This window comes from Pelophylax lessonae (genome assembly GCF_965119305.1).
Source record: "Pelophylax lessonae genome assembly, chromosome: 5".
NCBI classification, from domain to species: Eukaryota; Metazoa; Chordata; class Amphibia; order Anura; family Ranidae; genus Pelophylax; species Pelophylax lessonae.
In genome coordinates this window covers 132,851,227-132,923,315 of record NC_138772.1, presented here as the reverse complement: position 1 = coordinate 132,923,315, position 72,089 = coordinate 132,851,227, and positions in this window count along the sequence as shown.

Below are 72,089 nucleotides of genomic sequence, written 5' to 3'. Positions count from 1 at the left end.
TGTGAGTACCTATTGCTACCTGAGTGTCTGGGAGTACCCATTGCTACCTGAGTGTTGGGCGACTGACAGTGTTGGGCAACAGAGTGTTGTGCGACTGACCGGGCTGTGCGACTGAGTGTTGGGCAACAGAGTGTTGTGCGACTGACCAGGCTGTGCGACTGAGTGGTGCGACTGAACCGGGCTGTGAGACTGGGAGTGTTGTGCGACTGACCGGGCTGTGAGATTGTGAGTGTTGTGCAACTGAGTGTCAAGTGAGGGTAGCGAAGTACCAGAGGGTGAGAAGGTAGAGTTAGGAAGCCAGGAAATAGCCACATAGGATAGACTTAAATCACTGAATCCCCATTAGATTAGATTAGTAGGTACAATGCCCGGCGGGTGTGGAGATGCGACTCGGTGTACATCTTGTGATATGTATGCGTTCCTTGGTCATGCGATCGAGGGCGAATACAAATGCGCAAAATGTAAGCAAGTTGCTTCCCTGGAAGCTCAGGTCCTGAATCTAGGGAAGCAGCTGGCAACACTGAGACGAATGTCCATACCGGAGGAGAGCCAGGATCGTACCAGTCAGGTGCAGGCAGGGGTCTGCTCAGAGTTGGGTGGAGTATCGGAGGTGCAGGCATCAGCGCAGAGTAGAGGGGTGACAGTTAGGAGGGGTAGAAGGGAACAAGGCAAGGAGGCTGATCCTGGGCTGGAGCACCCCAATAGATACGCCCCGTTGCGTGGTGTTGGGGAAACCAGTCAAGGACCAGCATTGCTGGAGCAGAGTAACGCCCCTAGCTGCCAGGGGAAGAACTCCTCCAGTGAGGCCGGGAGAAAGGGAAAGGAAAGACAGGTGCTGGTGGTAGGGGACTCAATTATTAGAAGGACAGACAGTGTAATCTGTGACAAAGACCGTGTGCGCCGAACAGTCTTTTTGCCGGGTGCTCGGGTTCGGCACATCGCGGATCGGGTGGACAGATTATTGGGTGGGGCTGGGGAAGACCCAGCTGTCATGGTACACGTGGGTACCAATGACATAGGCAGAGGAAGATGGAGAGTCCTAAAAGATTTCAGGGACTTAGGCGCTAAGTTGAGGAGAAGGACCTCCAAGGTAGTATTTTCCGAAATACTACCTGTACCTCGAGCCACACCAGAGAGGCAGCGGGAGATTAGGGAAGTTAACAAGTGGCTGAGGAGCTGGTGTAGTAAGGAGGGTTTCGGGTTACTGGAGAACTGGGCCGACTTCTCAGTCGGCCACCTGCTCTTTGGTAGGGACGGATTGCACCTAAATGGGGAGGGTGCAGCCGTACTGGGTGAGAGGATGGCCACAAAGTTAGAGGGGCTTTTAAACTAGGGAATGGAGGGAGGGTACAGATGTAGAATTAGCCAGTGGAAAGCAAGATTCAGGGGGCAGAAATGGGGGCATTAGCGGTAGGGTGTTCGGAGCTCCTATACCCAGGGTGGGTATGGGGAAAAATCACAAGAGCAGCCTAAAAACATCAAATGAGGATATTTGTAACTGGTCAAAATTAAGGGGCTTGTATACCAATGCCAGAGGCCTGGCCAACAAGATGGGAGAGCTGGAGCTACTGATGTTTGAGGATGACTTAGATTTTGTGGGGATAACTGAGACTTGGTTTGACAGCTCTCATGACTGGATGGCGACCATTCAGGGGTATTCCCTTTATCGCAGAGATAGAGAAGGTAAAAAGGGGGGGTATGTTTGTATATTAAGAACAGTATACAGGTAAATATGAGGGATGATAATAATGGAGCTAAGGACGAGGCAGAATCCCTATGGGTAGAGCTTCAAAGGGAAGGCACGGTTGGGAAGGTAATATTGGGCGTATGCTATAGGCCCCCCCCACCAGAGGGAGGAGGGGGAGGTGGACCTCATTTTACAGATAGGATTGGCAGCAAGGATGGGAAATGTCATTATAATGGGGGACTTTAATTATCCTGATATAGACTGGGCAGAAGGAACCGCACACTCAGCCAAGGCTCGGCAGTTCCTAAATGTTTTGCAGGACAATTTCATGGGTCAGATGGTGAATGCACCGACAAGAAACAATGCGGTACTTGACCTACTGATTACTAACAATACAGACCTGCTCACGGATATAGAAATACGGGCCAACTTAGGAAACAGTGACCATAGGTCAATAAGTTTCAGTATTAATTACAGTAATATGAAGCACAAGGGTAATAAGACGCTGAATTTCAAAAGAGCCAATTTCCCAAAACTGCGCTCGCTGCTAGAAAATATCAATTGGGATAGAACCCTGGGAACAAAGAACACGGAGGAAAAATGGGAGTGCTTCAAGAGCATACTTAACAAGGGGATTAGCCAGTGCATTCCAAAGGGAAATAAATTTAAAAGAGCAAAGCTAAACCCTGGGTGGCTAAACTCCAACATAAAAATGCATATTAGTGCTAAAGAAAAGGCCTTCAAAAAATATAAGACTGAGGGGTCATTGGCTGCATTTAAGCATTACAAAGAGTGTAATAAGAAATGTAAAGATGAAATCAGGGCGGCTAAAAAAGAACACAAGAGACATATAGTGGAGGAGAGTAAAAAGAACCCCAAGAAGTTCTTTAAGTATATAAACAGTAAGAAAGCGAGGCCAGAACACATTGACCCCATAAAAGATGACAAAGGAAATATGGCCACTGAGGACAAAGAAAAGGCGGAAGTGTTAAATAATTTCTTCTCTTCAGTCTTCACAAAAGAATCGGGGGGCTACACTAACCCAGCAGGAAATACCGCCATGGCTAACAGAAGATAGACTTAAAACTAAACTAGAGAAACTTAACATAAATAAATCACCGGGACCGGATGGCTTGCACCCGAGGGTTCTGAAAGAGCTCAGCCAGGTGATTGCCAGACCATTATTCTTGATCTTTAAGGATAGTTTACAGACGGGTATGGTGCCAGCTGATTGGAAAAAAGCCAACTTGGAACCAATATTTAAAAAGGGGCCGAGATGTATCCCGGGTAACTATAGGCCGGTCAGCCTAACATCTGTAGTCTGCAAGATTTTGGAGGGGATGTTAAGGGACCACATACAAGACTTTAGTAATGAAAACTGTATTATTAGTAGTAATCAGCATGGATTCATGAAAAATCGTTCTTGCCAAACCAATCTATTAACCTTCTACGATGAAGTGAGCTGCCACCTAGATAAAGGGAAGCCTGTGGATGTGGTGTATCTGGACTTTGCAAAGGCCTTTGACACCGTTCCCCACAAACGCTTACTGTACAAACTAAGGAAGGTAGGTATGGACCATAAGGTGAGTACCTGGATAGAGAACTGGCTCCAGGGGAGAATCCAGAGGGTGGTGATTAATGGGGAGTACTCGGATTGGGCGGGTGTGGAAAGTGGGGTCCCCCAGGGTTCTGTCCTGGGACCAATCCTGTTTAATTTATTCATAAATGATCTAGAGGAGGGGATATCGAGTACAATCTCAGTATTTGCGGATGATACTAAACTAAGCATGCCAATATCTTCTATGCAGGATGTGGAAACCTTACAAGCGGACCTGAACAAAATAACGGGGTGGGCAACTACATGGCAGATGAGGTTTAATGTTGAAAAATGTAAAGTAATGCACTTGGGTGCCAGAAACCAGAAAGCAAGCTACTCACTAGGGGGGAACCTCTGGGTGAGTCTAGAATGGAAAAGGACTTGGGGGTACTGGTAGACAACAGGCTTGGCAGTGGCATGCAATGCCAAGCCGCTGCAAGCAAAGCCAACAGAATACTGGGATGTATAAAAAAGGGGATTCACTCCAGAAATAAAGAGATTATTCTCCCACTCTACAAGACCCTGGTCCAGCCACATTTGGAGTATGCTGTCTAGTTCTGGGCACTGGTCCTCAGGAAGGATGTGCTGGAACTGGAAAGAGTCCAGAGAAGGACAACAAAAATAATTAGGGGAATGGAGGACATCAGCTATGAGGAAAGACTACAAGCACTGAACTTATTCTCTCTGGAGAAGAGACGATTGAGGGGGGATATGATATCAATGTACAATAACTGTACTGGCGACCTTAGCATAAGGAACAAACTATTCAGAGAGAGGAGATACAATAAGACACGTGGCCACTCACTAAAACTAGAGGAAAGGCGGTTTAACCTTAAAATGTGCAAGGGGTTCTTCACTGTAAGAGCGGTAGGGATGTGGAATTCTCTTCCACAAGCAGTCGTATCGGCTGGGAGCATTGATAGTTTCAAAAAACTATTAGATGGGCACCTTAGAGACCACAACATACAGGGGTATACAATGTACGGTTAAAAGCAAACACACACACACACACACACACACATCATAGGTTGAACTGGATGGACTGATGTCTTTTTTCAACCTCACTAACTATGTAACTATGTAAGGGTAGAGAATCACCATATTTTGGCCAGCATAGATGTGAATTCACTGTATACCAATATACAGCAACATCATGCTTTAGAAGCGGTCGCTTGGGCTCTGGAAAGTACAGATTTTAAGAAAGAACAGGAGGATTTTCTACTCGAGACCTTGGAATTGGCTATGAGCGAAAATTTCTTCTGGCATAATGGAAATTTTTTCAGGTGGAAAATACGCACTCTTAGTGGCCAATATTTTTCTGACACGATGGGAGCAGGAAGCAATATATGGCAAACATAGGCCGGAACTACAATTATACAAGAGGTATAGTGACGATATACTTATTGTAAGGGCAGGAACATGGGATTCCTTTCTAAATTTTCTACATGAAATACCGAACAATAGATATAACATCACATTTTCAGAAACTTTTGACACAAAGGCCATTAACTTCTTGGACTTGGTTATATACAAACAAGACACTAAGTTATGTACCAAGACGTTTTTCAAAGAAGTGGACCCGAATGATTACATCCCTAAAAATAGCTGTCATCACCCCAGATGGCTGAATGGGGTACCAAAAAGCCAATTGATAAGGATAAGGAGAAATTGTGATAATGATGAAGACTATGAGAACCAAGCCACCACAATCATAAATACATTTGCAGAGAAAGGGTATAAAACAAAAGAATTGTATAAACCTAAAGATAAAATACGTAGGTATGAAAGGAGGACAATGCTGGAAACAAGGGAAAAAGGTTATAACACCCAGTATGAAACGGCCTTCATGCCAGGTTTTTCCAGACAATATAAACAATTAGAAAGAATCATCCAGAAACATTGGCACATACTTTGTAAGGATCAGATATTTGAAAAGATTTTGCCAAAAAAAAAAAAAAAAAAACTCAATTCATATATACCAAGCTTTTGACTTTGAGAAATAGGTTGGCCAAGAATGTGGTTGACCCACCTAAAAGGAGTACAACTTTTTGGGATCAGGTGGGTTTTTTCACATGTGGGAGGTGTGTGGCCCGTAGAACTATTCGCAATAGAACTAAGAAAACGACACATTTTGAGTCAAGGAAGTAAGGGGACGTCCTTTAGGATTGATAAATTCATATCCTGTGAGTCGTCTCATGTAACCTACCTTCTGGAATGTAAAGGATAAAGGTGTAGCGCTAATCTTAATGGTAAAAAGCAGAAATGCAAGTCCACATATAAAAGAAAATCCACAAAATGAAAGTGCCCACACGCAGATGTGCAAGGGTTATAGGTCCAAAGAGCCACCACCAAGCCAGAAGACACACTGCCTCTTACCAAAAGACATAGACCCTCATTACAAAGGTCATGTCCAGCATTCAAGTGAATAATCACACCGGCACTCCCCCTGGAATAACAGGCACAATCTCCTTTATAGGTAAAAGCGCTCAGGTAAAACAGAGAACAGGTATCCTCATAGCGTATTATGTACAGAAATGTTTATTGCACTCACAAATACATAATGCTTACATGGGAGTGGAATCTCAAAGGCAATGCAAATCTCCTTCGTTTTGCGGTCCGCGTCTGTGTAGTCTGCCAACAAGATGGCCGCCGCGTCTCCTCGTGGTAGCGAGCGTCGCCGTAGGCTCCTCCCGATGAGTTTCGTCATAGGCTGACGTCGTCAAGGGGTGTGGCCATACGGCAACGCTGCTATATTTATATCAATGGAGATGGGCGGAGCATCTATCACATCCTGGAAGCCGGACATCAAAAGATGCATTCCAACACCCGGAAATGTATGTATACAAACGATAACCAGCCTCACAAAGACAGCCGCTATCTCTCTAATCATTATAAGTAATCAGCCATATCGTAAGCTGGACCATTGAAGGCCACAACACAAATTAATATGGCTAATAATAATTAAACTATATATTCCAATACAAAATAATTAGCTACCAGGCCAGAGACCGGCGCCATTTAGTGGCCACAAAGCTGATCGCACAAAGGAAACCCACACTGCCAATTTCAACCACTATTTTACAATTATAATAAATCAATAAATCTGACACACAAAAAATATATAATACAATTAAAAATCAGGAATTAATAAAATGGGACAGAAGTGACACAATTCTCATAAAAAGTAATATGAGTATCCAATAGACCACAGATTCACAACATATCAAATATGATTAGGAATCGTTAATGAACGCGTTTAGATCCCAATCTATATTTAACTCCAAAGGAGTATGAGATTTAATCTTATAGATCCAGTTGGTCTCCAACTTGGATACACCACAGGTCATGTTACTCCCCCTCCAATGGCCAGAAAACCTGTCTATGCCCAGGAACACAGTGCCACTGGGGTCCCTTTAGTGACATTGGTCATAATGATGCGACACACTATGCTTCGGATAACCTTTGACTATGTTGGCCACATGCTCCTTGAGCCTAATGTGTAGCTCTCGGATTGTGCGGCCAACATAGTCAAGCCCACATGGGCACCTGATAAGGTATACAACATACCTGGTGGTACAAGAAATGAAAGGTTTAATATTGAATTCCTGGCTGGTGGAGCTAGATTTAAATGAATCGGTTCTTCTACTTTTGATATGATTTAACTTGCATATGGCACATCTTTTGCAAGGATAAAAACCCCCTTTTCTCTTACGTCCTCCGACAGTCGCCGCCCCTCCATATTCGTCACTATGGGAGTTATTGACCTTTGCTCCGTAGGAGTAGCTAGGCAACAGAATATGTCAATATTAAAAACTTTTAGCATATCCCACCCCCAGGGGGTGGTCCCCTCAGTCAATACCCTCCTGCTTCCTGTATCCATACCTCAGTTTCATTGTCTAGCTATTAGGAGTAGCAGGCTGTTTCTGTGCTGGGGCTTTTTGTCTCAGCCTTTATCTTCTTTTTGATTTTATTTGAGTGTTTTTTTCTCTATCTTTACTTAGCTGTTTATTTCCTCAGCTTTAGTTAGTTCTTCTGATGAAGAGGATCGTGCGGGCTGGGTCTCAGGCTGGCCCCCCTGGTCGCAGGTTGTGGGCCAGTGGCTTCCCAGCCTGCCATCGAGCGTTCAGTCAGGTTTTTTCCTGGCGTGTGTGAACGACCCATCCCTGTTCGCTGCAGGGATGCTGCGGTGAGGTGGCTACCTCACTGGACGCCATGCGGTTTCGCACCGCAGTTCTGCTGCATCCTGGCTGCGACTCTCCCTGTCCTTTGTGCAGCGGCTTGATCGCTTGTGCGGGCTCCCCACGCCATTCAGAAGGTAAGTGTATCTGTGTGGGGACCTGTCTGTTTAGTGGGTGTCAGTCTGGGACTGTGTAACCCTGCTTTTCTGTACACACTATTGGGCTCCCTGTCTGTTTTGCTGCCTTCTGTGGGCTACAAGGAGGGGGGCTATCCTGCACTGTTTCTGTGTTACAGACTGTGTGCTTTTGCTGTGTGACAGGCTGTATGCTGTAGGGCATGATGTGAACATGTTTGTGCATACATGCGGCGGCCGCTGCTGCGGTCCGCCATTGTTTTATTATACTGCAGGCGTGTGATGGCCATCACTGTATAAAGGTAGCGGCGTTTTTGGCGCCAAACGCTGCCATTTTGGCGGCGATCGCTCCGGCCTCATGTCAGCGCTGCATGATCTCTGCCTTTGCAATCCTCCTCCGGCGGCCATTTTTTTGTAGCCTTCCATAGGCTTTATAGGAGCGGTCGTTATTGCCTCACTTCCTTTTCCCTGAGAACAGCGATGCAGCAGCCTAAGTGATCTCTCCAGGTTTACCTTCTTTATTCCTGTATTCATTGCCTAAAGTTTGTGCTTCTCCCTGTGGGGGTCGGTGCTCGCCGCGATTTTAAAGGGGCAGTTACCCTTTTTTTCCTACAAACTTTTGGGGGCATGGATTCTCAGGAAAGCAAATTTCCTCCCACTTTAATGGGAGGCCAAGGGGCTGCTGCTGCTCCCCCCGAGGGGGGCGATTTGGCTACCATTGTGGCTAACCTGGCTGCTCAGGTGCAGATGCTTGTGGCTGCTCAATGCACAAAACGGCCCAGAGTTTCAATTTCCTCTGATTCAGAGGGTGATGGTGATGGGGCTGCTATGGCTGGGGTCCCCTTATCGGTTCCCCGTTCGTCACTGGACCTTGCAGGGTCGGAGGGGGAGGCAGAGGTTGAAGGGGTTGATGATTCCCCCCCTGGCTCGTCTGAAGAGCTTGCAATCATGGATGAATTGGTTGCTTCTATCAAACAAACGCTGCATTTGCAGGATGAACCATGTCCTCCTGCCGCCCTGGCCTCTTATGGGACGCAGCGGAGACTCAAATCATCGCAGGTTTTCCCTTGCACTGAGGATTTTCAGCGCGCGGTTAGTGAACAATGGCGCAATATAAAGAAGCCTTTTGCTGTGTCAAGTGGGTTCAAGCTGCGTTATCCCTTCACGCCCGCCACTGATGAACGTTGGTGTGTGCCGCCTCCAGTGGATCACGCGGTGGCGGTTTTGAATAAATCTACTGCGATTCCGGCGGAAGATACCCCGGTGTTCCGGGACCCCACGGACAGGAGGCTGGAGTCTCTTGCCCGCCATACTTACTCGGTTACCGGTTCCATGCTAAAAGCTATCTTTGCTTCCCTTATGGCAGCTCAGGCTGTCGCGGATTGGACGCAGGTGCTCAGGCGCGTCCTGGTGGCTGATTCTGCCCGCCGACAACGTTGGCTATGGTGGATCAAATTCATCAGGGTGTCATGTATTTGTGTGATGCGGAATTAGATGTAATCCCTTTGGCTGCATGTGTGCACAGCGTGGCGGTGTTGACACGCCGCTTGATTTGGCTGAAATGTTGGTCTGTGGACCAATCTTCTCGCAAAACTTTGGCTAATCTGCCCTATACGGGATCTCGCCTTTTTGGCGACTCCCTGGATTCGCTGATAAAGTGGATCTCTGGGGGTAAGAGCACGCTCTTGCCCCAGTCTCACAAGGCTAAGGGTGCTCAAGGTAAGAAGCATGCTTCGTTTCGGCCCTCTCAGGGGTCCTTTTGTGCCTTTCGGTCGCACTATAAGGGCTAACCATTCAAAGGTCAAGGCTCCCAAAAGAAGCCGTGGACAGGTAAGCAGAAGTCCGGCCAGTCCGGGTCCGCTGCCCATAACAATGCGGCCTGAAGGGACGCCCTCACCCGGTTCTGGGGTGGGGGGACGTTTGCTCGGTTTTCTTCAACCCTGGCTGGCCCGCGTTCGGGACAGGTGGGTTCAGGAGATCGTTCGGTCCGGTTACAAGATCGAGTTTCTCTCTCGGCCGGCGGGCAAATTTTTTCCCTCAAATCTTCAACTGTCTCCGGAGCGTTTGCGAGATCTGCACCTGGCGGTGCGGGACCTGCGGGCTCAGGGAGTGGTGGTTCCGGTGCCTCATCGGGACAGATTTCGGGGGTTTTATTCAAATCTGTTCACTGTGCCCAGAAAGGAGGGCAAGGTACGTCCGATTCTGGACTTAAAAGCTCTGAACCGCTTTGTGCGGGTTCGCAAGTTCCGCATGGAATCCCTGCGATCAGTGGTGGCTGCCCTGGTTCTGGGAGAATTCATGGCCTCCATCGACTTGAAGGATGCGTACCTTCGCATCCCCATTTTCGAGGGTCACCAGAGGTACCTTCGATTCGCCATTGCGGAGGATCATTACCAATTCGTGGCGCTGCCTTTTGGTCTCGCTTCGGCTCTGCGGGTGTTCACCAAGGTGCTTGCACCGGTTCTGTCTTTATTGAGAGCCCAGGGTATCTCGGTCCTGGGGTATCTGGACGACATTCTGGTTCGGTCTGCGACCAGTCAGGGTCGGGTGAAGGACCTGTCAGTCACGCTGCAGACTTTGCAGGAGTTTGGTTGGACGATAAACCTCCCAAAATCGACGCTGTGCCCGTCGGTTCGTCTTCCCTACCTGGGAATGATCCTGGACTCTGTTCAGGTGAAGGTCTTCCTACAGGAAGACAAGCTCAGGACACTTCAGGAAGAAGTCTGGTCTCTTCGGGACATTCCGTGCTCATCCCTCCGGACGGGCATGAGGTGTCTCGGTTTGATGGTCTCGGCTTTCGAGGCGATTCCCTTTGCCCAGTTTCACACGAGGGGTCTCCAGGCGGAGATCCTGTCCAGGTGGGACGGGCGACCACAATCTCTGGATCTTCAGATCTCGTTGAGTCCTCGCACCAGAAGGGATCTTCTGTGGTGGCTGCAGTCCCCGGCGGTGTCGGGGGGCAAGTGATCACCATAGATGCCAGCCTGTCGGGCTGGGGTGGTGTTCTGGGCGTTCTGTCCGCCCAGGGTACTTGGTCGGAGGGGGAATCCTCCTTTCCGATAAACATTCTGGAATTGCGGGCGATAAATCTCTGCCTTCGACGTTGGACAGACAGGCTTCAGGGCCGTCCGGTTCGGGTGCAGACGGACAATGCCACAGCGGTGGCCTACATCAACCACCAAGGGGGCACCAGGAGTGCCCGAGCGGCTCGGGAGGTGGCCGACATTCTGTCTTGGGCCGAGACGCACGTCCCGGCAATCACGGCAGTTCACATTCCGGGGGTGGAGAACTGGCAGGCGGATTATCTGAGTCACCAGACTCTGGACCAGGGGGAATGGTCGCTCCACCCGGATGTCTTCCAGATGTTGTGCGCAAAGTGGGGTCTCCCAGATGTGGACCTGTTCACGTCTCGTCTGAACAACAAGGTGGGAAGGTTCGTGGCAAGGACGCGCGATCCTCAGGCAGACGCGTCGGACGCGTTAGTGGCTCCGTGGCATCAGTATCGACTGATGTATGCATTCCCACCGATTCAGTTACTATCCAGGTTCCTTCGCAGGTTGTCCTCGGAACCGCTCACGGTGATTCTGGTGGCGCCAGACTGGCCTCGCCGGTCTTGGTACGCAGACCTCGTGAATCTGGCGGTCGACGCTCCATGGCGTCTGCCTCTTCGAGAAGATCTCCTGTCTCAAGGACCGATATTCCATCCTGCTTTACAGTCGCTGGCTTTGACGGCCTGGCTGTTGAAACCGAGGTCCTGAAGGATAGGGGTCTCTCCCCGGAGGTCATTCATACTTTGATCAACGCTAGAAAAGCCTCTTCGGGGAAGATTTACTACCGTACTTGGAAGGCCTATTTTGCCTGGTGTGAGTCCAGAGGGTTTTTCCCTCGCTCATACTCGGTGTCTAGGGTGTTGTCTTTCCTTCAGACGGGTGTGGACCAGCGTTTGGCATTGGCCACGATTAAGGGTCAGATTTCTGCGCTGGCCGTTCTTTTTCAACGCCCTGTGGCGTCTAATTCTCTGGTTAGCACCTTTGTTCAAGGGGTGCGACACCTGGTCCCTCCTAGGAGGGAGCCTTTGCCTCCATGGGACTTGAACCTCGTTCTGTCCGTGTTGCAACATGCTCCCTTTGAAAAAATCAGGGAGATCTCGTTGCTTCTGTTGTCCAGGAAGGTCGCTTTTTTGGTGGCGATCACTTCGGCTCGCAGAGTGTCGGAGCTGGCAGCCTTGTCCTGCAGGTCTCCGTATCTGGTGATTCACTTAGATAAGGTGGTCTTGCGACCTAACCCTTCTTTTCTTCCGAAAAGGATCTCGGAATTTCACCTCAATGAGGACATTGTCTTGCCTTCACTTTGCGCGAAGCCTAAGCATCTGAAGGAGGTGGATTTGCATTCCTTGGATGTTGTTCGGGCGATCAGGGTTTACCTGTCAGCGACTAAATCTTTTCGCAAGACGGATTCTCTCTTTGTCCTTCCTGAGGGGCCCCGGAAGGGCTTGGCGGCATCGGCTTCTACCATCGCCAAATGGATCAGACAGACTATTGAGCAGGCATATGCTTTGAAGGGAAAAGTTCCCCCTATGCCTGTGAAGGCGCACTCTACCAGGTCTCTGGGTACGTCTTGGGCCTGTCATCATTGGGCCTCTGTGGCCCAGGTGTGTAAGGCGGAGACTTGGTCGTCCGTTCACACCTTCTCAAAGTTCTACAAAGTGGATGTTCAGGCATCGGCAGATGCTTCCTTTGGCCGCAAGGTTCTTAGTGCGGCAGTACCTTAGGGTCCCTTGTTTTTGGGCCCTTGGCTGTTTGGGATGTTTTTATCCCTGGGTTATATTGTTTTTCCTGGGTTATTGCTCCTGTTGAGCAAGGTTTTTTTCACGCTGCCCAGCTGGTTTCCTTCCTTTGGTAAGGTTCCTTTCTCTGCTGTGGATCCGGCATTGCCTTAGGCGCGACTGCGTTTCCCACCCCTCATGTATGCACTGCTTTGGGACGTCCCCATAGTGACGAATATGGAGGGGCGGCGACTGTCGGAGGACGTAAGAGAAAACGGAATTTTTGTAAAATCTTACCTGTAAAATTCCTTTCTCTGAGTCCTCCGACAGTCGCCGCCCCCGCCCCTCTTTTTGGGGTTTGTTTATGTACTCTAATGCTATTTTACTGAAACTGAGGTATGGATACAGGAAGCAGGAGGGTATTGACTGAGGGGAACACCCCCTGGTGGTGGGATATGCTAAAAGCTTTTAATATTGACATATTCTGTTGCCTAGCTACTCCTACGGAGCAAAGGTCAATAACCCCCATAGTGACGAATATGGAGGGGCGGCGACTGTCGGGAGGACTCAGAGAAAGGAATTTTACAGGTAAGATTTTACAAAAATTCAGTTTCTCTTGAAAAAAAAAGACAATACTTTAGGGGGGTCTCTGATGTTTGGAGCCACCTGCAACTTCAACGGAGGTACCCCAAAAAAAAAACAACTGATGCTGCTCTGGAATGAGAGGGCCAAGAACCCCATCATTCCGCAAGATGTGCCAATGCCTACGTAGGATCTTCCTGACCGAAAAATGCTGTGATGAATAAGATGAGAAAAAAGCATGCCGGAATGTATCATTCTTCACTCTAATCCTAGGGCACAAGAGATCCTCTCTGTTCCGCTAGTCAGCTCGTAAAAATGCTTCATCCAGCTCTTTATCATTATATCCCTTCTCCAAGAATTAACCTTTTAACACAGAGGCCTCCCACAGAAAGTCATCTCTCCGAGAACAATTCCGCTTAAGCCGCAGAAATTGACTGACAGGAACGGATTTAAGCCAAGCAGAGTGATGGCAACTAGTCGTGTCAATAAATCCGTTCCTGTCAGTCTCTTTAAAGTGAGTGGATGTCATGACTTGACCATCCACCACTTTAATAGTCAAATCCAAGAAGTGAATCTCTGAGTCGCTAAAATCATACTGTAGGCTGATGCTGACCGCAAAACGAAGGGGATTTGCATTGCCTTTGAGATTCCACTCCCATGTAAGCATTATGTATTTGTGAGTGCAATAAACATTTCTGTACATAATACGCTATGAGGATACCTGTTCTCTGTTTTACCTGAGCGCTTTTACCTATAAAGGAGATCGTGCCTGTTATTCCAGGGAGAGTGCCAGTGTGATTATTCACTTGAATGCTGGACATGACCTTTGTAATGAGGGTCTATGTCTTTTGGTAAGATGCAGTGTGTCTTCTGGCTTGGTGGTGGCTCTTTGGACCTCTAACCCTTGCACATCTGCATGTGGGCACTTTCATTTTGTGGATTTTCTTTTATATGTGGACTTGCATTTCTGCTTTTTACCATTAAGATTAGCACTACACCTTTATCCTTTATGTACTATTGATCTATTCCTAGAATTAAGATCTGTGTTAGCTGCTTTTTGCCCAAATCTTTGATATCAGTGTTTAAGCGCAGCAATATTTTTATATATTACCTTCTGGAATGCCCATGCAAGCTTCAGTACGTGGGTAGGACAACAAGAAAATTAGGAATTCGATTGCGTGAAAATGATGCCAACATTAAAAACAGGTTTAAAAACCATAGTCTGTCCAATCATTTTAGATTGGTCCACAATATGGATCCCACAGTGCTAAAATTCTGTGGAATAGACAGAGTATTGCCCAATTGGAGAGGCGGAAATATGAAGAAGGGTATATCCCAGAATGAAGGAAATGGATATATTTGCTAAATACAATGAGCCCTAAGGGATTAAATATAGAACTAGACCTTAATCATTTTATATCTAATTGGTAAAGGTTGTATTCTGTTTTTCACCTCTACTGTTTTATACTAAATTTTTAGTGTCTACCCCCCTTTTTTTTTTTAAATGATCTTTAAAAAAAAAAAAACACATTTTTCTATTTCAAATTAAATGTATTTTTATTATTATATATCTATATTTTTTTATGTATTTTTTATTATTTTTTTATTTTAATTTTTTCATATTTTTTCTTACTTCAATTTTAGTTTATTCATTTATTTGCAGATTTTTTTTTTATCCTTATAATTTTAGCAGGGATATAGACACCATTTTTTTAAATTTGAATTTTTTTTTATTTTTTAATATGAACATATTTAAAGATGCATTAAAATTTGGACTTTTTAATATTGATATATTTAAAGATTTATATATGTGGGGACAGGGAATAAATATGATTTAAATTCATGTACAGATAAAATTGGATTTTTTGTAAGAACTTACCGTAAAATCCTTTTCTCTTAAGCTCATTGACAGACGCAGTCCTCTTTGATTAATATCAGTAGGGTTATACTGCCCCCTACAGGAGTAGGACACTAGGCAGGAAAAACGTTCTGGCCACACCTTAGGGGCAGTCCCAGAGGGTATATCCTCTCTCTCCCTGCTACAGGATGTCAGTTATGTCACAAAGCAGTGTCAGAGAATTTAACCCAACCCAACTCAAAATAGAGGGGCGGGTACTGCGTCTGTCAATGAGCTTAAGAGAAAAGGATTTTACGGTAAGTTCTTACAAAAAATCCAATTTTCTCTGTCGCTCATCGACAGACGCAGTCCTCTTTGATTAATATCAGTAGGGACGTCCCAAAGCAGTGCCACAAATGAGGGGTGGGATAACGGAAATCAAAATCCAATCCAGAAGGCCGAACCAGTGCCAACTAGAAGTCTTAAAGGCTCATCAGACAAAAGGATGAGACTCAACTGAAAACCCAACAGAAGAAAACCCTCGAGGTAGACCACCGGTCTCCTCAAACAGTGGCCTGCAGAACCTTGCGGCCAAAAGAGGCATCCGCCGATGCCAGCACATCAACTTTGTAAAATTTTGTAAAGGTATGAACCGACGACCAGGTAGCCGCCTTGCAAACCTGAACCACTGATGGCGGAAGGCCCAGGAAGCACTAAGCGCCCGAGTGGAGTGTGCCTTAACAGGGAACTGAGGAATCCGACCCTTAATAGAATAAGCCTGTACCACCGTCTGTCTGATCCATCTAGAGATAGTCGCAGCAGACGCAGGCAACCCCTTTCTAGGGCCATCCGTGATCACAAAAAGTGAATCCGTCTTACGGAAAGATTCCGTAGTAGTCAAGTACACCCTGATCGCCCGAACTACATCCAAGGAGTGTAACGCAAACTCCCGAGGATGACTGGGCTTAGGACACAGGGAAGGTAATACAATATCTTCATTTAGATGGAAATCTGAAACCACCTTAGGAAGGAAGGATGGATTCGGACAAAGAACCACCTTATCCCTATGAACCACCAGATATGGGGAACGACAGGACAATGCGGCCAGTTCTGATACTCTGCATGCAGAAGTGATAGCCACCAAAAAGGCCACCTTCTGGGATAAGGTAAGCAAGGGAATCTCCCTAATATTTTCAAAGGAAGGTTTCTGAAGAACCGACAACATCAAATTAAGATCCCAGGGCGGCAAGGGCGCGCGCACCGGCGGAGCCAGGTGCCGCACCCCCTGGATGAAACTCCGCACCAAGGAATGAGTAGCCAGAGGCCTCTGAAAGAAGATTGCTAACGCTGAAACCTGACCCTTGATAGTGCTCAAGGACAGTTTCTGCTCAACCCCCTTTTGCAGAAAAGCCAATATACGGGCCACCGAGTAGGAACGTGGAGGAAACCCAAGGGATTCACACCACGCGATATAGGACTTCCATGTGCGATGATAGACCTTTCTGGAAGTCGCTTTCCTTGCTTTAATTAGAGTAGGAATAACTGAAGCTGACAACCCCTTGTCCTTCAGCACCTGGGTCTCAACAGCCAGGCCATTAAAGCCAGCGATCGCAAAGCAGGATGGAAGATCGGTCCCTGAGACAGCAGATCCTCCCTGAGAGGAAGTCGCCAAGGAACGTCTGCGACCAGCCTGACCAGGTCGGCGTACCAGGCCAGACGAGGCCAGTCCGGAGCTACCAGGATAACAGGAATTCCCTCCACCTCTATCCTGCAAAGAAGTTTCGGCAGCAATTTGAGAGGAGGAAAGGCATACAGTAGCTGGTACTGCCCCCACGGGGCGACCAGCGCGTCTGCGGTGTCCGCTAGAGGATCGCGGGAGCGAGCTACAAACCTCCGCACCTTCCTGTTGAGCCAAGATGCCAACATATCCACATCCGGGTGCCCCAATGAAGGCACAGTTGGTGAAATACCTCTGGGTGAAGAGACCATTCCCCTTGATCCAGAATCTGGCGGCTGAGGAAATCTGCCTGCCAATTCTCCACCCCCGGAATGAATACCGCGGAGAGGGCTGGAACAAATCGTTCCGCCCAACGAAAGATGCTGGCCACTTCCATGGCCACCAGGACACTCTTGGTGCCCCCCTGGTGATTGACGTAAGCCACGGCCGTGGCATTGTCCGACTGGATCCGCACCGGGCTGCCCCGGAGCTGCTCGGTCCAGTGAATCAGACAAAGTCTGATCGCTCTCAGTTCCAATACATTTATCGGTAACCTGGATTCTTCCAGGGACCAGAGCCCCTGAGCAGATCGTCTGCCGAGAACCCCACCCCACCCGGATAGACTGGCATCCGTGGTGACAATCGTCCAATAGATTGGAAGAAATTACTTCCCCTGACTGAGCATTGGTGATCAAAGCCACCAAACCAGAGATTCCCTGGTCCGTTCGCTCAGCCGGATCCGATTGTCCAGGGAATCGGGATTCCGGTTCCATTTGAGAAGAATCTCCTTTTGGAGAATCCGGGTATGAGACTGGGCAAATGGTACTGCCTCGAAGGAGGCCACCATCAGTCCCAGAACCCTCATGCAAGTCCGCAGAGAAGGCCAGTTGACGGTCAGTAATAACTGAGTCGCCGACTGAATCTTCCTGAGTTTCTCCACCGGGAGAAACACTTTTGCTAAGGATGTATCCAAAGTTAGGCCCAGATAGTTCAGTCTCCTGGTAGGGACCAGGGATGATTTCTGCCGGGTTCACCAGCCACCCGAACTCTTCCAAAGAGATCATCGTGATCTCCAAGTTTAGTAACAGAGCCTGCGGAGACTCCGCATTGAGTAGAAGGTCGTCTAGGTAGCCTAGAACCGATATGCCCCGCTGTCGCAACAGTGCCAAAACTGGGGCCAAGACCTTTGTGAAGACCCGGGGAGCCGAGGCGAGACCAAAGGGTAACGCCGCAAACTGATAATGGTTCTCTCCCGCGGAAAAGCGAAGGAAACGCTGATGTCCTGCGTAAATGGAAATGTGAAGATAGGCATCCTTGATGTCTATGGACGCCAGAAAATCCCCCTGATGCAGGCAGGCCACTACTGTGCGAATGGACTCCATCTTGAATTTTTGTACCTGGACAAAAAGATTGAGTGCTCTCAAGTCCAGAATTGGACGCACCTTGCCCTCTTTTCTGGGTATTGTGAATAGGTTCGAATAGAACCCCTGAAAACGTTCTGTCCAAGGAACGTGGACCACCACTCCTTGTTGCATTAAATCCGTCACTGCCCCTCGCAAAGCTTCTAAGCGGTCCGGGGATAGTCGGATATTGGAAGGGAAGAACCGCACCGGTGGAAGTGATCGAAACTCAATCTTGTATCCCGACCGTATGACCTCTTGAACCCATTTGTCTGGAATCCTGGAGAGCCATGGGTCCGGAAACCGGTGAAGACGTCCCCCCACCCCAGATATAAGTGGGGGCGCACCTTCAGGCTGTATTGGTCTTATCTTCAGGTCTGGCAGGGCCGGACCTTTGTTTACTCGACCAGCGCCCTTTGAATCCCCCTGGGGGGGCTTTGGAGGACTTTGCCTTATCGCCTGCCCCAGAGGAGCGAAAAAAAATTTTATGAGCGGAAAAGGAAGGTCCCCGTCTGCGACGCGGTGCTTTCCCCTTGCTAGTCTGTGGTAAAAAGGTGATCTTGCCACCAGTGATACCCTTGATGATCTCATCCAAGGTGGCACCAAACAGGCAATCCCCTTGAAAGGGGAGATTAGTCAAAGCTTTTTTGGAAGCTTGATCCGCCGACCAGCATTTTAACCACAGCATACGCCGAAGGACCACCGCCGAGATTGATACGCGCCCCATTAATGGAGCGGCGTCAAAGACAAACTGTAGCGCTTGTACCATCTGCTCCAGCAAGTCCGATACTGCCGGGGGGAGACTTCTCCCCTCCAGATCTCGGCGTAACAACTTGGTCCACTCTGTCAATGTTTGTGCAACCAGAGCAATGGTGAACACTGGCCTTAAGGCTGACCCTATCAGGGAAAATATCGAGCGGGATAGAGATTCCGCTTTATGGTCCACTGGATCCACTGGATCCCGAAAGGACGGAGCGTCCTCCACCGGGATAACTGTAGCTTTATTTAATCTGGAAATCGGTGAATCCACCGACGGTGGAACCGTCCATTTATTAAGGAGAGATTCTTCAAATGGATAGCGTCTAGCAATCCGTTTGGAAATACCAGGGGCTCGTTTTGGACGGACCCATTCTTCCTTAATTATATCTTGAAAACATTTGGGCAAAGGAAACACCTTTGCCATCTTGGTAGGCTTGCGAGTACCAAAAGCAATTTCAGTATCAACTGCTTCCGTAGGTATAAGCTCAAATCTTAAAGTTTCCCGCACAGACACAATAAGTGCATCTACCAATGCTTCATCCTGCGCTATAGCGGAGGGAGAAATGTCTTCCTCACTATCTGAGTAGACGGGATATGAGACACTAGCCCCAGAAGAGGGACCTGCAGCTGCTGCGACAGGCTCAGAATCTGTATCTGAAGTGTCAGATGAAATAGGGGTAGGCGGGGATCGCTTCTTTGCGCCCCGTCCCTGACAGACCACCTCCACCCGGGATACAAAAGACTCCAAAACCGCTGACAATGCATCAATAGTAAGTGGGGAACTGGAGGGTCCTGCGGCCACCTCGAGGGGATCAGGTGGGGATACATGTGTAGCAGGTTCCATGCTAAATCCAGGAACGCTTGCCAGCAACCAAGGGTTGCAAAAGAAAAAAACTTTTTTTTTTTTGTAATCCCCCAGCGCAACAGCGCCCCTCAGTGACACCTGCTTCGGACCCCCACCTGCAAGTAGGGAGATATGTGGAGTGTGTCACAGGATAGAGGGGACCCGGGATCATGAGGGTCCGACCATCCACAGAAGGGCTCGCATCGATTCCCAAAACCCGACAGGGGGAGGGGGAACATTCTACTTACCATACCGGAACAGGCGGGCACCCACTCCTAACAGAACCCCTCTCCACCGAGGTGGGGGGCTTTCGACCAATACGGACGCCGTGACTCAGTTTCTGACTGGTCGTAGGCGACCTGGCGAGACGTTTAACTCGCAGGGCCAGTCCCCGTCCAATGGGACTATGTCGCGGCCGACCCAGCACGGAGCTAGGGCCTGCACGCGCTCGTAGGCCGGCTGGGGTGACCACTGGATCTCAACATCCAGCCCGTCGCCCAGCTCCAGCATAATTGCTTGAAGATCTCACAGGAACAAAAAAAAACTGGAGAGAAAAAACTAACTAAAAAAGTTTTATCTAAAAAAGCTTGCCAGGACCAGAGATCCCAGCAAGGAACTTAGGTCCTTACTCCTGACTAGGCAGAAAAAAACTGATATCCTGTAGCAGGGAGAGAGAGGATATACCCTCTGGGACTGCCCCTAAGGTGTGGCCAGAACGTTTTTCCTGCCTAGTGTCCTACTCCTGTAGGGGGTAGTATAACCCTACTGATATTAATCAAAGAGGACTGCGTCTGTCAATGAGCGACAGAGAAAAGGTTTTTAAGAGATGTTTTGTTTTAGTATCCTCAGGCATTGTATATCCCTAGGAAGTAGACTGCTAAAGGAAATGTAGCTTTTTGAGTGCTTGTGAAGCCATGCACACCCAACAGGAAATGAGTGGTAGATCATGTGACCATGAGCCTTGCTATAAAAGAACATACTGGAAAGCTGGAGATTTCTGTCTGTGGTAACCCCCACTGGGAGGGACGAAACACGTTGACGCAATTTTGGGCTGTCAGTAACGTCAGCAATGTCACTTCCGGTCCGAGTGGAATGCAAACGGAAGTGCGCACACCGCAGCGTTCTCACAGGACAGACAAATTTAAGTCCAAAAGTGCAAGGAAGTGCTGTCCAGAGACTCAATTAAAATGGCGTCGGCTCCCTCTCCCTCAGCAGCCTCAGAATCACCTCACAGCACTGACACAGCAGAGAAATTATTCCCTCCTCTCCTCACATATCAAACTGAAACAGTCCGCAGTACCTCAGTTTCACAGGATGAAAAGGACATTGAGTCAGTCTCTCCCAATATATTATCACATATTGAACGTATGTTTCAAAAGGCACTTAAACAGACTTTTGACCATATTACTAATAGCCTGACTAAAGAGATAAGGGAGCTGGGCACACGCATAGCTAATCTTGAAACAAGGATAGAGGATATTGAGAATTTTATACAGGACCAAAATACAGAAATTGAGAATCTTAAAGAGGAAAACTTAGTACTTCAGTCTCGTCTAGAAGATTTTGAAAACAGGGCAAGACGCTCCAATTTGCGCATAAGAGGCATTCCTGAATCCATAACTGACTTACAAGCCACAATGTTAGCCTTGTTTCAGGAATTACAACCTGCTATTCCAGTCGAACGCCTGGAAATGGACAGAGTCCATCGCGCCTTATCTCCTAAAAAATCAAAGGGTCCACCCAGAGACATCATTAAATTCCATTATTACCGTACAAAGGAACAGCTCTTATCAGCTGCTAGAGAAAAAGGATCCTTAAATTTTCAGGGTCACGAATACCAAATCTTTGCGGATCTGTCTCCTATCACCATAAATAAAAGAAGAGCTCTTAAAGCGGAGTTCCACCCATTTTTAATAGGTTGGAATACATAGATCTATGTAATCCCCTTTAAAACGGCTTTTGCCAATGGAAACTTTTTTTTTTATTTTTTTTGCTAGTAAATACCTTAATTTCTGCTTTATTCCTCCTCTCCTCACTTCCGGGTCCGATCGGCGATGACGTCATTCGGCGATTCGCAGTGTCTGCTGGGATGTATTCTATTCCAGAAATCTCGCAGTAGCTGAACTGTACTGAGCCGTGCCTGCCCTGTCTCCGCCCCGCCTCCTCTCATTGAGTTGTATTGTATGCAATGTATTAAGGCTGGCCTACGCCCCGCCTCCTCTCATTGAGTTCTCTTGCCCCGCAGAGAACGGCCTTAATACATTCATACAATACAACTCAATGAGAGGAGGCGGGGCAGAGAACGGCCTTAATACATTCATTCAATACAACTCAATGAGAGGAGGCGGGGCAGAGAACAGCCTTAATACATGCATACAATACAACTCAATGAGAGGAGGCGGGGCGGAGGCGGGGCAGAGAACAGCCTTAATACATGCATACAATAAAACTCAATGAGAGGAGGCGGGGCGGAGGTGGGGCAGGCACAGCTCAGTACAGTTCAGCTACTGCGAGATTTCTGGAATAGAATACATCCCAGCAGACACTGCGAATCGCCAAATGACGTCATCGCCGATCGGACCCGGAAGTAAGGAGAGGAGGAATAAAGCAGAAATTAAGGTATTTACTAGCAAAAAAAAAAAAAAAGTTTCCATTGGTAAAAGCCATTTTAAAGGGGATTACATAGATCTAAAGTTCCAAAAATGGGTGGAACTCCACTTTAAACCATTATTACAAATATTGCAGCAAAAACATATCCCCTACCATTGGGGCTTTCTTTTTTCGGTGCGTTTTACTTTTCAAGGTACTAAATACAAATGTCATTCATCTGAAGATTTTCAAAACACCCTTCAAGACCTTCACCTAACTGAACACCAGAACTTGCAAGGCTCAGAAAATGCTCGACGCAGATCTGCCTCTGGCTCACCACGCACTTTCTCAAAATCCTCTGGGAAACAAAATCGTCGTGATTCACATAAACGTGGTCGCTTCATTTCTCCTTCTCCATCTGCTGAAGATTCCATCGACTGATGGACCATATAATTCTTTTATCTCCTCTGTCTTATGCCAATGTGTCCCATGTTGGTCATCTAATTTCTTTTTCCTAGAAAAGACTTCAGTTTTTTTTTTATCTTGCCAGTATAATATTTCATGGATCTAATCCCTTTTTGCCACATACTTCTAATTTGTTTTCTGAGCTAAATGCTCAGGCTCATACATGTTATAGCAAACGACACTGTGGCACAGAATTCCATGTAGTTCTACTTATTGTAGATTAATCCCTGTTGCTTGGTTCAAATCAATCTTCCTTTTTTTTTTTTTTTTTTTTAATATGGTTATTATTCAGTTTCACTGTGCTACATCCTTTCCTATCTATAATATGTGCTAGAAGACATGGATAACTTCCTTTAGAGCTCTATAAAGTTCTTTATAGTTGATACTCATTCCTATGAAATGAATTCTTAGATTCGCAGTATCTTGCACAGCTACTACTGGCAGGAGTACTGTGATTTCTGCTCGTTATTATAGCATAAGTCGCTTATACTACTGTATATTTTTAAGTGATTATAAACTTGTGGTTTTCTGTACCTTCCTAGGTTGTTCAGTGCGTCCTCAATTTGTTACCCTCGGTGGCCTCTCCCTTTCAGAGACTACTGACGGTAGCTATTTAGCCCTTGTTGGGGGATTTCCATCTCCCATCAACGGCATACGTTCCTATTGGTTGTGCCTTAACTATTTGTTTTATATATTACCTTCTATGCTAAGCACACAATTGTCCCTTCTGTTTAGTCCTTCCCTTTTCTCTACACATTTCCTCCCCCTTCCCACATCGAGTATGAAACAATCGACAAATTCCACAATGGTAGGGTATGCTAGACATCGTTTATATACAATATTATATGGCCCCCCTAAACATAATGTCCTTGAATGTTCAGGGACTAAATAACTCAAACAAATGTACTAAAGCCTTTCGCAACTTTGCATCATTAAAAGCACACATTTTGTGTCTTCAAGAGACACACTTCACCTTACAATCCACTCCCAAATATTTTAGTCCTAAATATCCCCAAATTTTCACTGCCTCTGCCTCTACAAAACAACGAGGTGTGCTAGTGGCCTTTCATCGGTCTACTCCATTTACTCTTGTACATGAAATCAAGGACCCTGAGGGCAGGTATCTGATTCTCACGGGATACCGTATTGACTCCGCTATCACTATAGTGTCATATTATGCTCCCAACAAAAATCCTATTTAATTTCTTTCGCATCTTTTTCAGGTTGTGGATTCTCATAGAATGGGTGCAGTTATGATTTATGGTGATTCAAATCAAGTTATTTTCCCATTTCTGGATAAATCCCCTATATCTTCTTCGAGCAGCCCTAATAAACTCATTCTCACAACTGCGTGCAAAACATAATATGGTAGATTCTTGGAGAGAGGTGAATCCAAACAAGGGTAGATACACATATTATTCGCACCCTCATAAAACTTTCTCCCGCATAGACCATATATTTCTCACTATAGGTATCATACCTAAAACGATTGCATCTATGGTCATACCAATCACATGGTCTGACCATAATGCAGTATGCACAGTTATTTCTTCAACTATTCCTAAAGCACATGACACTACGTGGTGCCTTAATGACTCTTTATTAAAAAATACATCTCACTGTCTGGATATTAAAAATGCTCTCTCTGAATATCTATTACATAATTCAACGCCAGATGTGTCTCCCCTTACTTTATGGGAGGCACACAAACCAGTTATTCGTGGTATTTGTTTGAGACAGGCTGCACTCTTTAGATGTGAACGTAAAACACTTAGCCAGAAATTAGAAACAAACTTTAATACATGCTACACAGTATATCAAAATAATCCTACTTCTAATAAAACCAATCTTGATAAAGCTAGGCTTGAATTTGATCTGTTTCTTACAGAATCTGCAGATAAGACACTTTGGAGATCGCGTCACAATTTTTACATTAAAGCAAATAAACCAGATTCACCCATGGCCCGCATGCTCGCGTCACTCCATAAACCATTTAAGCCCATACGTCTTAAAATCTCGAGAGATACATTTTCCAGCAACCCTATAAAAATTCTTAACAAATTTAAAACACACCTAGCTACTCTATATTCATCTGAAAACAATTTGAATTTTTCTGCGGCAAATACATTTTTTGCTTAATTATCACTACCGACTCTTTCTCAGTCTCAGATGGAATTTATGGAAAAATCAATAACACCAGATGAAGTGTCCCAAGTTATAAAATCACTAAAATTAAATAAAAGACCAGGCCCTGATGGTTTTTCGGCATTATACTACCGGGTTTTTTCCGATTCCCTTTCGCCTATCCTAGCTAATGCTTTCAATACACTTCTTAATGGCCAATCCTTTAAACAGGAAACTTTAACAGCAATCATCTGTATGCTCCCGAAGCCTCAAACTGATGACACGATTTGGTCGAACTATCGACCCATTTCCTTATTAAATTTAGATATTAAAATTTTAGCCAAAATTATAGCTTCCAGGCTAAATAACTTCATAGGACAACTCAATCATAGGGATCAAGTATCAAGCCTTTGATACCATATCCTGGCCATATATGCAATATACTCTTAGCAAATGGGGTTTTGGCCCAAATTTTTTAAAATGGATCTCTGCGCTTTATAACAAACCTAAAGCATATATTAAATACGCAGGCTATAAATCAGACTTGTTTAACATAGAGAGAGGCACGCGTCAGGGGTGCCCTCTCTCCCCTCGCTTATTTGCCCTTCTCATAGAACCTCTAGCACACAGTATTAGAAGTAATCCCTCAATTTCTGGTATAGAACTAGATGGTCACCATCATAAGTTGTGTTTATTTGCAGATGACATTGTTCTTTTTCCATCATCTCCCCATATATCAGCCCCTAATCTCATTGCTACCCTTAATAAATTCGCTGCTATTTCAGGACTAAATATAAATTTTCAAAAATCCACGGCCCTTAATATCTCATTGAGTGAATCTGAGTTAAATTTAGAGCAGAATGCGTTACCATTTTCATGGTCTTTGAAGCACATTCCATATTTGGGTATAAAATTTACTCCCAACCATTCTGATCTTTATGCAGCCAACTGTACTCCATTATTGAAAAAAGTTACTGAACTACTGACGAAATGGGCATCACTTCCATTGTCGTGGTTTGGGAAGATAAATGCAATCAAAATGGTTAATCTACCCAAATTTTTATATTTATTTAGGGTCCTGCCAATTCATATACCTGCACATTTTCTTTGAATCTTACAACGTAAAATAATTAAATTCACCTGGGGTTCAATCAAACCTAGATTGCCCGAATCCACATTGATTCTCCCTAAAACAAGGGGTGGACTGGGTCTCCCCAATTTTGCCACATATTACAAAGCTGCGTAATTGGCACAATTAACTAAGTATCATGCCACTTCTGAAATTCCCTTATGGGTTACGATAGAATCTATCGAATGTGACCCCATCTCAATTTCCAATCTCTTATGGTTACAACCATCAGATCGAAAACGTATTACTAATCCAATTACCAAGCATTCTCTCTCTTTATGGGATAGACTAAAGACTAATTATAATTTACAGTCTACACACAATCCACTACAATCTTTTCTGAGAAATCCAGCCTTTTATGCGGATTGGGAATTCCCAAATTAATTTCGGGCATGGTCTAGGTCAGGCCTGTCAAGGCTATTTAATCTGGTCTCTAGCTCTTCTATTTTAAGTTTTCCTGAACTTTGTGAATCACATCATTTACCACATTCAGAACTTTTTCGATATCTCCAAATTAAAAATTTCTATACCCCATTTATAACAAATGGTACCATTCTGAATCAGCTCTCTCAATTTGAGCGTATCTGTATCAACAACCCACACTCCAGAGGTCTAATTTCTAGCCTATATTCACAATTGCTTAACAATCCAGATACACCAAACTATGTCAGGAAATGGGAAACAGACCTTGGCCGTACACTTAACCAATCAAAATGATCTGAAATCTGGTCTGTAACAAAATCTTCTTCTTCAAATATTATCGCAATTGAATCATCATACAAGGTTCTTTCACGATGGTACTTGGTTCCAGCTAGAATCGCCAAGTTCACACCAAACTATCCGGCCTTTTGTTTTAGAGGTTGTACGGAAATAGGTACACATGTTCATATATGGTGGAATTGCTCAATTGCTACAGTTTTTTGGAAAGAAATATTCTCTCTAGCATCTAAAATGTTTGAAATAAATATTACTCCAGATCCGGTGATTGCCATTTTAAATTTAAAACCTGCATGCCTGACACGAAAACAATTCAAATTATTCCTTCAGCTTCTTAATGCCGCTAAACAAACCATAGCCAAAGCTTGAAATACTACAACTATGAATCTTGTAAAAGTTAAACATAGGATGAATAATGCATTATTACATGCAAAAATGGAAGCCATGGATTGTGATAAATTTAGTACTTTTATAAGCATTTGGGACCCTTGGATTAAACATGGCCTATCACGGGGTTTTGAGGAACAGGTTCTGAATGCTTGGTAGTTAAGACTTATATTTTATTTACTTTGTATTAACTTTTGGGGTACAAGTTCTATTCTCGATGCCCTCTTCTTTACCCACTTTACCCTACCCACACCCTGCTGACTTCTTCCTTTTCCCTTTTTTTTTTCCCCCACAGCCATGTTCTGAATACCTTCTCAAAATCTTAATATCTCAGAATATCATATTAATAATTCTACCTTTTTCTTTTGTTCCTTCCTTTTGTGCAAACTTCACTATACAGTATAACACTTATAATACTTCTGTAACAATAACAGTATTTCTACTTCTGTTTTTGTTTTGTAACTTGCTTTATGGCTGTTTTATAAAACTCAATAAAAGTATTGAACGAGAAATATTCAAAAAAACTGTGTGTTAAGTCCACTGCAAGTGCTCAATCCGCCACCAACTTCAAATCTGCTTGCCAGAAGCCAGCTAAAATGGGGCTTGTAAACAACAAGCCAGAAGAAGCAGAAAGACTCCAATCAACCAAAATAAACCTGGGGGGATGTCCACGACTGTGAATAAACAGGCCGTAGGTGTCACCTAAGTGACAACACTAGTCCCAACCTCACGGTCCACGGATAAGGATGTGAACATACGCCTGATGTTTTGTAAGTGTTATTCCGTTTTAAGACTGCCATTGGGGAACTACAGAAAGTGCCAATATCTTCCTTATCCTGAGCGACGATCATTGGGGAACTGCAGGAAGTGCCAATACTTACCAGATTAAGCATTATAGACCCACATGCAGTACTGCTAGGGGATTGACATAGTCTGGTAAGTGGATTCACTTTTTGGGTGTGGAACACTAAATATATTGCATGAGAAGTCAGGGATTGGCACAAATTACTTTAAGGAGGAACACTGTGCACGGATTTTTTACTGGACACATGCTTGTCAATTTTGTTTATTTCACATCTCTTTTCGCAGAAATTTTTTTTCTTTAACCACTTGCTGACCGTACGCTGCAGTTGTACGGTGGCAGTCTGGCTCTCCCGAGCAAAGTCCCGTACATGTACAGCCCATGGGAAGAGCTAGGGGGCGCGCTCCTGCCCCCGCTCATCAGCTGGGAAGCTAGTGCGTGTGGCAGGCGGCTCCGATGGCCGCCGCCCACTTGTGATCTCCCACAGCTGAGAGAGAAGGACGGACGGCTGATGTAAACACATCGGTCCGTACTTCTCCCTGAAGTGATCACAGATGTCATGTGATCCTGCTTTATAGGATCACATGTCTCGGTGATGACTTCACAAGCCACACCCGCCCCCCATAGTTATAATCATGCCCCTAGGGTCACATTTAACCCCTTGATCTTCAGTACTGTTAACCCCTTCCCTGCCAGTGTCATTTTTACAGTAACAGTGCATATTTTTTTAGCACCGATTACTGTAGCAATGTCACTGGTACCCCCAAAAATGTCAGTTAGGGGTCCGATCTGTCCGCCGCAATGTCGCAGTCCTGCAAAAAAAAAAACTGCAGATTGCCACCATTACTAGTATAAAAAAAAAAACACAATATGACATAAGTCTTTCCCATAGTTAGTAAACGCAATAACTTTTGCGCAAACCAATCAAAATACGCTTATTGCGATTTTTTTTTTTACCAAAAATATGTAGCTGAAAACAAATTAGCCTAAAATGTTAAAAAATTTTGATTTCTACTTTTTTTTTTTTTGGAGAATTTCATATAAAAGAATGTGAAAAATATTTTTTCAAAATTGTCGCTTTTTTTGTTTATAGCGCAAAAAATAAAAAATCGCACATCAAATACCACCAAAAGAAAGCCATGTGGGAAAAAAGGACGTCAATTCGTTTGGGTACAGCATCGCACGACCGCGCAATTGTCCGTTAAAGTCACGCAGTGCCGAATTGCAAAATAGGGCCTGGTCATTGAGCAGCCAAATCCTCCGGTCTTAAAGTGGTTAATAGAAACACTATGCACATGATTTTTTTTATCCACTGCTAGCAAGGTTGCAGTGGGTTGCCAGGTGTGATGAAGATGAGGATGACAGGGGGGTAGGGTGTTTGTGAGGTATAATTGGGTGTCCAGATGTGAGGAAAATGGCAGGGGAGGAGATGTTAGTAAGGTATCAGTGGGTTGCCAGGTATGATGAAGATGAGGATAGCAGGGGGTGGGGTGTTAACAAGGTTGCAGTAGGGTACCAGGTGTGAGGATGACGACGGGGTGGGGTGTTAGGTATCAGTGAGTTGCCAGGTGTGATGAAGAAGAGAAGGATGACGATGTGTGGGGGGGTGTTAGTGAGGTATCAGTGGGTTGCCATGTGTGATGAGGATGACACAGGGGGGTGTTAACAACGTTGCAGTGGGGTGCCAGGTGTGAGGAGGATGACGGGGTGGGGTGTTAGTAAGGTATCAGTGAGTTGCCAGGTTTGATGAAGAAGAGAAGGACGACGACGGGGGTGGGGTGTTAGTGAGGTATCAGTGGGTTGCCTGGTTTGATGAGGATGACGAGGGGTGTTAACAAGGTTGCAATGGGGTGCCAGACAGACGTGATGAACATGAGGATGTCAGTGGTTGGGCTTTTAACAAGGTTGCAGTGGGGTGCCAGGTGTGAGGAGGATGACAGGGTTTGGGGCTAGCAAGGTTGCAGTGGGGTGTCAAGTGTGATGCAGATGAGAGGGGGTGGGGTGTTAGTGAGGTATAAGTGGGTTGCCTGGTGTGATGAGGATGATGGGGGCGGTGTTAACAAGGTTGGAATGAGGTGCCAGACAGACGTGATGAACATGAGGATGCCAGTGGTTGGGCTTTTAAGAAGGTTGCAGTGGGGTGCCAGGTGTGATAAGGATGACAGGGATTGGGGTTAGCAAGGTTGCAGTGGGGTGCCAAGTGTGAGGAGGATGATGTGTGAGGCATTAGTAAGGTATCAGTGGGTTGCCAGGCGGGATGGGGTGGGGTGTTAGTGAGGTATCAGTGGGTTGGCAGGTGTGATGAGGATGACGGGGTGGGGTGTTAGCAAGGTTTCAGTGGGTTGCCAGGTGTGATGAGGATGATGTGTGAGGCATTAGTAAGGTATCAGTGGGTTGCCAGGCGGGATGAGGATGGCATGGGGTGTTAGCAAGGTATCAGTAGTTTTCCAGGTGTGATGAGGAGCAGGATGACAGGGGGTGGGTTGTTAGTAAGGTATCAGTGGGTTGCCAGATGTGATGAGGATGACAGGGTGGGGTGCTAGTAAGGTATCAGTAGGTTGCCAGGTGTGATGAGGGGTGGGTGTTAGTAAGGTATTAGTGGGTTGCCAGGTGTAAAGAAGAAGAGGAGGATGACAGGGGGGGTGGTGTGTTAGTAAGGTATCAGTGGGTTGCCAGGTGTGATAAGGGTGGGGTGTTAGCAAGATTGCAGTGGGTTGCTAGGTGTGATGAGGATGATGTGGGGTGTTAGCAAGATTGCAGTGGGGTGCCAGGTGTGATGAGGATGACAGGGCAGAGAGAGAGATAGGGGGAAAAAAGGAAAGGCACAGAGTAAAAGAAGGATCACATGTATGAAAAAAGAAAAAAAACAAATTTTTGGCACAATCTGTATTATTTATGAATTTAGAAATTGGGAAATAAATGTATTTTTAAAAGTATAGAAATATCTGTGTCCTCAATATGCATGTCTGCAGGCTGTAACTGATGCTGTTGAGAAGTAAAAAAAGAACACTGCAAAAACATATACAGTACAAGGGCGTTATCTCCTTTATGGAATCACTGCCTCTTGAAATGCTTTACAGCCTGTGTCCTCATGCATTTATGGGAGGCGGATCATCCATCAATCATGATGTGACCTCTCACCCACTGTGTTCTTTTTTAGTTACTGGGAATGGAGGAGGAAGGAGGGACTGGGCTGTCATTTAGGATCTGTATACATGCCCAAATGTGTGCTGCCAATACCATGTGACCTGAATAGCTCAGCTAAAACCAGCTAACCCCAGCAATAGAGACCAAACTGAAGAAATTACACTTTTTTTTTACTTTTACAATGTAAAGTAGTGAGTGTACAGCTTGTATAACCGTGTAAATTTGCTGTCCCCTCAAAATAACTCAACACACAGCCATTAATGTCTAAAAAAACAAAAAAGTGAGTAGACCCCCTAGGCCCAATTAGCCATCTTCCCTCCCCAGTGTCATGTGACTCGTTAGTGTTACAAGGTCTCAGGTGTGAATAAGGAGCAGGTGTGTTAAATTTGGTGTTATCGCTCTCGCTCACTCATACTGTTCACTGGAAGTTCAACATGGCACCGCATTGGAAAGAACTCTGAGGATCTGAAAAAAAAAAAAAGAATTGTTGCTCTACATAAAGATTGCCTAGGCTATAAGAAGATTGCCAAGACCTTGAAACTTACCTGCAGCACGGTGGCAAAGACTATTCAGTGGTTAACCGCTTGCCGACCGCCGCAAGTAGATTTACTGTGGCGGTCAGCCCCTGCCAGGCAGAGTGACGTTAATTAACGTCACTAGCCTGGGAGGGTCTGGGGAGCGAGCGCGCGCCCGCGGAGGCGCGCTCCCACTCCCACGCGGTCACGGACCCCCCCGCGCGTGTGACCAGCGGACCCGATGTCCGCCGGTCACTCGGCGATCGTCGGGGGAGAGGGAGAATGTCAGGCAGCTTGTGTAAACAAGCCACCTGTCATTCTCCTCGCTGTAAAGACACTGATCACACGGATCTACTATGTAGATCCGTTGATCAGTGTCCTTACAGCTCAAGCCACAGCCAATCACAGTAGAAAGCACGCCCCTAGGGACACACACAGCCCCTCCCTCCCAAATAAAGTTAACCCCTTCACTACCAGTGTATTTTTACAGTAACAGTGCATATGTATAGCACTGATTACTGTAGAAATGTCACTGGTAACCCCAAAAATGTCAGTCAAGGGTCCGATCTGTCCGCCACAATGTCGCAGTACCGCAAAAAAAAAAATCGCAGAACAACAAAAATGACAAAAATCTTTCCCTTTGTTAGTAAACGCGATAACTTTTGCGCAAACCAATAAAAATACGCTTTTTGCGATTTTTTTTACCAAACATAGGTAGGATAAAACAAATTGGCCGAAAATGTTAAAAAATTTTGATTTTTACATTTTTTTGGGGGGAATTTCATATAAAAAAATGTGAAAAATATTGCTATTTTTGCAAAATTGTCGCTCTTTTTTTGTTTATAGCGCGTGATCAAAAAATCGCACAGGTGATCAAATACCACCAAAAGAAAGCTCTGTTTGTGGGAAAAAAGGGACGCCAAATTCGTTTAGGTACAGCGTCGCACAACCGCGCAATTGTCCGTTAAAGTCACGCAGTGACGAATCGCAAAATACCCCCTGGTCTTTTAGCAGGAAAATCCTCCGGGGCTTAAGTGGTTAAACAGGACAGGTTCCACTCAGAACAGGACTCGCAATGGTCGACCGAAGAAGTCGAGTGCACTTGCTTAGCGTCATATCCAGAGGTTGTCTTTGGGATATAGAAGTGCTGCCAGCATTGGTGCGGAGGTTGAAGGGGTGGGGGTCAGCCTGTCGGTGCTCAGCCCATTCGCCACACACTGCATCAAATTGGTCTGCATGGCTGTCATCGCAGAAGGAGGCCTCTTCTAAAGATGATGCACAAGAAAGCCCACAGTTTGCTGAGGACAAGCAGACTAAGGACATGAATTACTGGAACCATGTCCTGTCGTCTGAGGAGACACGGATAAACTTATTTGGCTCAGATGGTGTCAAGCGTGTGTGGCAGCAACCAGGTGAGGAGTACAAAGACAAGTGTGTCTTGCCTACAGCCAAGCATGGTGGTGGGAGTGTCATGGTCTGGGGCTGCATGAGTGCTGCCGCCACTGGGGAGCTACAGTTTATTAAGGGAACCATGAATGCCAACATGTACAGTGACATATTGAAGCAGACTATGATCCCTTCCCTTCGGAGACTGGGCCACGGGCAATATTCCAACATGGGAACGACCCCAAGCACACCTCCAAGACGACCACTGCCTTGCTAAGAAGCTGAGGGTAAAGGTGAAGGACTGGCCCGGCATGTCTCCAGACCTAAACCCTATTGAGCATCTGTGTGGCATCCCCAAATGGAGGGTGGAGGAACACAAGGTCTCTAACATCCACCAGGTCCGTGATGTCGTCATGGAGGAGTGGAAGAGGACTCCAGTGGCAACCTGTGAAGCTCTGGTGAACTCCATGCACAAGAGAGTTAAGGCAGTGCTGGAAAATAATGGTGGCCACACAAAAGTTTGACACTTTGGGCCCAATGTGGACATTTTCACTTAGGGGTGTACTCACTTTTGTTGCCAGCAGTTTAGACATTAACGGTTGTGTGTTGAGTTATTTTAGGGGACAGCAAATTTACACTGTTATACAAGCTGTACACTCACTACTTTACATTGTAGCAAAGTGTCATTTCTTTAATGTTGTTACATAAAAAGATATATTAAATAAAGTAAAAAATGTCAGCGCCTTAATGACAAAATAAAGAAGAAGCTAGCAAACAGTGTGAATATACAAACACCAACATAATATATAAAATATCCGTCTGGTGAGTGTGCATTATTATCTAGGTGGAGGATCACAGTGGTGTCTGTTTAATCACATTGGCACTGATTATTAGCACATTCACAGATTTATTTAAAGGACTTTGAGTTGTAATGGACTGAATTGCTATAAACATTATTTATTTGGATTATTCATCACTTTAAATCACTATTTTAGCACTGCAACCTCATTTTATACATGAAAAGATATAATGAAATATCTGCAAAAATGTGAGGGTTGTACTTACTTTCGTGGGATACTGTAGAAAAACAAACTTTAATACACTATAGAAAAGAAAAAAGAATACAAAATCTATTATGTTCAAAAAACAGACAAGGAACACTTTAAAAACAGAAAAGCACTCTTGAGATGCCTGCAACCAGGATAAACACCAGCATCTTGTGATTACCATACAGTGCATTGCGAAAGTATTCGGCCCCCTTGAACTTTTCAACCTTTTGCCACAGGCTTCAAACAAAGATATAAAACTAATTTTTTTTGAAGAATCAACAATAAGTGGGACACAATCATGAAGTGGAACGAAATTTATTGGATATTTCAAACTTTTTTTTACAAATAAAAAACTGAAAAATTGGGCGTGCAAAATTATTCAGCCCCCTTAAGTTAATACTTTGTAGCGCCACCTTTTGCTGCGATTACAGCTGTAAGTCGCTTGGGGTATGTCTCAGTTTTGCACATCGAGAGACTGAAATTTTTGCCCATTCCTCCTTGCAAAACAGCTCGAGCTCAGTGAGGTTGGATGGAGAGCGTTTGTGAACAGCAGTTTTCAGTTCTTTCCACAGATTCTCGATTGGATTCAGGTCTGGACTTTGACTTGGCCATTCTAACACCTGGATATGTTTATTTGTGAAACATTCCATTGTAGATTTTGCTTTATGTTTTTGATCATTGTCTTGTTGGAAGACAAATCTCCGTCCCAGTCTCAGGTCTTTTGCAGACTCCATCAGGTTTTCTTCCAGAATGGTCCTGTATTTGGCTCCATCCATCTTCCCATCAATTTTAACCATCTTCCCTGTCCCTGTTGAAGAAAAGCAGGCCCAAACCATGATGCTGCCACCACCATGTTTGACAGTGGGGATGGTGTGTTCAGGGTGATGAGCTGTGTTGCTTTTACGCCAAACATAACGTTTTGCATTGTTGCCAAAAAGTTTGATTTTGGTTTCATCTGACCAGAGCACCTTCTTCCACGTTTGGTGTGTCTCCCAGGTGGCTTGTGGCAAACTTTAAACAACACTTTTTATGGGTATCTTTAAGAAATGGCTTTCTTCTTGCCACTCTTACATAAAGGCCAGATTTGTGCAGTATACGACTGATTGTTGTCCTATGGACAGAGTCTCCCACCTCAGCTGTAGATCTCTGCAGTTCATCCAGAGTGATCATGGGCCTCTTGGCTGCATCTCTGATCAGTCTTCTCCTTGTATGAGCTGAAAGTTTAGAGGGATGGCCAGGTCTTCGTAGATTTGCAGTGGTCTGATACTCCTTCCATTTCAATATTATCGCTTGCACAGTGCTCCTTGGGATGTTTAAAGCTTGGGAAATCTTTTTGTATACCAAATCCGGCTTTAAACTTCTCCACAACAGTATCTCGAACCTGCCTGGTGTGTTCCTTGTTCTTCATGATGCTCTCTGCGCTTTAAGCGGACCTCTAAGACTATCACAGTACAGGTGCATTTATACGGAGACTTGATTACACACAGGTGGATTCTATTTATCATCATTAGTCATTTTGGTCAACATTGGATTATTCAGAGATCCTCACTGAACTTCTGGAGAGAGTTTGCTGCACTGAAAGTAACGGGGCTAAATAATTTTGCACGCCCAATTTTTCAGTTTTTTATTTGTTAAAAACAAATATCCAATAAATTTTGTTCCACTTCATGATTGTGTCCCACTTGTTGTTGATTCTTCAAAAAAAATTACAGTTTTATATCTTTATGTTTGAAGCCTGAAATGTTGCAAAAGGTCGAAAAGTTCAAGGGGGCCAAATACTTTCGCAATGCACTGCACTCTGCTCTTCTGGAGGAACCCTAGTTGAAAAGGGCTTGTCTACAACTTGAACATTTGTAAACATACAGTGCCTTGAAAATGTACTCACACCTCTTGAAATGTTCCACATTTTGTCATATTAAAACGTAAGGGTATTTTATTGGGATTTTATGTAAAAGACCATACAAAGTGGCACTTAATTTTGAAAAAGAAGGAAAATGATAAATGTTTTTTTAATTTTTTTTTTACAAGTATCTGAAAAGCGTGGTGTGCATTTGTATTCAGCCCCCCTGAGTCAATACTCTGTAGATCCACCTTTCATTACAAATACAGCTGCAAGTATTTTTGGGTATGTCTCCATCAGCTTTACACATCTAGAGAGTTACATTTTTGCCCATTCTTCCTTGCAAAATATCTCAAGCTCTGTCAGATTGGATGGAGAGCACCTTTTAACAGCAATTTTCAAGTCTTGTCATTTGTCTTCTCAGATAGAATGGCCCAGTCAAAGTCCAGACCTAACACATGAATATGCTTTGATCTAAATCATTCTATTGTAGCTCTGGCTGTATATTTAGGGTCATTATTCTGCTGGAATGTGAACCTCCGCCCCAGTCTCAAGTCTTTTGCAGACTAACAGGCTTTCTTCTAAGATTGCCCTGTATTTGGCTCCATCCATCTTCCCATCAACTCTGACTAGCTTCCCTGTCCCTGCTGAATTAAAGCATCCCCACAACATGATGCTGCCACCACGTTTCACTGTGGGGATGGTGTGTTCAGGGTGATTCTCAGTGTTAGTTTTCTGCCTCACTCAGAGTTTTGCTTTTAGGCCAAAAAGTTTAATTTTGGTCTCACCTGACCAGAGCACCTTTTTCCACATTTGCTGCATCACCCACGTGGCTTCTCACAAACTGCAAACAGGACTTCTTATGGCTTTCTTTCAACAATGGCTTTCTTCTTGTCACTCTTCCATAAAGGCTAGATTTGTGGCGTGCACAACTAATAGTTGTCCTGTGGACAGATTCTTCCACCTGAGCTGTAGATCTCTGCAGCTCCTGCAGAGTTACCATGGGCTTCTTGGCTGCTTCTCTTAATTAACGCTCTCCTTGCCTGGCCTGTCAGTTTAGGTGGACGGCCATGTCTTGGTAGGTTTGCAGTTGTGCCACTCTTTTTCCATTTTCAGATGATTGATTGAACAGTGCTCCGTGGGATGTTCAAAGCTTGGGATATTTTTATATAACCTAACCCTGCTTTAAACTTCTCCACAACTATATCCCTGACCAGCCTTGTTTATTCCTTGGCCTTCATGATGCTGTTTGTTCACTAAGGTTCTCTAACAAACCTCAGAGGGCTTCACAGAACAGCTGTATTTATACTGAGATGAAGTTACACACAGAGGTGTACTCTATTTACTAATTAGATGATTTCTGAAGGCAATTGGTTCCACTAGATTTAGTTGGGGGTATCAGAGTATAGGAGGCTGAATACAAATGCACGGCACATGTTTTAGATATTTGTAAAAAAATTTGGAAAACCAATTATTTTCCTTCCACTTCACAATTATGTGCCACTTTGTGTTGTTGTATTACATAAAATCCCAATACATTTATGTTTTCGGTTGTAACATGACAAAATGTGGAAAATTGCAAGAGGCATGAATACTTTTTCAAGACAGTGTGTATACTTTTTAAAAAGGGACAACTGTTAAAGATTGAAGATCAACTGAGTTATGCTGACCATACACTAGCCGAAAAAACAGAATTTTTGTAAAATCTTACCGTAAAATTCCTTTCTCTGAGTCCTCCGACAGTCGCCGCCCACTCATACAGTCTTCACCAATGGGGTATTGACTTCCTCTCCACAGGAGTAGCTAGGCATAAGACTTGTTAAAACAAAAGCTTTTACATAGACACACCCATGGGGGCTGTCCCACTGGTCCAATACCCCCCTGCAATCAGCCATCCCAACTCAGTTTGGTAGCAAGCAGTTAAGTGTATAAGAACCCCAAAAGAGGGGCGGGGGCGGCGACTGTCGGAGGACTCAGAGAAAGGAATTTTACGGTAAGATTTTACAAAAATTCAGTTTTCTCTTACGTCCTCCGACAGTCGCCGCCCACTCATACAGTCTTCACCAATGGGGATGTCCCAAAGCAGTGTAGACATGAGGGGTGGGAAACGCAACCGTCAGAAAAGGCAACGCAGTACCCACATCAGAGAAAGGAACCTTACATGAACAGCAAGGAAACCCTCTGGGCAACAAAAAAGCTCAACAGGAGCAACAACCCAGGAAAGCAAATAACCAAGGGGGTAAACAACCCCAACAGCCAGGGACCCATACAAAACCAGGGTCCCCTACGGTACTGCCGCGCAAGGAGAACTTTGCGGCCAAAGGAGGCATCAGCTGATGCCAGAACATCAATTTTGTAGAATTTGGAAAAGGTGTGCACTGATGACCAAGTCGCAGCCTTGCACACCTGGGCCACCGAGGCCTGATGCCGGAAGGCCAAGGACGCACTCACCGATATGGTAGATTGCGCCTTGCCAGGGAAGGGAGGTACCCGTTCCCTCAACGAATAGGCCTGTACAATTGTCTGTCTGATCCATTTGGCAATGGTCGCTGCAGACGCAGCCATACCCTTCCGAGGTCCCTCAGGAAGGACAAAGAGAATTCGTTTTCCAAAAGGATTCAGTCGACGACAGGTAAACCCTGATCGCCCTGACAACATCCAAAGAATGCAAGGCAACCTCCTTAGGATGCTTAGGATTCGCACAAAGCGAAGGTAAAACAATGTCCTCATTTAGGTGAAAATCCGAAACCACCTTTGGCAGAAAGGACGGGTTAGGTCGCAAGACCACCTTATCCCTATAAACCACCACGTAAGGGGAGCGGCAAGACAACGCCGCCAACTCCGACACTCTGCGAGCAGAAGTGATGGCTAACAGAAAAGCAACCTTTTTAGACAGCAGAGGTAACAAAATTTCCCTGATGCTTTCAAACGGGGAACGCTGTAACACGGACAGAACCAAGTTCAAGTCCCGTGGAGGTAAGGGCTCCCTACGAGGAGGGGCCAAGTGACGCACACCTTGAATAAAGGTGCGAATCAAGGAATTAGACGCCACAGGGCGCTGGAAAAGAACAGCCAGTGCAGATACCTGGCCCTTAATCGTGGCCACCGCAAGGCGCTGGTCCACACCAGAGTGGAGGAAAGCCAAGACTCTCACCACCGAGTATGAACGAGGAGAGAAACCCCTGGACTCACACCAGGCAAAATAAGCTTTCCATGTACGGTACTAAATCTTACCAGATGAGACTTTTCTAGCCTTGATTAAAGTAGGAATGACTTCTGAGGAGAGACCCCTGTCCATCAGGACCTGGCTTTCAACAGCCAGGCCGTTAAAACCAGCGACTGTAAAGCAGGATGGAAGATCGGTCCTTGAGACAGGAGATCTTCTCGCATCGGTAGCCGCCATGGAGGCTCGACGGCCAGGTAAACGATGTCTGCGTACTAAGTCCGGCGCCACCAGAATCACCAGGGTTTGTTCCGAGGCCAACCTGCGAAGGAACCTGGACAACAACTGAATCGGAGGAAAGGCATATATCAGATGATACTGATGCCAAGGCACCACCAGCGAATCCGAGGCGTCTGACAAAGGATCGCGCGTTCTTGCCACGAACCTTTCCACCTTGTGGTTTAGCCGAGACGCGAACAGATCGACGTCCGGGGATCCCCACTTCGCACACAGCATTTGAAACACCTCCGGGTGCAGGGACCATTCCCCCTGGTCCAGGGTCTGGCGGCTCAGATAGTCGGCCTGCCAATTCTCCACACCTGGAATGTGAACTGCCGATATCGCCGGGACATGAGTCTCGGCCCAAGACAGAATACTGGTCACCTCCTGGGCCGCCCGGGCACTCCTGGTGCCCCCTTGGTGGTTGATGTAAGCCACCGCAGTGGCATTGTCCGTCTGCACCCGTACAGGACGGCCCTGAAGACGATCCGACCAATGGAGCAAGCACAGCCTGATCGCTCTCAATTCCAATATGTTTATCGGAAGGGAGGATTCCTCCTCCGACCAAGTGCCCTGGGCAGACGGGTTGCCCAGGACGCCACCCCAGCCCGACAGGCTGGCATCCGTGGTTATTACCGTCCACAGTAACGGCCGGAAGGATTTTCCTTCTGACACAGCCGGGGACTGGAGCCACCACAAGAGATCCATTCTGGTTTGGCGACTCAGAAACACTCTCAGGTCCAAGGACTGAGGTAGTCTGTCCCACCTGGCCAGGATCTCCGCTTGGAGAGATAGCGTGTGAAACTGTGCAAATGGTATCGCCTCGAAGGCTGACACCATCAACCCCAGGGACCGCATACAGGTCCTGAGTGACGAGGATTCGACTGCAGGGTCCGGAGCTTGTCCTCCGGTAAGAACACCTTTGCTTGAGCAGAGTCTAGAACCATTCCCAAATACGGGAGACGAACCGAAGGAGACAAGGTCGACTTCTGAATGTTGATTGTCCAACCGAACTCCTGGAGCGTCTGGACCATAGTGGACAGATGGCGCAACAGGCTCTGACTGGCACTCGATCTTAACAGGAGATTGTCCAGATACCCCAAGACCGCAATGCCCTGTGCCTGCAACAGGCCCAGAACAGGCGCCAACACTTTGGTAAAGACCCTTGGAGCCGAAGCGAGACCGAAAGGCAACGCCACAAACTGATAATGATCCTCCGTGATAGTGAATCGGAGGTACCTCTGATGACCCTCGAAAGTGGGGATGTGCAGATATGCATCCTTGAGATCGATAGAGGCCAGGAATTCTCCTGGACTCAGGCCACCACTGAGCGGAGTGATTCCATGTGGAATTTTCGAACGCGCACGAAGCGGTTAAGAGCTTTTAAGTCCAGAATCGGACGTACCTTGCCCTCCTTTCTGGGCACAGTGAACAAATTCTAGTAAAACCCCCGAAATCTGTCCTGATGAGGCACCGGGACGATTACCCCCTGGGCGAGGAGATCCTGTACTGCTTGATGCAGGTCCTGTAACCCCCCTGGGGTCAAATGAAGATTTGAGGGAAAGAATCTGTCCGCCGGCCGTGAAAGAAACTCGATCTTGTACCCTGATCGAATAATTTCCTGAACCCACCTGTCCGGAATTTGGAGCAGCCAAGGTTGGAGGAAACCGCGCAAACGTCCCCCCACCCCAGAAATGGGTGAGGGCGTCCCTTCAGGCAGAGGCGGACTGAGCCGCCGCACCCGCTTGGCCGGGCTTTCTCTGGCCACCCTGGCCCTTGAAGGGTTTTCCCTTGTTCTGCGCCTTGACGGCACGAAAGGACCCCTGATTTGGTTTAAAGGCGGGGCCTTGCCCCCAGTGACTCCTTTAACCAATTCATCCAGGGAATCCCCAAAAAGGCGAGACCCCGCATAGGGAATGTCAGCCACCGTTTTTCTGGACTTTTGGTCAGACGACCAACTTTTCAACCAGATTAGTCGACGGTTAATCACCGCGACACTGGACAGGCGCGCAGCTAATGGGGCCTCATTTAAAGTCGCATCGCACAAATACATGACCCCTTGATAAATCTGGTCCACCATCTCCAAGGTAGTAGGGGGGGCAGAATCAGCCACGAGGGTGCGTTTGAGCACCTTGGTCCAATCCGCCACAGCCTGAGCCACCATGACAGGGGCAAAAATAGGCTTTAGCATGGAACCTGCCACCATGTAAGAATGACGGGCAAGTGATTCCAGCCTCCTATTCGTAGGATCCCTAAATACCGGAGAATCTTCGGTTGGGAACCAGAGTGACCTTGTTCAATCTGGCTACAGTGTGATCCACTTGAGGAGCCACAGACCAGCGTGCAACTGTAGTAGCCGCAAAAGGGTAGAGAAGTTAAAACTTCTTAGGCACCGTGAAGGTGTGTTTTAAATTGCGCCATAGCTCATTCACTGTGTGATGAAACTCAGCGGGGCACAGAAAAACCTGCGCCGTCTTGCGGGTCCTGTGTGTACCAAAAGAGGACACAATGCCCAGAGGATTGGGCTCATCTTCTAAATGTAGGGTTTCTTTTACGGCAAGAATCAGCGCCTCCATAGCTGCGTGTTCCTCGGGCGTCCCAGGGGGGGGGGAATCATCCACCCCTGCAACCTCCGCCTCCCCCTCAGACTCTTGCGGGTCCTTAGAAGAGCGAGACCCTGAAAGGGGCACGCTACCTACAGCAACCATGTCACATTCAGAATCAGAAGAAAAATAAATCCTAGGCCTTTTTCTAGCAGCACGTTCAGTCATCAGCACATCCATTTTGGACACCAAAGTCGCCACAACAGCAGCCAAATTAGTCAGGGCAGAGGATTCAGAGGAACTGCAATCCCCCACCAAAGCCGGAGGGAATTTGCTGTCCTGGGATTCCATTGCAAAAAAAGTTTTTTTTATTTGTAAGGTACTGGCCCTTTAAGCGCGCCGTGGACCCCCACAGCACACCGCTACAATGACTGTGGAACACAAACCCCCCCCCCCAGGAACAAACTGAAAGCCAGGAAGATTGCACAAGGGAGGAAAAGAAGGGCAGCAGAACAGAGCCCCCCCAAGTGTGTTACCACAGTCGGTCGCTCCTGAGTGAAAGAAAGGAAGTGATGTCACCGCCAGAGACTGAACTGAGGCTGCAGGCTAAGGAAAAATGGCTGCCTATAGAGAGTAATGGGAGGCTTCGGTAAAATGGCCTCCGACATGTGCTCGGAACGATCGTTTGCCACACACAATATGGCGCCGCAAGGTGCCAAAATACACTACATACAATGCTGTATAAGCGCCCATAGTGAAGCCAGACATGCTGCCCACACCTAAAATGGCAGACCGGCGGTTTTTAACCCCGCAGCAGTCGCCGCATGTGTCTGTACCTCCAAGCACCCTAAAGTGACTTAGGAGCGGTACCCCCAAAAACCCCACACAGCGCCGGCTGTGAGAGAAAAAACCCCCTCAGGGACCGGGATCAGGGAGCCCAAAACGCACAGACATAGGGGACACCACAGACACACAGGACTGCCGACCCCAGACAGAGGCCCCACACAGAGTGTACTTACCTGTACTCAATAGCGTGGGGTGCCTCATATCAAACGGAAAACCGCCCACCTTCAGATGGCAGGGGGTGCCGTCAGCCAAAAACGCAGGACACCAGTAGTGCACGGACGAACCGTTGCTGTGTCCGGTGAGGTAGCCACCTCACAGGCTGCATCCCTGAGGACAGGGATGGGTCGTTTGCGAGGCCAGGGCAAACACATAGCCTGCTAAACGCTCGATGGCGGGCCGGGATTCCATCTGACCCTCTGTCCTGGAGAACCAGGATGATCAGTCCGATTCCCAGCTCCACAGACGCCATCTTCATCCGAAGATCCAACTAACGCTGACAAAATAAACAGCTAGTACTGCAAAGAAAAAAACGACATTTGCAGAAAATAAATCATAAAATAGAAGAAGAAGGCTGAGACTGTAGCCCCAGCACAGGGAAGCCCATCTACTCCTTAGCTAGGCAGAAGACAAACTGAGTTCGGGTGGCTGATTGCAGGGGGGTATTGGACCAGTGGGACAGCCCCCATGGGTGTGTCTATGTAAAAGCTTTTGTTTTAACAAGTCTTATGCCTAGCTACTCCTGTGGAGAGGAAGTCAATACCCCATTGGTGAATAAAGTAATCAATGGGTAGGTGATTACCTATAGCGCTTGCTACAAATTAATAAACCATCTAATAAAAATTCAAGTAAATCTGAAAAGATTATATATATATATATATATATATATATATATATATATATATACACACACACACACGTTTGTGACAATAAAAAGTGCTTAATAAATAGGATATGTATAATATGTATAAAAAAATATATAAATTACTCTCAGAAAAAATCCTTAAAGTTCATGTGCACAAACAATTGTAGGTGAACAGTCCATTAAATATAAGTGCAAAAAACAATAGTGACTTCTTGATGAAAAATGTCCAGAAAATATGTATTTAAAGTGCAGGTGCTTTCACTCTTAGCCTGGTATCCCTTCACCGTGAAAGGTAGATAAATTTCACACTCATCAGAACTCGTGGGTCCTATATGCCTTATGACACTAGGACCAATCGTGCTTCAATGACCCTCTCCAGGTCAGGGGGGGGGTTCCCTCCTAGCGCAACTATCCCTCTGCAGTACCACTCTTACTGCTGATAGCCTCCAAATCAGGTGCCTTCCCTTCAAACAGACCAGTTCCTCTTGCAGTAGCAATCCTCCTGTTAATCACCTCCAAACAGAGGGGGTGTATAGAAGAAAAAATCCAGATAGTGCAGTACCGTTTAAGTGGTTTATTTATTGCACACAACCCTGGTCAATCCAAAAAATACATTCCCAATGGGGTGATAAGAACAGGTGAAAAAACAGGAAAATTCAATAAAATCCAATAAATACGGTGAGTAAACAGTGGGAAACAAAGTAAAGAACTGAATGAGCGGGAGAAAGACAGAGCGGCTTGTGTAAACAAGCCACCTGTCAGTTCTCCCTGTGTAAAAGTGAAGATCAAACAGTTCTACTATGTAGAACTGTTGATCTTTGTTTTTACACTAGTAGACCTGTCCCTGCACAGTTAGAATCACGCCCCTAGGACACACTTAACCCCTCCCTGTCCAATACTGTTAACCCCTTCCCTGCCAGTGTCATTTTTGCAGTAACAGTGCATATATATAGCACTGATTACTGCAGTAATGTCACTGGTACCCCCAAAAGTGTCAAAAATGTCAGTCAAGGGTCCGATCTGTCCGCCGCAATGTCGCAGTACCGCAAAAAAATTCGCAGATCGCCGCCATTACTCGTTAAAAAAAAAAACACCAAAAATGACAAAAATCTTTCCCTTTGTTAGTAAACGCGATAACTTTTGCGCAAACCAATCAAAATACGCTTTTTGCGATTTTTTTTACCAAACATAGGTAGCGTAAAACAAATTGGCCGAAAATTTTAAAAAATTTTGATTTTTACATTTTTTTTGGGGGGAATTTCATATAAAAAAAAAGTGAAAAATATTGTTGTTTTTGCAAAAATTACGCTCTTTTTTTGTTTATAGCGCGTGATCAAAAAATCGCACAGGTGATCAAATACCACCAAAAGAAAGCTCTGTTTGTGGGAAAAAAAGGACGTGAAATTCGTTTAGGTACAGCGTCGCACGACCGTGCGATTGTCCGTTAAAGTCACGCAGTAAAAAATCGCAAAATAACCCCTGGTCTTTTAGCAGGAAAATCCTCCGGTGGTAAAGTGGTTAAGCAATTAATGTATGATATGAGGTATCATATTCAGCGCTGCGGAGTGTGATTAATGCTTGGGTTTGTGGGGTGTTGCAGTATTGGTTAAATTTTTTGATTGTGGTAACTTTACAGCAGCTGCTAGTAGTGGTATTTTATGTTGATTTTTTAATTTTCATGATTGATCATTAGCGCTGGGTGAGTGTTTGTCGGTCTTATTGGTCAGCAACCACTTTTTAGAGCTTAGGTAATCTGCCTTTCAATTGTGCACTCCTGGGATGTGAACAGCAGAGCGCTGGACAGTGCTTCTCCCCTAACGAGATATTCAGAGTTACTTCCATTAAGGCTGCCTGACTCCTGGTACAATCTTGATGGTTGATATAGGCCACAGCTTTGTCCAGAAGGAGGACTAAATATTCTAGGCAAAGAGAGGTTGCAGGAGCAGACTTTTAAAAAGCGGATTACCCAACTGAAGCTTTAGAATGGTCCTTTTGATGCTTGCAGATAGTTGAAAGGAAGATAAGTCCTTCAGAAAAAGGTTGTCAAGGTATCCTGTTACCTGAATTCTCTGAGTTCTTAAGACAGCAAGAAGAGGTAGAAATACCTTTGTGAATACTCTAGGTGCAGAGGGTAGTTCAAATGACAATGTGAAAAATTGGAAGTGTTTTCCCCTACAGTGCAGCTTAGGAAGCACTAAAAGTGGGTAAATGGGGAATATTTATGTATATAAGCATCTTGGATGTCTACTTATACTGATTATTTCATCTGTTTTAGGGAGGCAATAACCAACCTTGTGGATTCCATGTTAAACTCTAAGAACCTAAAAAGGTACTTGTCTAGGGATTTTTTTTGTTCAGGATAGGCCAAATACACCCATTGGGTTTTACACCATGAACAGGTTTGAATAGCATCCTTTGAAAAAGTCCTTTCGATGAAAACAGAGCAATCACTGCCTGGGTCAAGAGATGGGTCAGACTTTTCAGGTTTTGAATATCTGTCATTGAGAAGATTTTGGTTGGTTTAGGAGAAGAAAATAATTTGGAAACCAGGGAATGAACTCACAGGTCTGGGACCCAGAAAAAGGCAAACTGTAACAGATGTCCCCCATGATTTGGAGTGAAGGTGCCCCATGATTGTGAAGAGAATTTAGTCTTGCGCTGCAAGGAATGACAGAAATTTAGCTTTGAAGATGAAGCCTGAGGAGAGCAATAGGCTCTTCTCAGGGAAAGAAGGTAGAAGCCCCCCCCCCCACTCCTCCGCCGGAAGGTTGTTTATGAACTATACATTGTAGGAGGACTTTTCATGCTGTAATGTCTTTGATGAATTTGTTAAATGCTTTACCAAATAGACTTCCTCCTTCGAAAGGGCATATCGTTTGTGTGAGATATTTGCAAGCAACTGCAGCTGACAAGGCATATAGCCATAAAATTCTGTGCATATGGATAGAATGAGAACCATTCTGGAGATGTGTTAAGACTTATACTAGGGCAACTGTGTAAAACACAGGGCCCAGTGGTGGAATCTGGCCACCCAGGCCATTTCATGTGGCCCTTGTACCCAGCGCTTTTTTTCGTACAAACTCTCTACACTGTGCTGAGACGTGTCCAAATATTGAAAGATTTCCAGTCGTATATAAACCTAGAAAGTACAGGAGATATTTCTAATCATTGTGACTGGTTTCAGAAGGGATATTGAGTATTTGCTAATTTGGCCTTCAGCAAATTAGCTTGGTTGTCATTTCGCACTGTCTTCTGGTCAGCAGCCTCCCAGTGTTCTATTGACAGCACCTGGTTAGTGCAGAATGCTGCTTCTCCCTTTACCAGTTATGCAGTGCAGGATTGGAGGAAGCCGAAGTAAAATCAAATTCAGGAGTCCTGGAGTTCACCTTTAAAGCAGGATTAAGCCCAAAGTAAACATTATAAACAAATTTTTAGATGTGATGTCTGTATTGATTTACCTTTTCAGGCTTTCTTTCTTCTAATTTTCATCTGGTGGTCCAGCCAGTAAGTTTATTGTTTTTCAACAGAGAAGCTCTCTTTCAGATACAGGGATGAGACAGATCATTTAACATATTAACGCAGGGGTGCGTAACATGATCAGTATTCATGTAAAACATTTATCCCAAAAGGGAAAAAAAAACGGTTTGTAACTAATTATAACGTATTAGCTGGAGTCTGGCTTCAATTTGTTACTGTATTTAAATCTGCTAGCACTCCCCTCCCCAGACTGAAAATGCTGCTGTCCAAATCTGCACTCCGTGCTTCTTCATCCAGAGTGGTGTTTGTATAATATAGGTAATGTGTTAATGGCCAGATCACCAGGAGAAAAGCCTAAAAAAAGAAAACAAAAAGCAGCCACCTGCATTAGTAAATCGCACCAATTTTTTTTTTTTTTAAACCCTGCAAGGTAAAAGACCTAATGTGCTAATATGCAGGCGCTTCCATTTTCACCCAGTCCTCCTTCCTGGTCCAGGTCTTCCAGCTGTCCATGCGTGCAGGAGTCACAGACCGCAGCACAGAGCTCTGAAGGGACGGCGCAAGTATCCTCTCAGAGAACATGCATCGGTGACTTCACCGGCTGCATGCAGTGTGAATATCTCCTTAACAGTGCAGGTCTAGGAGATATTCACTGTACCTATAGGTAAGCCTTATTATAGGCCTACCTGTAGGTATAAGCGCCAAAAAAGGCTTTAATACCACTTTAATGATTGATAAGCTGCAATATAATACATTTTTGTAATACAAAACATGATTTAATATTACATACATGAAGTACAATTTAAACAGCATAGATAAAAAATAAAAAAAAGACAACTTTAAATACAGAATTAGAATTTTATTTTCTTTTACATCATATTAACATAATGGACATGTATGTCAGCAATATAAAATCGCAACTGTTAATTTGCAACCATACTTTAAATACACGCTATTATTTATGAGCTACCAGAATTTGCTCTAAATGAAACCAGACGATTTGTCCTTTGGAAAAACATTCCTTCTTTAGCATCCTGTTGTATATTTTAGTGTGAGGAGTCAAGAGATGAACTACTTTAGTATTTTTTCAATAAAGGATCAAAGGACCACTTAAATTCTGATAATAAATACTAACTCTAAAAATGATGAATGTAATGAGACGAGTGGTACAGCAGCATATACATGACGTAGTAATAGCCAGTTGTACAATTATACAACAATGTACTAAATGAGCGCTTTGCCCCTTTACAAAGTCTCTACTGCTAGTGGGTGGGAGATCTCCCACACATGGCTGTGATAGGCCGAGCTCATTTTCTGAGCTGCTGTTGTAACCAGCCTAAATTTTTCCTCTGGAGGCAGCAGGACAAAACACCCCATTAAGAAATGAAGACTGCATTCAATCTGGTGACAATAGTATCAAAAGGCCAAACCTTTCTTGCTCATGTTTTTTTGAAGATGAGATACAGGTCTCTTTTGAGGCACCATACTTGGGTAACAACCTGGTAGACGAATAAAACCCTGCCTGCTCCACCCAAAATAGAAGAAAAAAAATGCTGCAGGGTGGGTTTGCTGTTTAATGGGAACACACAACCATGGGCTGTACTCAACAGTCAATGACGTGATCATCATTTGAAAGCATTACATAGAAATGAATTATTCAGGAAAAATAAGCAACATCTATAAAACACCACAAACACCTTTACATTAAATTTTTTTTAAACACTGCTCAGAGAATGTTGGAATAAATATAGAAAACAGACACATTGTTCAAATGCTGAATGAGGATTAAAAAATGGATGCCTAGTCATGTAAATACATTTCTCACATTAATGCAAAGCACCTAAGCATCTGTTTAAAATACAAAGGTACAGCTGCAGTACAGATCTTTCAAGCTGAAGCATATTTTTCCTTTTTTTTTGGATACAGCACCAAACAGGATTTAGATGTGATGGTGTGCATCCTATTACCTGCAGGCAGCATCTTCTGGTAACAATCTGCTCTGCATTGCCTCCTTTATAGCAGCTTGATACTGTCCTAAGTGGCTGTCTTTCGGTGCACTGTCCACACTCAGCAGCTGCTGCTACTGAGAAAAGTTGCGTCTCTTACCTGTCCCCTTTCTGCCATTCAGATAGCTTGTATTAGTTACTCTCACATTGCATCCAGTGAAAGGGTGGTGGAAATCATATGACTGCTCCTCCTTCACTCGCAAAATGCAATGCATTGTGGGTGTGCAGTAATATGAGCAATATGAATGATCGAGAAGGGAGAAAGGGACAGGCAAGTGGTGCAACTCTTATCAGTAAGAACGACTGCTGTTAAAAATTCATGGTGCCAGAAGATAGCCGTTTAGGGCAGTATCTGACCGCTATAAAGGAGGAACTAAACAGAAAAATTTTACTAGAAGCAGCCGTCTGCAGGTAATAGGGGTACAAACAAAAACAACATGAGTTAATCTAATACAGACTATAACATTGCCCAATGTTTAAAAACATTTCCTTTACTATTGTTTTTAATCTCCAAAATAATGTTTTAAAGTATTTTAATAGTAAAAACGCAGCCCTTGGAACCAATTGGAGCTTCATATTCTACTCAATGGAGTCCTCAGCTTGACAGGTTACCTTAAAATTGAACTCCAGGAAAATATAAAACCACCAAATAATGCAGCTATGCATCCATAAATACTAAATGCATTTTTAAACGTAACTAGTGTAAATATCTGAATAGGTCTTGATACCAACCTATTGTAAACCCTTCAACAGCAGAACAGACTAGACAACACTAGGAGTCAATCAGATGTCCTGCATACAAACTGACAAGAAGCAGGCTGACAGGAGGAGAGATGATGAGAGGATGGGCTCATCCTTCTGCCCCGGTTTATTCTCCTATCACAGGCTGAGTGCAGGGAAGTGACCTAGCTGTATTTCTAAACTGAAGAGGAGAAAAGGGTGTTCAACATCCTGGCAAATGGTGTCATGGGAGGTGTTTGAACCAGTTTTCTTCTATACTTTGAACCAGTTTTCTTCTATACGATTGTCACACTAGTAACATGGCACAAGATTTATTCAGATAACCAAAGAAATGCAAGATTGTGTAGCAAGTACTTATACCAGTCCATAGGAGAAGGAGTCCTTTGGCAATTATGGAGCCATTTCATAAAATCAAGTAAAAATGGGATTTTTGATTTACTGTAAAATCCATTTCTCTGATGTTCATTGACTGACACCGCTCCTGATTCTTCTTAACCATTGGGTATACTGCCCCCTACTGCCTTAGCATTCAGTGTGCGCGGACGCAGACCCAGTAGGATGACTCGCGTCAGTCGCGGCCGAAACAGATTCAGGATCTGATGGACAGATGAGGCAGGGAGGATGGTGGATGCCATATACTAAAGTCACCCGGAAAAAAACATAACAATCAGGGGAGGACCGCTGACTGCGATCCCACAAGGGGGACACCAACCCAGGGTCCACGAATAGACAACCTACTGGACCCAGCAGAAAAACAAGGGGGTTGCCCTCCTAGCCCCTTCATAGAGGCCCGCACAATAGGAAATAGTCCCTGAAGACGATCTGTTCAAAGATCCAAACAGTCTGATTGCTCGGAGTTCCTGGACACTAATTGGTAGTCTGGACTCTTCCAGCAACCAGATCCCTTGAGCAGAATGCTTGCCAAGGACGCCTCCCCAGCCGTACAGGATGGCATCCTTGGTGACCACTGTCCAATACAAGGGAAGGAAGGATTTGCCCAGCCAAAGCGATGGAGAGCGAAGCCACCATATCAGGGAGTCCTTTGTTCCCCGACTCAGCCAGATTGGATTGTACAAAGACTGCAGTCTTGTCCCACTTGGTCAGAATCTCCCTTTGCAGGGACCTTGTAAGGAACTGTGAAAACGGAATCGCCTTGAAGGTAGATACCATCAGGCCCAGTAAGTCCGGAGGGATGACCATTTGTTGGACAGCAGGGGGCGGATTGCAGTCTGCAATTTCTGAAGTTTGTCCATATGAAGGAGCACTCTGGCTACGGCCGAGTACAGAGTCAGGCCCAAATAGTCCAGGTTTTTAGACGGAACCAAGGAAAATTCAGAATCCAGACGAATTCCCGCAGAGTTCATATTGTGATTTCCAGGTTCTCCACGAGAGCAGAGGGTGACTCTGCTTGCAGAAGGAGATCGTCCAAGTAGCCCAGTACTGCGATCCCCTGTTGGCATAGCAAGGCTAGCACTGGAGCAAACACTTTTGTGAAGACCCGGGGAGCAGAGGCGAGACCAAAGGGTAACGTCACAAACTGATAATGCTTCACTCCCACAGCAAAACAGAGAAAACGCTGGTGAATGGCACACATTGGAATGTGAAGATAGGCATCCTTGATATCGATAGAGGCGAGGAAATCCCCCTGACGCAGGGATGCCACCACCATTCAAAAATTACTCCATTCTGAACCCGCACAAAGCAGTTTAGCACCTTGAGGTCCAGGATTGCCTTCCCTCCTGGGGACTGTGAACAGGTTTGAGTAAAAACCCTAAAGAGGTTCTGAAGTCGGAACCGGGACAATCACCCCCTGAAGGAACAAGTCTTGTAACGCCCCAAACATACCCTGTAACCGGTCTGGGGACAGGCGCAGGTTGGAAGGAAAAAACCTTGCCAGGAGACAAGACCGAAACATGATCTTGTAGCAGGACATACTTAGTGGACCCACTTGTGTTGTACCAGGGAAGTCCATGGGTCCGGAAACCAGTAAAGAAGCCCCCCCCCACCCCCAATACGGGTGAGGGCGTACCTTCATGCAGAAGGAGCCTTGTCCGTGGGTCTGGAGAAACCCGCTCTCGGCTTGCCAGGCTAGGTTCATTTGGATCCACCAGAGGAGGCCCAGAAAGGGTTCAAGCCCTTGTCAGTTGACCCTGAGAGACAAAAAAAACTTATGAACCGAGGAGAAAGGTCCACGGCTACGACAAGGTTTCTTGCCCCTAGTAGCCTGTGAAAGAAAGGTGCTATTTCCTCCTGTGAGACCTTTTCTCACACCTGAGGGACTTGGCAAAAACAATGGGGGTGCCTGCAGGAAAGAAGGGAACCCGTGGGCTCAGACCGTCCCAAGGAGGGGCCCACGTCCACCCTAAAACCCTCCAGGGGCAGAGGGAGACCACTCCAGACAGATCCTAATCTCCATCCAAATGGGGGGCTGTTGGCCAGGAGAAACGCTGTGACTCAGGCCAAGGCCAGATTGTATGCGACCTCGCAAGACATTTAACTCGCAGACCAGCCCCTGTCCAGTGGGGCTGTGTTGCGGCCGACCTAGTGCAGAGCTGAGGCCTGCGCGCACTCCCTGGCCAGACTGGGGTGACAACTGGATCTAGATTATCCAGCCCGTCGCCCAGTCCGGAATTTGATAGAAAATGTTTTCCTCCAGGATTTTTTCCTGTGAGTTTTACGATCTAAAAAATGTTGCCAGGACCAAACATCCCAGCATGGTACTAGGTCCTTATTCCTGACTAGGCAGGGAAAAAAAAACTGAGTGACTATAGCAGGGAGAGCGAGTATACCCCATGGGACTGCCCATAGGTGTAGCCAGAAGTTTTTTCTGCCTAGTGTCCTACTCCTGCCCCCCAATGGCCAAGAATCAAAAGGAGCTGTGTCCATCATTGAATGAAATAGAAAAGAGAAATTTTGATGTACCTGTAAATTCCATATCTTGGAATACAGTGCAAGCCACAATAATCTATTCATAGACCATGGGTTATATGCTGCTACCATCAGGTGATTGGACACTGACAAATTCTTTGATGGGTGTGTCCTCATATAATCTTGCCTAATCAGGCTCCATTTGTCAGCAAGCAATACAGTGGTCAAAGAGAAGAGAGGGGAAGGACCTGTGTCCTGTACAGAATTTACAGTTACATCAAATTTCCTTATGTTTACCTTAGAGTACAGGACACAGGAATTTTTTTTAGACTATGGGACTTCCCCAAGCTATAATCGAGGAGTGGGCTACAAGACAGCTAAACAGCTGCATCAGGTCTACAGGGAGAAAACAAGGCAGCCATTGAGCCTCAAATCAAAAACATAACAGCAGAAACACCTCACTGCATCAATAGTGGAGATTGAACAGCTGCCGATCAACAATTCGGGAGAAAATAGGAACTAGAATTTAGTCAGTGGCTTCACTCATAGGAGTGCAGAACTCTAGGTGCTGTAAAAGGACCTAGAAACCAATATTAAAGTGGTTGTATCCCCTGTGTAAAAAAAAATCTGCACAGAGTGGCTGGAGCCGCAATGACGTCACTCCCGTGCATGCATGAAGGAGTTCACTCTCCGGCAAGGAGCTCTGAAGTATCTTGCCGGACCTTCAGAGCGCATGTGCCGCTGGTGTCAGTGGCTGCATGCGGGGTTAATATCTCCTAAACCGTGCAGGTTTAGGAGATATCAATTTTACCTACAGGTAAGCCTCATTATAGGCTTACATGTAGGTAAAAATTAAAAAGCCGAGTATAGTACCACTTTATTAGGGAACTGGCTATGGAGGGAAACAGGAACAAGCCAACTGTTGGATGTCTGATAAAAGCAATATGGTTGTGTTTAGGTGTCCTAAAATTCACTTTATGAAACACAAAGTTTCAGTAAAGAATACACTAAACAATTGCACTAATATCACGCAACATAAAAAAAATGAACTACCAATATATTATTCTCCAAGATGTCTGCTATTATACAATGTATGGAGGTTTTACATAATCTTCAGACCTAAAATGATTTTTTTAAACGTGTGATAAAAAATAGGAAAATGGCTCTAGAAACAAAAGTGTTAAGGAATCATGTTATTTTCCAAGTGAGTAGAAACAGAGAAGACGTAGAGAGGTAAGAAGAGGACAGTAATAACTGTACCTCTCCTTGAAAAATTAGAGAGAAGGTTATTTCGGAATCTCTATTCCAAGTTGGGGTTTGCGACTGTAGCCCACCCCACCCCATCTCCTCCATAGGAGGGGGGTGACCTATTGTCCTGAGGAAGGCCTAATAGATCAGGTGGGCTTAGATAAAGAAGGATTGCTGTAACCTGAAGGACCACAGTAGATGATTGTATATGGTAAGTGTTATTTTGGATAATGGGATCTGAAACCTCTCCCATGTATTCATCAAAGGGCCTTGCCAAAGTGAAGCTCGCCCTTGAAGTGCATGTGGACATTGCATCTATCTTGCACCAGATTAGTTACCCAATCTTTAAGCCATAGGATTCGGTGTATGTGCAGATAAAGTAAAAACATTCTATAGATCTCTGAAGAATTAGGTTCTCCATGATCTTCACATAAAATATTAGGGATGAATAAAAAAAAAAAAAAAAAGTACCAACTCCAAATAAAGATTTGGGCTGTATATGTAAGGAGAAATTTAATCATGAATTTCCAAGCTCCAGTTAGCTATAGTTTGGGCAATCGCTAAGGTGACAGTGGGCAGTCCTACTAGTGCAAAGGATGTTTTTAGAAGAGTCTCCATGTGCCTATCCAGAATCTTTAAAGGAGGGGTACCATTAACCACTTGACGACTGCCCACCGCAGATTCACTGCGGCAGGCAGCCGCTCCTGGGCAAACCAACGTATACTACGTCGCTCGCTCAGGAGACTCTCCCGCCCCCACTCGTCAGCCGGGGAGCCAGTGCGTGTGTCAGGCGGCTCCAATTGAAACCTGGCACTCTCGATCTCTCCCCGCTTACAGAGAAGGACGGACGGCTGATGTAAACACAGGCGTCCGTCCTTCTCCCTCAGATGATCACAGAGACCATGCTATATAGGATCGCATGTCTATGATTATCTCACAAGCCCAACCCCCCCCCCCCCCAGTTAGAATCACTCCCCAAGGGTCACATTTAACCCCTTGATCACCAATAGTATTAACCCCTTCCCTGCCAGTGTCATTATTACAGTAACAGTGCATATTTTTAGCACTGACTACTGTAGTAATGTTACTGGTACCCCCAAAAGTGTCATAAATGTCAGTTAGGGGTCCGATCTGTCTGCCGCAATGTCGCAGTCCCACAAAAAAAAAACAAAAAAAAATCGCAGATCACCGTCATTACTAGTAAAAAAAAAAAAAAAAAATCAAAATGACAAATCTTTCCCGTAGTTAGTAGACACGATAACTTTTGCGCAAACCAATCAAAATACGCTTATTGCGATTTTTTTACCAAAAATATGTAGCAGAAAACAAATTGGCCTAAAATGTTAAAAAAATTTTGATTACATTTTTTTTTTGGGGAATGTCATAGCAAAATGTGAGAAATTTTTTTTTTTTCAAAATTGACGCCCTTTTTTTGTTTATAGCGCAAAAAATAAAAATTGCACAGGTGATCAAACACCACCAAAAGAAAGCTCTATTTGTGGGAAAAAAGGGATGTAAATTTTATTTGGGTACAGCGTCACAAGACTGCGCAATTGACCGTTAACGTAACGGAGTACCGAATCGCAAAATAGGGCCTGGTCATTAAGCAGCAAAATCTTCCAGTCTTAAAGTGGTTAATAGAGATAGTGTCAGCATTAAGTGCAAGAATGGCCAGGTCTACCCTGGGGATGGATCATTTTTGGCTAAACTGGAGCGGTGGAGGCTGGCGCGGTGTTGGTGCTAGACCTTGCTCCACAGCGAGGGAACCACTTAACTTGAAAAACTTGAAGTTTCCTCTGGGCCTGCAGCAGAGTCACTGCTGTCTGTCCCATGTGCTCTGGCTCCCAAGCAGCTGTAATCCTCTATTGCCAAGTGAGGTTATTCCCCTTTAAAAGGTACTAACACAGTGGATGTGGATTGGGTTCAGAGTACCAGTACCTTACTTTTGGAGTTGGCCAGCAGATAGTGTGGCAAACAAGCTTGCATTGGTAACAGAAAATGGCAGCCAGAAGTCCACAGCTAAGGGTGCAGACCAAAGCGAAGCTTTTGCTAGTGCCCAATCATCTGAAGGTAGCAGTATATAACCCATGGTCTATGAATCCCTTTCAGTGTCATTTACTGTACTAGAAGAATAAGATATGTTCAAAGTGCTTGAAATCCCACATATCTGCTTTTCTACAATGTACTGGAGTACATTCTTGCAGAATTTTTTTTTTTTTAAGCACTCAGCTTTCCCGGGAGACAGTGGTGAGACACGATGAAGCCTGATTGGTCACCACTGCCAAGTATACCACTGTTAGGGCTAGCTTTCTTTGCTCAGTTTTTAAAAATGTCTCATGAACTCTACAGCTCAGATAACTTAAACAGGCCATGCATTTTGGTCCTTGCACGGAGATTTACCTGAAGCACTGTGTAGTTTTATAAAATGGCATTGTAGTTAGTCAGCTGAGCAAATGAAGCTGTCCTTTCTCAAGGGAAATCATATTGGTTACCCCAAATATAACTTTGTATTGCCACCTCGAAGCTATGCTACATATTTTGCAAGAACCCTTTTTTGGATTCCTGCCTGCTTCTGTTCTGAATTTTTTTTTTCCATGGTCTGCTGTCATTTTTCAATAAGGTTCTACAGGAAAAGTTAGGCCATGAAATCAAGGGGCTCTCAACAGGTCTATGCGTTTAATCAATTAGGTTTCATTTTTCTCAAGCAATCATAAAATGATTAGTTTGCATAATGCTTGTGCAACACTAGCATTAATGAGAATTCCATATTGTACTGTCAGGAGTCAGAGGTCTCCTAAAATTTGAGATGTGAAAGCAGCACCTGGCTCAACATGCACGTCTTTGGAAGATGCTATTCAGCTAATAGAACATGTAGCATAGAACAGCACAAACACTACATAACAGGAAAATAAGTCATATTATTGGCTTTATTTCTTATGTCAGTTGTGATCCTAAGCATGATATTTTTGACCAACATATGGATGAGTAAATGTCATTAACAGTTCTACATAAACCAAGGTGTAAAGATTTATGCTTTCATTATATGAAGTGGGATCAAATTTAACAGCTGGGTAGTTCACAATTGCAGCTGGTAAAGAGTAACAGATCTTATAGTAGCTATTAAAATACACATTTCATATGAAAATTGGCATGTAGTAGGTTTTCCAGGACAGAAATAAACAGTAACACAAGACAGGCTCATCACAGAATCTAATAATGAACTGCAGCATAACAGATCATCAATTTAAAACACTTTAACAGAAGTTTCCGGTCTTTGGCAGCATCACTTTAGCGTTCACTTGCTTTACAGCAGTGACAGTTGAGTGGCATTAACGACTTAAGCCCCGGAGGATTTGGCTGCTGAAAGACCAAGCCCTATTTTGCGATTCGGCACTGCGTGAGTTTAACGGACAATTGCGCGGTCGTGCGACAATTTTGAAAAAACAACAATATTTTTCACATTCGGTTACATGAAATTCTCAAAAAAAAAATTGTAAAAATCAAAATTTAACATTTTAGGCCAATTTGTTTTTTGCTACATATTTTTGGTAAAAAAAAATTGCAATAAGCGTTTTTGGATTGGTTTGCGCAAAAGTTATTGCGTTTACTAACTACGGGAAAGATTTATGTAATTTTTAATATTTTTTTTTTAAACTAGTCATATCAGCCATCTGCAATTTTTTTTGCGGGACTGCGACATTGCGGCGGACAGATCGGACCCCTGACTGACATTTTTTACACTTTTGGGAGTACCAGTGACATTACTACAGTAATCAGTGCTAAAAATATGCACTGTTACTGTAAAAATGACACTGGCAGGGAAGAGAGTAACTTTATTGGTGATCAGTGGGTTAAATGTACCCCTAGGGGCGTGATTCTATCGGGGGGGGCGTGGCTTGTGATGTAACCACAGAGACATACGATCCTACATAGCAGGATCGTATAGTCTCTGCACTTACATGAGGGAGAATGACAGATGGCTGTGTTTACATCAGCCGCCTGCCCTTCTCCCTCTCCTGCGGGAGATCACGAGTGGCCGGCGGACATCGGTGCCGCCGGTCACTCGCGCGGGGATCTCAGTGACCGAGGCAGCGCACGCTTGCTCGCCCCCTACAGGCTCCTGGGCGAGCGACGTAGCCCTACATCGGTTTGCCCAGGAGCGGCTGACCGCCGCAGTAAATAGTCGTGCGGCGGTTGGCAAGTGGTTAACATGGTAACTGCTTATGGAGCTAATACCCACAGAATGTGGCTGCAAGGCAGATCCAACTAATTAAAGATTTGTTCATACTGTATAAGTACTGAAACAGAAGAAAAAAACAAACATCCAGAGCCCATGTTTCGCGGCAGGTGGGAATTCCGACCCTTCAAAAAAAAAACGCTCTTTTCAGAAGCCATTGCCTGGTGTGCCTTAGTGTTCTATTGCAGCCTTTATCAACTAGGGAGGCCTAGGCCCCCTGGTGTACCTTCTGCCTAAAAATTGCCCAAAAACTGTATACAAATCAGTGGATCATGCCTACTTTGTTGTTACATAAAGTGATAGGTTTTCATTGTGCAACATTACAACCTTTGGGCACAGTGTAGATCAATCACCAGCATCCTAACAACCATATAGTCATTAAGGAGGACATCGGGCACCTGCACAGCATCTTTGTTTGACCCTCCCCCCCCCCCCTCATCTCTGTCAGCACTGGGGCCACTCTAGCTGCATGGGAGAAAGAAATTGAGGAAGAATAAATGTTGGTATACTAGTCAGTACCAGGGTGCGAAAGTGTATTTGCTTTAAAAGAATAAATTGCCTCTAATGTTGGTTTTCTTATGTGTGTGGTACTGCTGCAATATGTATAACTATTTGTTTTGTTTTTTTACATTTTAGAAGGGGGTGTCTCAAAATTGTGCATCATTTTAAAGGTGCCTTAAATAGAAAAAAGACAAACACTGTTCTATATAAATGTTCCGACTGGCACAACGCAAATGTATTATAGGATGTATTATATTTATATATTATAATGTATTGTAATGTGCATAAGTATTTTTAGATTGGCACGCTGTCAGGCTGGCATGGCAGTTGAAGGACACTTTGTTCAGCAAGTGTTCCCTTAAAAAAAAAAAAAAAAAAGCCACCTGAATAGGCCCTTATAGTAGCCAGGTAAAATTGAATACTTAGTATGAAGCTAGACAGCCAGAAACGGTTTGTCCTTGTCAGCACATTCCTAAATAACATTACAGCCTGATAACAATGAAGTTATGTTATTGTGATCATTTAGGATGGCTAGTATATAAATGGTAGCCATCATTGAACAATGACTGCTATTTTCCCGCTAGTTTGACAAATTACCTAAAAAAAATGGATTTTTGTAAGAACTTACCGTAAAATCCTTTTCTCTTAAGCTCATTGACAGACGTAGTCTTCTTGATTCTCAAGAGCTGGGTTATGTTGTCTCCGCAGGAGTAGGACTAGGCAGAATGACAAAACGTTCTGGCTCCACCCTAGGGGCAGTCCCTGAGGGTATATCCTCCCTCTCTCTGCTACAGGGAATCAGTTCTGTTTAAAGCAGTACAGAGAATTTAACCCAACCCAACTCAATGATAGAGGGGCGGGTACTACGTCTGTCAATGAGCTTAAGAGAAAAGGATTTTACGGTAAGTTCTTACAAAAATCCATTTTTCTCTATCGCTCATTGACAGACGTAGTCTTCTTGATTCTCAAGAGCTGGGACATCCAGAAGCAGTGCCACAAACGAGGGGTGGGATTGACAAAATCAAATCCAATCTAGAAGGCCCAACCGGTGCCAAACTAGAAGTTTTAAAGGCTCATTATAAACAAAGAATGAGGCTAAAGAAAAAATTTTCCAACGGAAAAAAACCCTTGAGGTAGACCACTGGTCTCCTCAAATTGCGGCCTGCAAAACCTTGCGGCCAAATGAGGCATCAGACGATGCCATTACATCAACTTTATAATGTTTAGAGAAGGTATGCACCGACGACCAGGTAGCCGCCTTGCACACCTGGACCACTGACGCCTGATGGCGAAAGGCCCATGACGCACTAAGTGCCCGAGTGGAGTGCGCCTTAACAGGGAACGGGGGCTCCCGACCCTTAATAGAATAAGCCTGCACTACCATCTGTCTGATCCATCTGGAAATGGTCGCGGCAGATGCAGGCAACCCCTTTTTGGGTCCATCTGGGATCACAAAAAGTGAATCCGTCTTGTGAAACGAGTCTGTCGTTTTCAAGTATACCCTGATCGCCCGGACCACATCCAAGGAGTGCAAAGCAAATTCCCGAGGATGACTGGGCTTAGGACACAGGGAAGGTAATACAATTTCTTCATTCAGATGAAATTCTGAAACCACTTTTGGTAGGAAGGATGGATTCGGACGAAGAACCACCTTATCTCTATGAACCACCAGATATGGTGAACGACAAGATAATGCGGCCAGTTCTGACACCCTGCGTGCAGAAGTAATAGCCACCAAGAAGGCCACCTTCTGGGACAACGTGGGTAGAGGAATCTCCCTAATATCTTCAAAGGGAGGTTTCTGAAGAACCGACAACACTAAATTAAGATCCCAGGGGGGTAACGGCGCGTGCACTGGCGGAGCCAGATGTCGCACCCCCTGGATGAAATTCCGCACCAAGGAATGAGTAGCCAAAGGCTTCTGAAAGAAGATGGCTAATGCTGAGACCTGACCCTTGATAGTACTCAAGGCCAGTTTCTGCTCAACCCCTTGTTGCAGAAAAGCCAATATTCGACTAATCGAATAAGACCGAGGACGGAACCCCAAAGGTTCACACCATGCAATGTAGGACTTCCATGTGCGATGATAAATCTTTCTGGAAGTCGCTTTCCTTGCTTCAACTAGAGTAGGAATAACTGAAGCTGACAAACCTTTGTCCTTCAGCACCTGGGTCTCAATAGCCAGGCCGTTAAAGCCAGCGATCGTAAAGCAGGATGGAAGATCGGTCCCTGAGACAGTAGATCCTCCCTGAGAGGAAGTCTCCATGGGACGTCCGCCACCAGTCTGACCATGTCGGCGTACCAAGCTCGACGAGGCCAGTCCGGAGCTACCAGGATTACTGGGATTCCTTCCTCCTCTACCCTGCGAAGAAGTCTTGGCAGTAACGCGAGAGGAGGGAAGGCATATATTAGCTGGTATTGCCCCCACGGGGCGATCAGTGCGTCTGCGGTTTCTGCTAGAGGATCGCGGGAGCGAGCCACGAATCTCTGAACTTTCCTGTTGAATCGTGATGCCAACAGATCCACATCCGGGGTGCCCCACCGTAGGCACAACTGGTGGAAAACGTCTGGATGGAGGGACCATTCCCCCTGATCCAGGGTCTGACGGCTGAGATAATCTGCCTGCCAATTCTCCACCCCCGGAATGAACACCGCAGAGATTGCTGGAACAAATCGTTCCGCCCAGCGAAGAATGCAAGCCACTTCTTTGGCCGCTCGGACACTCTTGGTGCCCCCCTGATGATTGACATAAGCCACGGCCGTGGCATTGTCCGACTGGATCCGAACCAGGCTGCACTGGAGCTGCTCGGTCCAGTGAATCAGACAAAGTCTGATCGCTCTCAGTTCCAATACATTTATCGGTAACCTGGATTCTTCCGGGGACCAAAGTCCCTGGACAGATAACTGACCAAGAATTCCTCCCCATCCGGATAGACTGGCATCCGTGGTCACTATCGTCCAATATATTGGCAGAAATGACTTTCCCTGGCTGAGCATTGGAGACCGAAGCCACCAAACCAGAGACTCTCTGGTCTGTTTGCTCAATCGTATCTGATTGTCCAGGGATTCCGGATTCCGATTCCATCTGAGAAGAATCTCTTGCTGAAGAATTCGGGTATGGGACTGGGCAAATGGGACTGCTTCGAATGAAGCCACCATCAACCCCAGAACCCTCATGCACGTCCGAAGGGAAGACCAGCTGTTGGACAGTAACAACTGGACTGCTGATTGAATCTTTCGAAGTTTCCCTACCGGAAGGAAAACTCTCGTCCTGACTGTGTCTAGAATTAGACCCAGATATTCGAGCCTCTGGGTGGGAACCAGAAATGACTTTTGCTGGTTCACCAGCCACCCGAATTCCTGTAAAGAAATCATAGTAATTACTATGTTTTGTAGCAAGGTCTGAGGAGACTCTGCATGAAGCAGAAGATCGTCTAGGTAACCTAGAATCGATATACCTCTTTGGCGCAGAAGTGCCAACATTGGGGCCAACACCTTTGTGAAGACCCGCGGAGCCGTGGCGAGACCGAAAGGTAACGCCACAAACTGATAGTGGTTCTCCTCTACGGAAAAGCGTAGAAAACGCTGATGTCCTGCGAAAATGGGAATGTGAAGATAGGCGTCCTTGATGTCTATGGACGCTAGGACATCCCCTGGATGCAGGAAGGCTGCTACCGTGCGAATGGACTCCATTCTGAATCTTCTTATGTTGACGAAAGAATTGAGTGCTCTTAAGTCCAGAATTGGACGCACTTTGCCCTCTTTCCTGGGTATTGTAAACAGGTTTGAATAAAACCCTTGAAACCGTTCTGTCCAAGGAACGTGGACTACCACTCCTTGTTGTAGTAAATCTGTGACTGCTCTCCGCAGATCTTCTAAACGATCTGCGGATAGACGGATATTGGAAGGGAAGAATCGCGCCGGTGGGAGAGATCGAAACTCGATCTTGTACCCTGACCTTATGACTTCGCAAACCCATTTGTCCGGGATTCTGGAAAGCCATGGATCCGGGAACCGGCGAAGACGTCCCCCCACCCCAGTTATGGGTGGGGGCGCACCTTCAGGCTTTGGATGGTTTATCTTCAGGTCTGGAGGGGACGGGCTTTTGCTTGCCCGACCAACGACCCCTGACGCCTCCTGCAGGAGCTTTGGAGGACTTAGTTTTTTCACCCGCTGGACGAAAAAACCTCTTGTGAGCAGAAAAAGAAGGCCCTCGTCTTTGACGAGTTCCTCTACCTTTAAAATTTTGCGGTAAAAAGGTGCTTTTTCCACCGGTGAGATCCTTAATGATCTCATCTAAGTTGGCTCCAAATAGACGCTCTCCTGAAAAGGGGATATTAGCCAATGCTTTTTTGGAACCTTGGTCGGCTACCCAACCTTTTAGCCACAGTGTACGCCTGAGAACCACTGCTGAGACTGATGCTCGCGCCATTAATGGAGTGGCGTCTAACGCCGCATCACATACAAACTGTAACCCCTGTATCATTTGTTCCAACAAATCTGATACCGCCTGAGGGACTTCTTCTAAGTCCCGGCGTAACCACTTGGTCCATTCAGTTACAGCCTGCGAAACCAGACCAATAGCAATTATTGGTCTGAAAGCTGATCCAATCAAGGAAAACATGGTGCGAGACATAGCTTCTATCTTGCGATCCACTGGATCTTTAAAAGACGGAGCGTCTTCTAAAGGAATAACCGTGGCTTTATTCAATCTAGCAATAGGTGAATCCACCACAGGTGGTTCTGTCCATTTCTTAATAAGGGTTTCCTCAAACGGATAATGCCTGTCAATGCGTTTAGAAATATTAAAAGTGCGTTTTGGCAGACGCCATTCTTCTTCGATTGGATTGCCAAAACATTTGGGCAATGGAAAAACCTTCGCCACTTTGATGCGCTTTTTAGTCCCAAAAGGGATCTCAGTTTCAGCTATTTCTGATGGAATACCCTGTAACCTTAAAGTCTCTTGAACAGATACAATGAGTGCGTTTACCAACGCTTCCTCTCGGGCTATGGCGGATGCCGAAACATCCTCCTCACTGTCTGAAGAGACAGGACCCGAGACACCAATACCAGATGAAGTACCTGCAACTGCAGAAATAGGCTCAGAGTCTGAATCCGAAGTTTCAGATAATAAGGGGTTAGGCGGGGGTCGCTTTCTTGCGCCCTGTCCCTGACAAGCCACTTCCACCCGGGACACAAAAGTTTCCATAATAGCTGACAAAGATTCAATTGTCAATGGGGTGCTGGAGGATCCCGCAGACCCCTCGAGGGGATCCGGAGGAGATACATGAGTGGCAGGGTCCATGTTAATACAGGACACCTTTGCCAGCAAAAACAAAAAACTTTTTCTTTTTTTTTTGTGTGTCTCCCCCTAGCGCAATAGCGCCCCTCAGAGTATCTGCTTCTCGATCCCAGAGAGAGAGAGAGGGACCCCCAAGGCTCACCAACCGATGCAGTGCAGTTTCCAACAAACTGCAGTCAGCGTCTGTCTTACACAGACTGGAAGGAGCTGTTTGCTTTTTCCCGGGCAGAAGGCGTGGCTCCGCCCCCTGTGTACGCCTTCCGGCGTTCCCAGCCCTCCACGAGGTAGCTGGGCTCACAAAACATGGCCGCCCCCATAGAAGAGACATAAGACTCCAAAAACATGGCGGCCGGCGTGACCTGAGGACATACATGCATTCGGTCTACGGCAAAATGGCGGCGGACCGCCGATATCGTCTTCCCAGCACATCCACCTGCACTCTGCTAAGAGGTGACATATGGATCTACAGAGATACACTGCACATAAGGTAGGATTATACCTCCTATGTCTGCTGTAATGTTACAGTCTGCTGGGTAGAGTGTTAGCTCTTGAACCAAGTCCACTTCCCACAAACACATGCTGTATTACAAGGGGGACTTGTAAGTATCAGATATATACTGACCATATATGGAGGGGCCCATAATATATACTGCCTCATAATGAGGAAAAAAGGGAACGTTTACTCACCATACCGAACCGACAGGCACCCTCTCTTCACAATACCCTCTCCACTGGGGTGGGGGTTTGTGGACGCCTCGACTCTCTGGTACCTGGCGTCCAAGCGAGCTTTTAACTCGCAAAGTCAGTCCCTTTACTGGGACTCCGTCGCGGCCGACTCAGCGCACTGGTCTGCACGCGCTCTTAGGCAGAAACCGGGGTGACCACTGGATCTCAACATCCAGCCCGTCGCCCGGCCCCGCATACTTACTTGAATATGTCGCGGCCGACCAAGCGCAATGCCATGGTCTGCGCGCGCTCGTAGGCCGGCTGGGGTGACCACAAGTGTCGCCCAGTCCGGCATTTTTGCTTGAAGATCTCACAGGAAAAAAACACTGGAGAAAACTACCTAAAAAATGTCTTTTTCTTAAAGAAAAAAAGTCTTGCCAGGACCAAAAGATCCCAGCAAGGAACTTAGGTCCTTACTCCTGACTAGACAGAAAAAAACTGATTCCCTGTAGCAGAGAGAGGGAGGATATACCCTCAGGGACTGCCCCTAGGGTGGAGCCAGAACGTTTTGTCATTCTGCCTAGTCCTACTCCTGCGGAGACAACATAACCCAGCTCTTGAGAATCAAGAAGACTACGTCTGTCAATGAGCGATAGAGAAATTAGGCTTTTTAACAACTGATTTCTAAATAGGGACAGAGGACAACTGCCAAATGTAACGGGCAGGTTCACAAGCTGATAGAAAAGTAGTGCCCATAGTTTTAAATTTAAAAATCCATTCCAATGTTTAATGCTTAGAATGTTTGAGGGTGTTTTTCCACCAGTTTCAATCAACCAGTCAATCAAAAAGAAAGCCATTCGAATTTGAAACAATTTCATAACTGTTGGACTGTATGATATAATCTAATTCTCTTGCAAATTGACCTTGCAGAAGAAAAAAAAAAAAAATACAAAAAATGTATGAAATCCACAGTAATGTTTATCATTTGTTTAAATAAAAAAAACGAATGTGCACAGTACCATCAATATAGAAAAAACTCCTGATGACAGAAAATTCAGATTGAATTAAAAAAATGGTTAAATAAACTTGTGTGCATGATTAGACTGATATGCTAGCTTGGCTCAAATAACAGATTTTTTGTAAAATCTTACCTGTAAAATTCCTTTCTCTGAGTCCTCCGACAGTCGCCGCCCTCTTCATATTCGTCACAATGGGGTATTAGACTTTGCTCCGAAGGAGTAGCTAGGCAACAGAATATGTTAATATAAAAGTTTTAACACATCCCACCCCCAGGGGGTGGTCCCCTCAGTCAATACCCTCCTACTTCCTGTATCCATACTCCAGTTTCAGTGGAATAGCAGTAGAGAGTACATTCAACCCCAAAAGAGGGGCGGGGGCGGCGACTGTCGGAGGACTCAGAGAAAGGAATTTTACAGGTAAGATTTTACAAAAATTCCGTTTTCTCTTACGTCCTCCGACAGTCGCCGCCCTCTTCATATTCGTCACAATGGGGACGTCCCAAAGCAGTGCAAACATGAGGGGTGGGAAACGCAACCGCGCCCAAGGCAACGCCGTCTCCACAGCAGAGAAAGGAACCTTACCAAAGGAAGGAAACCCTCTGGGCAACAGAAGAAAAAACTTGCTCAACAGAAGCAAAAATCCCAGGAAAACAAATAACCCAGGGATAACAACATGTATCCCAAACAGCCAAGGAGCCCATACAAGAGGCTCTAAGGAACTGCCGCACTAAGAACCTTGCGGCCAAAGGAAGCATCTGCCGATGCCTGAACATCCACTCTGTAGAATTTTGTGAAGGTGTGAACGGACGACCAAGTCGCCGCCTTACACACCTGGGCCACAGAAGCCCCATGACGACAGGCCCAAGACGTACTCAGAGATCTTGTAGAGTGCGCCTTCACAGGCACAGGGGGAACTTTCCCCTTCAAAGCATAGGCCTGTTCCACAGTCTGTCTGATCCATTTGGCAATGGTAGAGGCCGATGCAGCCAAGCCCTTCCGAGGTCCCTCAGGAAGGACAAACAAGGAATCCGACTTGCGGAAAGATTCAGTCGATTTCAGGTAAACCCTGATCGCCCGAACAACATCCAAGGAATGCAGCTCCACCTCCTTCGGATGCTTGGGCTTCGCGCAGAGCGAAGGCAGGACAACATCCTCATTGATGTGAAAATCCGAAACCCTCTTCGGAAGAAAAGAAGGGTTAGGTCGTAAGACCACCTTATCTAGATGAAGGACCAGATACGGAGACTTGCATGACAAAGCTGCCAGCTCCGAAACCCTACGAGCCGAAGTGATCGCCACCAAAAAAGCGACTTTTTTGGACAACATGGACAACGAGATCTTCCTGATCTGTTCAAAGGGAGCATGTTGTAGCACGGACAGAACAAGATTCAAGTCCCAAGGAGGTAAAGGTTCCCTCCTAGGAGGGACCAGATGTCGCACCCCTTGAACAAAGGTACTAACCAAAGAGTTAGACGCCACAGGACGTTGAAAAAGAACGGCCAGCGCAGACACCTGACCCTTGACCGTAGCCAGCGCCAAACGCTGGTCGACACCCGTCTGAAGGAAGGACAACACCCTAGACACCAAGTGCAAGGTGAAAACCCCCTGGACTCACACCAGGCAAAATAGGCCTTCCAAGTACGGTGATAGACCTTCCCCGAGGAAGACTTCCTCGCGTTAATCAAAGTGTGAATGACCTCCGGAGAGAGACCCCTATCCTTCAGGACCTCGGTTTCAACAGCCAGGCCGTCAAAGCCAGCGACTGTAAAGCAGGATGGAATATCGGCCCTTGAGACAAGAGATCTTCTCGAAGAGGCAGACGCCAAGGAGCGTCGACCGCCAGGTTCACAAGATCCGCGTACCAGGACTGGCGAGGCCAGTCCGGTGCCACAAGAATCACCGTGTGTGGTTCCGAGTTCAACCTGCGAAGGAACCTGGGCAGCAATTGGATCGGCGGGAACGCATACAGCAGCCGATACTGGTGCCACGGGGCCACCAACGCGTCGGACGCGTCTGCCCGAGGATCGCGCGTCCTTGCCACGAACCTTTTTACCTTGTTGTTCAGACGAGACGCGAACAGGTCCACTTCCGGAAGACCCCACTTCGCGCACAACATCTGGAAGACAGCCGGGTGGAGAGACCATTCCCCCTGATCCAGGGTCTGGCGACTCAGATAATCCGCCTGCCAGTTCTCCACCCCCGGAATGTGTACCGCCGATATCGCCGGGACATGAGCCTCGGCCCAAGAAAGAATGCCGGCCACTTCCCGAGCCGCTCAGGCACTCCTGGTGCCCCCTTGGTGATTGACGTAAGCCACCGCCGTGGCATTGTCCGTCTGCACCCGAACCGGACAGCCGCGCAGCCTGTCCGTCCAACGGTGAAGGCAGAGATTTATAGCACGCAACTCCAGAATGTTGATCGGAAGGGAGGATTCCTCCTCCGACCAAGTCCCCTGGGCGGACAGAACGCCCAGAACACCACCCCAGCCCGACAGGCTGGCGTCCGTGGTGATCACCGTCCATGAAAGACGAAAAGACTTTCCCCCCGACACCGCCGGGGACTGGAGCCACCTTCTGGTGCGACGGCTCAACGAAACCTCGACATCCAGAGACCGCGGACGCCCGTCCCACTTGGACAGAATCTCCGCTTGGAGACCCCTCGTGTGAAACTGGGCAAAGGGAATTGCCTCGAAAGCCGAGACCATCAGACCCAGACACCGCATGCACTTCCGCAGGGATGAGCACGGAACGTCTCTGAGGGACTGGACTTCTCCCTGAAGAACCTTGATTTTGTCGTCCGGTAGGAAGACCTTCGCTTGGACCGAGTCCAGGATCATTCCCAAATAGGGAAGACGAACCGCCGGGCACAGTGTCGATTTTGGATAATTTATCGTCCAACCAAACTCCTGCAGAGTCTGCACCGTGACGGACAGATCCTTCTCCAGACCCTGGCTGGTCGCAGACCGAACCAGAATGTCGTCCAGATACCCCAGGACAGAGATGCCCTGGGCCCTCAACAAGGCCAGCAGTGGCGCAAGCACCTTGGTGAAAACCCGCGGAGCCGAAGCGAGGCCAAAAGGCAACGCCACAAATTGGTAGTGATCCTCCGCAATGGCGAATCGAAGGTACCTCTGGTGACCCTCGAAAATGGGAATGTGTAGGTACGCATCCTTCAGATCGATGGAGGCCATGAATTCCCCCGGAACCAGGGCAGCCACCACCGACCGCAGAGATTCCATGCGGAACTTGCGAACCCGCACAAAGCGGTTTAGAGCCTTCAGGTCCAGAATTGGACGAACCTTACCCTCCTTCCTGGGTACAGTGAACAGATTTGAATAGAACCCCCGAAATCTGTCCCGATGAGGCACCGGGACCACCACTCCCTGAGCTCTCAGGTCCCGCACCGCCAGGTGCAGATCCCGCAAACGCTCCGGAGACAGTTGAAGATTTGAGGGAAAAAATCTGCTCTCCGGCCGAGAGAGAAACTCGATCTTGTAACCAGATCGAAGGATTTCCTGAACCCACCTGTCCCGAACACGGGCCAGCCAAGGTTGTAGAAAACCGAGCAAGCGTCCCCCCACCCCAGAACCGGGTGAGGGCGCCCCTTCAGGCCGCACTGTTGTGGGCAGCGGATCCGGATTGGCCGGACTTCTGCTTACCTGTCCACGGCTTCTTTTGAGAGCCCTGACCTTTGAACGGTTTGCCCTTAAAGTGCGGCCGAAAGGACCCCTGAGAGGGCCGAAAGGAAGCATGCTTCTTACCAGGAGCCGACTTAGCCTTCTGGGATTGGGGCAAGAGCGTGCTCTTACCACCCGTGATCCCCTTTATCAGTGTATCCAAGGATTCGCCAAAAAGGCGAGAACCGTCATAAGGAAGATTGGCTAAAGTCTTGCGAGAAGATTGGTCCACCGACCAACACTTCAACCAAACCAAACGGCGAGACAACACCGCCACACCGTGTACACGTGCGGCCAACGGGACCATATCCAAGTCCGCATCGCACAAATACATGACACCCTGATGGATTTGATCCACCATGTCCAATGTCGCCTGCGGGGCTGAGTCAGCCACCAAAACGCGTCTAAGCACCTGCGTCCAACTCGTGACCGCCTGGGCCGCCATAAGGGAAGCAAACAGAGCTTTTAGCATAGAACCCATAATAGAATAGGTATGACGGGCAAGAGACTCCAGCCTCTTGTCCGTGGCATCCCGGAATACTGGGGTATCCTCAGCAGGAATCGCAGTGGACTTATTCAGAACCGCGATCGCGTGATCCACAGGAGGTGGTACACACCAACGCTCGTCAGTAGCGGGCGTGAAAGGATAACGCAGTTTAAACCTACTGGGTACCGCAAAATGTTTGCGAATATTACGCCATTGTTCCTTAACGGCGCTCTGAAAATCATCAGTGCAGGGAAAAACCTGACGGTTCATCTTGCAAGCGCAGTGTTTGTTTGATGGAAGCAACCAAGTCATCCATGAGCGCAAGCTCTTCAGACGAGCCAGGGGGAGAATTATCCACCCCTTCAACCTCAGCCTCCACCTCGGACCCCACAAGATCCAGGGAGGAACGGGACCCCGACAAGGAGACCCCGGCCATATCAGCCCCCGCACCATCACCCTCTGAACCAGAGGAAATTGAAACTCTGGACCTTTTTGTGGATTGAGCAGCCACCATTTGCACCTGGGCAGCAAGATTAGCCACAATCACAGCCAAATCCCCCCCTGGGGGAGAAACAGCAGTCCCCTGGCTACCCACCAATGTGGCAGGAAATTTGCCCTCCTGAGAATCCATTGCTCCACAAAACTTATGCTGACAAGAAAGGGTCACTGCCCCCTTAACAAGCGCGGCGAGCGCAGCCCACCGCCACACACACAAGCCTAATGAGACCCCCACAGGGAGAGCACAGAAAACAGGCAATGGACACAGGCAGATAGGAAAGTCAAAAAAAAAAAAACCTGAGGGGACCCCTGTAGTAGCTGCTGCGATCGGTGCACATCAGGAAAGAGGAAGTGATGCAATCAGGGCGCTCTTGTAAAGCCTATGAGAGGCTACAAGAAAATGGCCGCCCGCATTGAAAACATGCGGCCGGGGCGATGCAGGCAAAATGGCGGCGCTTGGCGCCGAAAACGCCGCTCCCCCGCTCTGCGATGTAACACATCACCCATGTAAAAATGAACATGGCAGGTCGCCGCAGTGACCGCTGTACAGTGCCCCCAACATGACCACAGGCATGCCCCACAGCACACAGCGCTTCACACAGTAACAGGCAGACACACAGTGCCACACAGCCCCCCCTCCTGCAGCCCACAGCGTGCAGGCAGAATGACAGGGAGCCCAATAGTGTGAATAGAGGCAGATTACACAGTCCCAGACTGACACCCCCCCGACAGACAGGTCCCCACATAAGTTCACTTACCTACTAATGGCGTGGCGGACCCGCAATGGCGAACAAACCGCAGCACATGAGGCAGGGAGAGTCGCAACCAGGACGCACAAAACCGGGGTTAAGAAACCACACAGCATCCAGTGAGGTAGCCACCTCACCAAGCATCCCTGCACCGAACAGGGATGGGTCGTTCACTGTGCCAGGAGCAATACCTGGCTGAACGCTCGATGGCAGGCCGGGAAAACCACTGACCCACAACCTGCGACCAGGGGGATCAGCCCGAGTCCCAGCCCGCACGAATCCTCTTCATCAGAAGAACTAACGCTGACAAAATGAACAGCTAAGCAAACAGAGAGAAAAAACTCAAACAAAATCAAAAAAGAATAAAGAAAAGGCTGAGACAAATGCCCCAGCATAGAGACATCCAGCTACTCCTGACAAGCTAGACATTGAAACTGGAGTATGGATACAGGAAGTAGGAGGGTATTGACTGAGGGGACCACCCCCTGGGGGTGGGATGTGTTAAAACTTTTATATTAACATATTCTGTTGCCTAGCTACTCCTTCGGAGCAACGTCGAATACCCCATTGTGATGAATATGAAGAGGGCGGCGACTGTCGGAGGACGTAAGAGAAAATGTATTTTTTTTTTTTTTTTTAGGCCAGCAAAACCTAAGGAAGAAATAATAAATACAGATCAGAGGATCGCAGGTGTAATGTCAGGTTCCTGCACCTGTCCTTCAGCTTTGACTGTACCTCTAGTTAGAAAGCTAGAGGAAGTGTCAATGGACTACGAGTGCACTGATTAACACGCTCATAGTCCACTGAAACTACAAAAATGTCTGCCACAGTGGAAGATGGGACATGTAGTTTTTTCATTCAGAGATCATGAATGGCAAATGCAACACTGGGAGAAGAACCCCTGCCTACTGTCACAGGGAGGGAGCTTCCCATTCTAACACCTATACTGATTAACCTGAGTAAGAAAGATCATTATACTTACTTATTTTCAGGCAGCTCCAGGCCAGTCAAATGATCTCCCCTGTGTCATCCAGCATGAGCTGAAGGGGAGAGGAAAAAGCGCTCAATAATGGCTGGCAATGCCTGAAACCTTTGAGGTCAGCCATAGGCTCCTATTGCTCATCTGTTGTCAGCACTCCCTTCTCTCCCCTGCAGTTTCTGCTGGCTGACACCCTGGCTGAGGAGCCATGTCACATGATTGGGCCAGAGCAGCCTTAAAATACAAGGTGTGTTCAAGTCAAACTGGGACTTTTATTTTATGGGTATAAAAA